This window comes from Heloderma suspectum, chromosome 2 (assembly GCF_057233095.1).
Source record: "Heloderma suspectum isolate Gila_16-S chromosome 2, 16-S_ref, whole genome shotgun sequence".
NCBI lineage: Eukaryota > Metazoa > Chordata > Lepidosauria > Squamata > Helodermatidae > Heloderma > Heloderma suspectum.
In genome coordinates, this window is record NC_139459.1 from 38,806,709 (window position 1) to 38,875,045 (window position 68,337).

The 68,337-nt window shown below is 46.1% G+C and overlaps 1 protein-coding gene across 1 annotated transcript; it reads right to left on the bottom strand.

The window, feature by feature from the left end:
• Positions 1–36,840: 36,840 nt before the first annotated feature.
• On the bottom strand, positions 36,841–48,003 carry PLK2 (polo like kinase 2). The gene is made up of 14 exons (XM_084833284.1): positions 47,638–48,003; positions 46,307–46,414; positions 46,020–46,136; positions 45,680–45,809; positions 45,294–45,381; positions 44,530–44,625; positions 43,372–43,570; positions 43,121–43,268; positions 42,551–42,648; positions 40,935–41,055; positions 39,714–39,954; positions 39,464–39,593; positions 39,256–39,366; positions 36,841–37,626 (listed from the first exon to the last, which is right to left on the bottom strand). The coding sequence occupies exons 1-14, from the start codon at positions 47,911–47,913 to the stop codon at positions 37,435–37,437; spliced, it is 2,055 nt and encodes a 684-aa protein (XP_084689410.1). The 5' UTR covers positions 47,914–48,003; the 3' UTR covers positions 36,841–37,434.
• Between the last annotated feature and the right edge of the window lie 20,334 nt (positions 48,004–68,337).

Consider the following 68,337-nt stretch of genomic DNA (forward strand, 5'->3'; position numbering starts at 1 on the left):
GATTCTAGCTGTATGGGGCATATGATTTTACCTATAATTATGAACACCCCCTTCCCCAAGTCTATTGCATAACTAATATGTAGTAAAACTTACCCAGCTCCTATCAAGTAGGATAAGGCCTATGATGACTGCTCACAATGCCCTTGCTATTCAGGCCATTGAACAAGCCATCTCTGGAAGCTTTTCTATGGCTCAGGGAGTATCACCCCCCCCCCATTGTGGCCTATTGTTGTTAATAGTTTGTCTGATTAGAGCTGGGTTGTGGTGTGCATGGTGAATCCTCATCTAGCATCCCCCAGAAATCAGGTTCAGGATCTTCTGCAGGCTTGAGTTTTGAACAAAATGCTCTCATGTGAAAACTATCAACTGCCAATGTCCAACTTCCAAAAGGATGCCAAGAGTAACTTTTAATGGGACTTCACTTAGGTACATTTCAGTTTTAACAGGCACTTAAATTCTTGACCATCTTCCTTTGCAGTTACTCAGCATACAAAGAACATGTTTTGAAAATCAATGTATGTTTTCCACCCAGCAGCATTTATGCCGGATCTCATGGACTCTTTTCTTCCTTCCACAAAACATGAAATATTAAACAGTCACTCTCTGTGTGACATATATTGTCCACGTTCTCTATGGTCCACTATTATAGCACAACACAGGAGGGTAGCAACAATGATATATGGGTCAGGAGAGGTAGGAACAAGAATGTTCATTGCAATTGAGAGAATTACCTCAGTGAGATCCACTACATTATTCATGCTGTCATTAGTCTGACACAGTGGGACTGTCAAAGGTGTTATCTGTTCAAAAAACCTGTGGTATAACATGAGGCTGTTTGCATCACCTTCATGTTCTTTCACTAAACACACACACACGCACACACACACACGTTATTAGCTGTGTGATATGCTAATATGCTAAATCAGTGGTGGCAGATTGCTCCAGTTCCGGAGGGGTGGAGATCCTGTTCAGGGTTTTAGTTACCACTAGCCAAAACTCTAAAGGTGCTATTCAAGGTGCTGAACCCATCTTGAGATAAGGTTCAACACCTTGGATGGCACCGTTAGAGTTTTGGCTGGTGGTAACTAAAACCCAGAATGGAATATTACCCCTCCAGAACTGGAGTCACCAGCCACCACTGTGCTTAATTGCTACCTTTTTCGCCACGTGTGTATGAAAGTTGCAGGAACAATTCCATACCTAATGTCATTTTCTGAGCCCCAGGAATGAATGTCTGTCCAACAGAGGTGCAGACCATTGTTTGCCCCAACCTTTGTTCAATATTGTCAGTTGCTTGTTTCAGAACAAACTTGCAGAACAAAACTTGCCCGTCTATGACCATAATAAAATTGATTGATTGACTGACTGAATTACAGAACAAAGACGATTTTACTCATGGGTTCATATGTATTTTCCTTCAAAGGGCAGAAGGAAAGAGCTGAGGGATCTATAGTCTTTAAATTATCTTTGGCCATGCATATCACTGTAGGTCACACTGCATCATAGTTTTTATAGTCTCTAACCTGACTTTGCTGCTTTCATATCATGGGAAGGCCGTAGCGCAGTGGTAAATGTTGAAGTGCTGGCGCTCATCATGCCAGTCCCCGTGACAGTCTCCTGTAGCCACGCCCCCAAAGAGAGTCCAAAAGTTCAGGCCGCTGTGTTGATCCATATTAACAAACCAGTTCTAGCAGTTTTATCTCCACGAGGAGCAGGTCTTTGGTATAGCTAATGGCTCTTAATGGCCCATTCTAGACCAAGCCAAAGGAAAACACTTTGCTTTACAGCAGGGAACAATATATTGTGGTTGGTATTCATTTACACACAACTACTGTGAGAATTGCAGCTAAGCTCGGAGGGAACAAGGAAGTCTGAAGGGGGTGGCAGATGCAGCAATGTCCCTGCTAATAAAAGAGTGCTGGTGCTGCGTCCTGGTGCTGGAACCCTGGCTCCACTGCACCACTGTGGCAAAGGGAAGAACAGCCCAGCTCCATCTCTCAGCTAGGGATATACGAAAGGTACTTACCTTTCGGGGATTATGCTGATGGTTGGGGGGGAGGCGTTCCGTCCTTCCCCCCGGAATCCTCGCCGGGGGGAGGTGCTCTGTTCCTCCCCCCCCGGAATCCTGGCCGGCCAGCTGTGCTCTGCAGCGATTCTGCAGAGCCGCCAGCCGGCTCCGCCAGCAGCCGGACATCCGGCCGCTGGCTAGCAGGGACGCAAATGGCGGCAGCCGTAGCCATCACCGTTTGCATCCCTGCAGTCAGCCATGATAGGCTACGTAAATGTTTACGTAGCCTATCACGGCTGATTAAAAAAACAAAAAACAAATGTGCGTACGCAAATGGCAGCGCCCATGGGTGCCACCATTTGCGTTCCTTATTCTGGCACGTCTTAGTCTACGTAAACATTTACGTAGACTAAGACGGCGAAAATAAGGGGAACGCAAATAGCGTAGCGTCTACGCTATTTGCGTTCCCCTTATTTTCGCCGTCTTAGTCTATGTAAATGTTTACATAGACTAAGACATGCCAAAATAAGGAGCGCAAATGGCGGCGCCCATGGGCGCCGCCATTTGCATACGTGTGTTTGTTTTTTGTTTTTTTTAATCAGCCGTGATAGGCTACGTAAACATTTACGTAGCCTATCATGGTGTTTTTTTAAAATCTAGCCTTGATAGGCTACGTAAATCTTTATGTAGCCTATCACGTTTTTTTTTGTTTCTTTGTTTTTAACTGGAAATGGCGGCGGTGGCGGCCAGTCAGAGGACCGGCCGCCGCCACTGCTGCCGCTGCCGAACCGCCACCGAACTGCCGCCGGAGCCGCCGCCGGAGCCGCCGCCGCCAGGAAGATCCGCCCCAGGTAAGTCTGATCCGGGGGGGGCGGGGGGCAGACCATTCTGCCACCGATTTCGGGTGGCCGAATGCGCTGGCATTCGGTGTCCCCGAGATCCGTGGCGGAATTCTTTGACATCCCTACTCTCAGCCAGAGAAGGAGCAGCCATCCCAACGGCCAGTCTCTCTGGGACTGGAGAGCAGAAAGGAAGCATGCTCTTGCCTCTGCCACATCCTTGCTGTGATGGAAGAGCATCACAGCAAGGGAAAGACCACCCCATGCTCCATCCACTGGGGATACTTCTCACTTCCATACCAGAAAGAAAACTCAGCTCCTGACTTCAACTCCTACCTGCCCTGGGACTGTAGAACTGAAGGAAAGCAAGCTGTATGGCAGCCTTCCCCAAACTGCTGCCTTCCAGATGTTTTGGGCTACAGCTCCCAACATTCCTGACCATTGGCCATGCTGGCTGGGGCTAATGGGAGTTGAAGTGCAAAACATCTGGAATACATCAGGTAGGGCTGTATGGATTTTGTTAAATCCATTCCATCTGTTTTTCGAGGTTTGTCAGGCGTCTCTCATTCCATTGTCCGCTCATTGGCATAATCGGATTTTTTTAGGGGTGTCCAAGAATTTTGTTCCACTTGCACTAGTACACATTAGCACAAGTGTGCATTAGTGCTAATGTGAATTATTGCAAGTGTGAATTTGTGCACCACCACCCCACCCATTTAAAAAATGTGCCACAAGTCCATGGAATCTGCACAACTCAGAAAAAGGTGGTCTACTGCAGAATCTGAAGGTCGGGTTCATAGAAATCCAAACTCATTTGAATCTGTTGCGGATTTTTCCAACTTCCCCAGCACCAAGTTGGGGAAGGCAACTCTATGGCTTCATCCATCAGTCAGAGAACAAAGGGCTGCTGGGGTTTTGTGGATGTATGTTCGAGTTTGGGAGTGGAGTTAGATTAAAAATAACCTGTTGCTTGTAGGCTGCCTTGAGAATCACTGGACTGAGACGTGAGATATACATTTTCAGCATAAATACATGAAGAAATAAATGTATACTTTGCTCTAGGCCACCCCTGATATTTCAGAATTTGGTAAAATTCCAGGAGATGGTCTTTTAAATATTACACAAGAATGCAACTTGTTGGGCAAATGTGTTAACCTATCATAGGCAAGCAGATATTATGAAAATAATGTAAACAATGTAAATCATTCATGTAAGTGTGACAAACAACTGAAGTCTCCTGGTCTAGAGTCTTTGTGTGGTGGATTTGTTAAAGCAAAGTTGTGAGTTTCAGGATGACCGCTAGAATTTTTGAAGCAGGCTTGCAAGGGCTGGAACTGCAATAGGAACCTAAGAAGCTCTGATTCGGATTCCTGTGTCGAGCAGGGGGTAGGACTCGATGGTCTTATAGACCCCTTCCAACCCTACTGTTCTATGATTCTAAGATGACTTATAGCAGGTCAGACAAGCTGTAAATCTAACCTAATCTAGATGTACATCCAGCCTAGCCCAGTCTAGTCTGATTGGCAGTGACCCTCCAAGGTCTCATGTGGAGGTCTTTCACATCACCTGCTACCTGAGCCTTTTAACAGGAGATGCCAGGGATTGAACCCGGTACCTTCTGCGTGTAAAGTAGGTTCCTCCCCCTTGCAATGCTCAAGCCAAATTCTCTCTTTGTTTCTTTTTTTTCCTGAAATGTTAGTGGCAAACCTAATTAATTAATCATTTTATATATGAATATGCCGTTGTAAGCCCTTGGCAGTTCCCTTTGCGTTCACTTGGTTGGAGTCTGGCTGGCAAAGCCCATTAGTGCAGCCTAATCTGAGCAGTGTCACGATTATATGCATTGATAGGGGAACACGTTGGGACGAGACCTGGGTCTGCTCAGGCTATGTTGCAGAGGTGTTATGCAAAACCCAGTGGAGGCTGGTGGCTCTGATGTCAGTGGGCTGGTGAATCCGCTCTGGGTTTCAGACAGAACCAATCTGTACCCCAAAGGAGCTTTCCAAGGTTCTGAACTCATTTTGGGGATAGGGTTCAGCACCTTGGATAGCTCCTTTAGAGTTCTGCCTGGTTTTAACTGAAACCCAGAGTGGATTAACTGCCCCACTGATATAGGAACAACCAGCCTCCACTGGCAAAACTACCACAAATGGAGTCCCTGACATTTATTTGTGTCTGTTTTGTTTATATATTTAAAGCATTTTACCCTAGTCTTTAGGGTTCCCAGAGTAGCATATAAACTTATGTATCTGTAGTAAGATAGTCCCTGCCCTTGAGCTTACCATCTAGAAGACATGATACCAAAGAAAAGTGGATAGGGAGGGAGGAGGAAAAAAGCAAACTCGGGCACCAGTTCTTGAAGTTAGATTTCTTTTCACAACCCCCTGGAATGGAAACAAAGGCAACTGGCCTCTCAGCAGAGGTGACAGAATAGGCCTGCTTCTCTTCTCTCCCTCTGCTCTGCAATCAGATGTAATGGCTGCCAGGTAGGTGACAGCTGGAACATCTTATTTATCACTTTTCTAGATAAAGCCAAGAGGGTGTCAGAGGCAGCCTGGGGTTGTGGGAAGCCAAATTTGAATCCTGGCCTAAAAGGCTGACTCTGCAGCACAAGGCCCCCATGGCTACTCTGTTAACTTGGCCAACATAGAAGGTCAGGTGCCTAGTATTTATACCAGGCCTGGCCAATTGCAGAAGAGGATGTTGAACACCTCAATAATTCCTTCTGCACTTCAAGAGAGTGTTGAGGCCTAAGAACAGAGTCCATACTAGTTCACTAGGTTAGGTGCCCAAGGTTCCGGATAGGGTAGCCACTTATTTATTTATTTATTGCATTTATACCCCGCCTTTCTCCCTCTCGCAAGGAACTCAAGGCGGCTTACATTATCCTCCTCCTCACCGTTGTATCCTCACAACAACAACCCTGTGAGGTAGGTTGGGCTGAGAGTCTGTGACTGGCCCAAAGTCACCCAGTGAGCTTCCATGGCCAAGGGGGGACTAGAACCCGGATCTCCCGGCTCCCAGTCCGTCACTCTCACCACTACACTACACTGGCTCTCACTACACTTACACATCACCCCAAAAGTAGGGATGTCAGAGAATTCTGCCATGGACTCCAGTGAGGCTGGATTCTTTAGAATCCGGCCCCCCGGAATCTGTGGCGGAATGGCCTCCCCCCCCCGCCAGGAAACCCCCTGGGACGGAGCTTACCTGGCAGTAGATGCGGCTCTGGCAGCGGCGGAGGCAGCGGCGGAGGCAGCGGCAGATGTAGAGGCAGTGGCAGCTCCTCCGGCTGGTCTCCCAGCCGCTGCCAGGCTGCTGTGGCCACAAATGGCAGATGTCATAGCAGCCGCCATTTGCGTGGCTGCTTTAGCATGACAGGCTATGTAAATACTTATGTAGCCTATCACAGCAAAGAGCAGGGGAGGAAATGGCAGCTGCTATGCCATTTGCGCCCCTGCTCTTTTCCGTGATAGGCTACGTAAGTATTTATATAGCCTATCACGAAAAAGGCAGCCACACAAATGGCATAGCGGCCACCATTTGCGTGGCTGCCTTTTTCATGATAGGCTACATAATTACTTACGTAGCCTATCACGGCTGGCAGCCATGCAAATGGCGGCTGGCGTAGCGGCCGCCATTTGCGGCCGCAGTAGCCCAGCAGCAGCCAGAATTCCGGCTGCGGCCGGCCCCAGCTGGCAGTCCACGGAGTCGCCGCAGAGCAGAGCCAGCGGGGGAGGATTCTGGGGGGGGGGGCGGAGCGCCTCCCCCCCCGACGGATGGCCCCAGCGGAACCAGGTAAGTGTTTTGCACACCCCTACCAAAAAGAGGAAATGCATCACCAACAAATAGGAATGTCAGAGGATATCTGGTTGGGGCTCGAGCTCGGTGATTTTTCACCTGCTCAGCCCCCCCTGGACTTTCCCAACTCGTTGCGTGCCAAGACAGGCAAGCATAGGGATCCCCGGTTACCCACAAGCACCATTTTGCTTAGAAATTGTGGGTTTGCTACTTACGGAAATCACAGTTTCCACAAAATGGTGGCTGGCAGGATCACGATTTATGTAAGTAGTTTACCTGTGATTTTTACACAAAATGGCAGCTGGCAGGAACAAGAGCAGCCATTCTCCAGTGCCCACAGACTGCCCAGTGGCTCACCCAGCATGCTGAATAGGGTTGGATAAGCAGTGGGGGTCCAATGAGTGGTGTGTGGGGTGGGCGCAGGGGGGGTTCACGCATCCCTACCAACAAAGGACAAAAGATGACACAAATTTCCATAATATTTGCAGATGCAAATGTATATGTATAGGTGCAAATTAGAAAACGTAACTATAATTTAAATAAAAATATAATGCATCTCACCACAGTGGAGAAGACTGATTAGGTGACTTGTGTGCCTTCCTCAGTCAGTGTGCTGTTCAGGTGCTAACTGTGGATGGGCAACTTCAAGGCCCTTGCTGCTCTCCCTCCATATTGTTCTCTGACTTTAAACCAGGTTTGGACTCAAGATCTCTTTAAACAGAGGATACCTTTAAATAGAGGACTGTCCTCTGTCAGCTCCCCAAAATAGAGGACTGTCCTCTGTAAAGTAGGACAGCTGGTCAGCCTAGTTTCCGCATTCAGCCCCAGAGACACTGACAGAGGGAAGAGATAGGATGAACATTTGAGGTTTGATGGTGTGGTGGGAAAGCAGCTGTAATTCTGATCCACGACATAGCGTGGGAACATATTGGAAAGACAATTTATATTTCACCTTTCTGAGGTTCCATGAATTCATTCCCAGCAATTGTTCATGATGTACAAAGATGCAATAATGAAGAGCAAGTAACACACAAAGAGGATCTCTACACCAGCCTAAAATCCCACATTTAAAATGGGGCTTTCTGCTTCCATTTTCAATACAGGATCAGGATGGACTCCCTTTACATGCACTTCCTTCCCCGCTCCTTTCCCCCCTCTCCCCCCACATCTGAGTCTTCCATATGTTTCATTCCACAGCCACTAGATGGCGCTGTGGTCTAGCTCCTTTTCTTCTGGGTTGTCGTCTTTTCATGAGGGAACTCAAGCGGAACTCAAGCCCTGTAATTTGATAGCTCATTATCTCCTATCTTTTAAAAAATGGAATAAAGGTCATTAGTGTGGGAGATGCCCTGGAGGTTGATGACATCACCTAAAGGACCCACAACTTCCAGGAGTAACGAATCTTGATAGCGGCATAAAAGCTCCATGTGAAGAAGCCCCAAAAGACTTTACCTGTGTGTACACTGTAATCAGGAACATATATACTAGCTTTAAAAAAGTCATAGCAAGGTCCCAAAAAAGGAAACAGATCAGGAAGATTCATCATTGCTGAATATATTTTTAGTGTTTTGTTTCTGTCACTGCCAGATTATAATTATTATCTCCTTCCTGGGTACCCCTCCCCCCCACCTCTGCCATTATAATGTGTGTTTATGAGCATTCTTGAAACTATGAGCTTTGCAAGATTTAGCTGCTTGGAGGATTATTTTACATCTGTTCACTGGTAGCTACTAGTGGATAGACTGACCTTTTCTCCTTCTCTATTTGGTTTATCCATACAGCTGAGTGGCTTAGGAACTCCCTCCCCCCATGATATCGGGGGGGGGGGACAACAATGCTACCAGAAAAAGCAAAGGTAGCCATGTTTACCATAAGTAAAATTCCAAAATCCATATTAGTGTAATACCTATATTAGGCCAATCAAAAGATGACAAAAAATGTGTAAGCTTTTGAGATTTCCAGGTCTCTTCATCAAGCAAGTTGTTATAAAAAGAAGATAAGGGCAGGGGTGAACAGAGGAGAGAGAGAGAAAATGGACTTGATGTGAAGTCACGTTGTCTGACCCCCGTTCTTCAGAGACCCAAGATGGAGCTGGGAGGAGGGGTCTGCAGACATTCAAATTGGGCTTTGCAGGTCATGTAATGATTAGTGCTGCCGGGATGAAGGTGTAATTTGTACTAAGTCATGTCAAATTATATGAGACCAATCCATAAGTAAACTTTATTACTACTAATTTTTAAAATGTATTTGCAATACTAAAATATATGTAAACTTTTTAATGGCTTCACTAGGATGGCCACTTCCGAATCGCCAAAAAAAGAGGAGGAAATGCATCACCAAAAAAGAGGACAAAAGAAGAGAGTGATTAGCTCAAAGTGGGCCAGATGAAACAACGATCCGGTGGATCCACAGTTGGCTACAGAATCGGACTCAAAGAGTGCTTATCAATGGGACCTTCTCAAACTGGGGAGAAGTAACGAGTGGGGTACCGCAGGGCTCAGTCCTGGGCCCAGTGTTCTTCAACATTGATATTAATGACTTGGAGGAGGAGGTGCAGGGAATGCTGATCAAATTTGCAGATGACACAAAATTGGGTGGGATAGCTAATACTTTGGAAGACGGAAACAAAATTCAAAGTGATCTTGATAGACTGGGGCGCTGGGCAGAAAACAAGAGAATGAAATTTAATAGGGATAAATGCCAAGTTCTGGCACCTAGCAAAAAGAAACCAAATGCACAGTTACAAGATGGGGGATACGTGGCTCAACAACACTACAAGCGAGAAGGATCTTGGAATTGTTGTCGATCACAAGCTGAATATCAGCCAACAATGTGATGTGGCTGCAAAAAAGGCAAATGCTATTTTGGGCTGCATTGATAGAAGCATCGCTTCCAAATCCTGGGAAGTACTAGTTCCCCTCTATTCAGCACTGGTTAGGCCTCATCTGGAGTACTGTGTCCAGTTCTGGGCACCACACTTTTAGAAGGATGCAGACAAACTGGAAAGGGTTCAGAGGAGGGCAGCAAAGATGATCAGGGGACTGGAAACAAAGCCCTATGAGGAGAGACTGAAAGAAGTGGGCATGTTCAGCCTTGAGAAGAGAAGACTGAGGGGAGATATGATAGCACTCTTCAAGTACTTGAAAGGTTGTCACAGAGAAGAAGGCCAGGATCTCTTCTTGATCATCCCAGAGTGCAGGACATGGAATTATGGGCTCAAGTGACAGGAAGCCAGATTCCAGCTGAACATCAGGAAAAACGTCCTGACTGTTAGAGCAATATGACAATGGAACCAATTACCTAGGGAGGTGGTGGGCTCTCCCACACTGGAGGCCATCAAAATGAGGCTGGACAGCCACCTGTCAGGGATGCTCTGACTTGGATTCCTGCATTGAGCAGGGGGTTGGACTTGATGGCCTTGTAGGCCCCTTCCAACCCTACTATTCTATGATTCTATGCATAACATTGGCATGTGCTCATATATATCTGTAGATGCTAACTTAGAAATAATTACTGTATCTTAAATGGAAATGCAGTTCATCTCACTATTGTGGGGAAGACTGTGACCTGTGTACCTGCCTTTTCAGTGTGGTGCCCAGGTGCTCACTGGGGATGGGCAACAGTTCTTACGGTGCTTTATCTGTAAACTGAAACTGAACAGGATAGCCCTTCAAAGAGAGGGTGGTCTGTTGGCAGCGCTTCAAATAGAGGACTTCCCTCTGTAAAAGATGCCACTGGGCCCCCCTTGGGCTTCACTGTCCAGCCCATTTCCATGTTTTCCATTATATAGCAAGGATGCTGGCCTGTCATCCAGTCTGTCAGTCAGAGTCTGTCTCTGTCTCTGTCTCTGTCTCTGTCTCTCTGTCTCTGTCTCTGTCTCTCTGTCTCTGTCTCATTCTCCTTCTTTGAAACCTTGTTTATATAGGGTAGAACCATCACTGTATCTTTCCCACAGGTATTTGTACCTTGCTTCCTAGTGCAGGTCCTTGACCAGCTGACCTGCTGTCTCTTCACATCTGGGTCTGTTTCTTCTTGTTTCTCCTCAGTCATCTTTCCTCAGCCTTCCCTCCTCAGCTCGTTAACTTTCTTTTCCCAACTCTATTTGTTCAAAATTGAAGATGTTCTGTGTACCCTGCGCTGGGTCTCCCATCAGTCCAGGCAAAGACTGGGATAAACGCAGTGTGTGGGCCCTCACAGGAGGCTTCCCCATCATTTTGCAGAGGAGCACCAGGTAAAGATGTCTATTTATTTGTCAAACACAGGCATGCCCAGTCATGTGGAGATTCTCAGCAAGCATATATCTGAGGGCCACTCGACACACTACAGAAAATAGCTAAGCTGAACATTCGCTAATATACTTATTGAGCTGGGGCGAAGAGAGGTAAAGGTTTCACAAAAGCCACTCCTAGATTTTTTCACTGCCTTTTGCTTCCTGTTTATGATCCTGGAAGCAGCAGCAGCAATTGCACTCCTCACAGCAGTTTGACACCATCTCTCTCTCTCTCTCTCTCTCTCTCTCTCTCTCTGACTTGGGGGCAATCTTGTCTTGGGGGTCAATCATTTGGGGGCCACATGCTAGAAGTAGGTGGGACCAAAGTCAGTTGTGTGTGGAGCCAGAGCGAAAAGTGAATGTGGCCACCCCTTTCCATCTCTCTTTCTGCCATCCCATCTTTCTCTCTCTCTCTCTTTCTGGCACCCCATTCTCTCTTTCTTTCTGACACCCTATTCTCTCTCTCTCTCTCTCTCTCTCTCTCTTTCTCATTTTTCAAAACCCACAATGCCAGAGTAAGGGCAGAAAGCAGTACCATCACTCTTACTTGGCTTCATGACAATGCAACTTAGCCAATGAGAGTTGGCTATATGATGACAGTTGAGCCTAAATCAGACTGGGAGAAATGCTTCCTGCCCTCACCCTGGCATTGTGAGTAAAACCATAGGAAAAAAGGGTGACCAACACAGGAGGGTACAGTTGTCAGCACAGTCAGTAGAGCAAACAAATTGCCCCTGTTTATGCCCTGAAAGGGTGGCTGTTCATAGCATGCAAAAATGGTGCCAAAGCTGGCATTTTGCATTTTGGCTTAGCCTTAGTACAGTTGTCCTACACAGAAAACAAGAGCTAATGTGAAATCCACACATAGAGAGCCATGTGTAATTATTCTACATATTGCTTTGCTCACCACACTTCTCTGAGCAGCAAAAAGTTACAAGAGTGCAGTGCTTTCCCAGGTTTGGCTTCCTTTGGAAGGAGGTCACAGGAAGTTTATGGTATATTTTGCAACCTTCAAGCTTATTTACAAATATACAGGTTGAGCATAGGTGAAAGTGCAGCGTAACACTGTTGGGCAGCCAAAGTGCTCTGCTCCCACATCAGATCTCTAAGGAGAGGCACCTCTAAAGAGCCATTAGCTTGCAGCAGGGTGTTGAACCTCTTTCAGCTGGGGGGCCAAATTCCATTTTGGAGAAACTCTCTGGGGCTGCACTGCAGTGATAGGTGTGGCCGAAGGCAAAATTGGGCAAGGCCAAGATTGCCAGCATATTTTAGCTCAAAGCTCTTCCTTCCCATAGCTAAGCCTTAGGAGAGGCATTTCAATCTTTTAGAATGTGGAAAAAACTGCACAACAACTGGGAAACCACCAAACGACTGGTGGTTGGGGAAAGGGGGCGTGGCCATCAGGGGAATGCTGGAAGCACCAGATTTGGTCTCCAGGCCTGAGGTTCTCCAACCCTTGCTTACAGAGACCAAACTCAGCTTCCTGTGTTTCTTCCTCCATGTTCTACTTGAAAACTGCAGTCTTCTGTTTCTCACAGACACCTAGATTATATCAACTTTACCTAGGAGTTGAGGGAGAAAGGCATGGCCCCTTTCAGGTATTTCCTAGCCAGCCATTTAGAGTGCAATCCTATGGGGATGGCCATAAGCTTCCAAACACTGAGCCTTACGGCCATCACATGCAGAGCACAAGGGGTGACAGAGGTGATCGCCTCTGCACTCCTCCTGTTCTGCACTTCAGCTAGAGAGGCTTTTTCACTAGGGATGGTACAGGCACCTGATTCTGTCCTGGAATCTGGTGGAACCGCCCCCTGCCTGCACCCCCAAGCCCCTCTCACCAAGCCCCTGCCCCCATTCGCCCCCTGCCCACACTCAACAAGCAGCCCTCACTCACCCCAGTGGCCTTGTCAAGCTCCGCAGTCAACATTTTTTGAAAAACAGAATGGCAATCGCAAAAATGCTCGTATTTGCATATGCATTAAAATGCGCATTGTGCGAATGCGCATATTTGTGTATGCACAGAAATGCACATTTTTGCAAATGCGCATATATGTGCATGCACAAAATTTCACATTTTTGCGCATGCGCAAATATATGCATTTTTGTTGTCACCATTTTATTTTTCAAAAATGGTGACCGTGGAGCTTGACGAGGCTGCTGCAGTGAGTACGGGCTGCTCACTGAGTAGGGATGTACGAAAGTCACTTACCTTTCCATGGATTCTGTTCATGGGGGGGGAGGCGTTCTGTCCCTCCCCCCGGAATCTCGAAGGGGGGGGAGGCGATCCGGTCCTCCCCCCCGGAATCCTCGACGGCCGGCTGTGCTCCGTGGTGGCTCCACGGAGCAGCTAGCCAGGCCCAGGCCAGGGCCGTCCGCAGCCGGATTTCCGGCCGTGGAGGGCTCTGGGTAAAAAAACAAACAAAAAAATGCGTATGCAAATGGTGGCGGCTACGGCCGCCGCCATTTGCGTTCCTTATTTTTCTTCGTCTTAGTCTACGTCAATATTTACGTAGACTAAGACGAAGAAAAATAAGGAACGCAAATGGTGGCAGCCGTAGCCGCCGCCATTTGTGTATGCGTTGTTATTTTTTACCCAGACATGATAGGCTACGTAAGTCTTTACATAGCCTATCACATCTATGGGTGGGGGAGACAGACTGCAAATGGCGGTGGCAGCAGCAGCCAGTCGGAAGACCAGCCGCCGCCGCTGCCGCCGAAGCTGCCGCCGCCATCCGGAACATCCACCCCAGGTAAGTCTCGTCCCGGGGTGGATCCGCGGGCGACGGGGGGGGGGTGGCAGGCCATGCCGCGATGGATTTCTGGGGGGCAAATGCACTGGCATTCGGCCTCACCGAGATCCGTTGCAGAATTCTCTGACATCCCTATTGAGAGCAGGAGGCGCTCGAGCACTGTCTGGGGACTGGTGAGCGGGGCCAGGGGCTGGGCGAGGCAAGAGAACCCAGAAGGGGAGTGGGTTCGCATATCCATATTTTTCGCCCACCTAGCTGAGGCATCAGGGCAGGGGGAGGAAAGGAGGCTGGGGAGGCCAGAGGGTTCCTCTAAGCTAGCCTCCCCAGTCCCCTGCTCTCACTGCCCATGGGAAAGCCGCCTTTCCCTCTTCTCCAAAGTTGCCTTTGAGACCTCAGAGAGGCAGCTAGCATGGTTTTCTCTGCCCTGGCTATGAGGGGAAAGGGAGCTTGGACTCCTGAGTCCAAGGTCAGAGCACTGACGCTGACCCAGATCCAGGAATCCGAACTATCCTATGGCCGCCCAGATGCTGTCTAGGGGCGATAGGATTGCTCTCTTAGCCAATAGTCTCCAGCAGCTCTTCTGGCTCTATTAACCTCCTTCCAAACTCTCAATATCATAACAGTGTTTGGAAATTGCTGTGTATATAAAAGAAAAAGAAGCTGTGATTGCCAATAGCTTCCCAGCACATGCAATACCCTGTACAGGGCAATTTATGCACATGTGAAATCCAATGGCATAGCAAGGTCACGGAGAGAAGGAGGATCAGGAACATTAATAATCACTGAATATATTTAGTGTATATATGTATACAGTATAAAAATATATTTATAGTATATTTGTACCTGTTCACCACTGGATTATAGCTGTGCCTTTTGTACAGAAATGTCCTAATGTGCCAAGCTCATGCGCAGGCAGACATATAAATCCTTACTTCTTACAACTGACTTCTTCTAAGATGTCTTTTGCCAACAAAAATCGGAAGTCTCCCTAATGTCCAGTTTACCCATTACAAACTATTTCCTTGTGTGGTGATAATCTGTAGCTGAAGGAACACATGTTTCTTTACCTAGAATTACCTTCAGTGTGTGAAGAGCAGCACCATTATTATTTTCCACGCTACAGGTTTGCCGGCCTGGTAGCTGACACATGCAAGCACATGGGTGTTCATGTCTTGGACAATGCTCCCTTTCCTTACAGTCTCCAAGCATCCTTCCTGATAGTAGGTGTGATAAATAAGAAAACACCATTTTCAGATTCCTATATGCTTAAAAAATAAATTACAGAAGCCTGAACACCAATAAAATGCTTGAAGGTGAGATGAAGAAGTCTTGCGTATAACTTGTTGTCAGTTGATTCATTCACATGACAGGTCTCCCGCACGTGACTCTGTTGCAAAGATATTACATTATGCAAAGTCATCACATGAATTATGTCACATGTTGCTACTCTAGCTGAAAAAAGGAAGCACAAAGAAAATACATAAATCCACAAAAATGCATCCTTGACCTTTTGCAGTCTTTGAGTTTAGAGAATGCCATTAGTGAATTATTTTGTTGGCCAGATTTTGAAGGAACAAGAGAGCTTGGTGCAAATGGAATGAGATTTACTAAAATGAAAAGAATATAATGTTCTAATTGGCTTAGCAGTCATTGATTTTCTCCCTGCATTGTTAAGTGATTACATTACGACTGTGTGTATAGTAATGGGACCAAGAATAACATTACAAAGAGTGCTGCTGAGGTTGAAGGAACCAGAAAGCTATTTTGTCGAACAGCAGGTATACGGCAGGGGTGGCCAGCTTGTGGCCCTCCAAATGTTTTGGCCTACACCTCCTCGCTATTGCTATGCTGGCTAGGGCTGGTTGGAGTTATAGGACAAAACACCTGGAGGATCATCGGTTGCTCCCCGCCCCACAATTGTAAGGCGACCATCTTCTCTACCCAACAATCCTAACAAACAATCCCATATAATAAAATGAAACAGCCAGATTATATTATTATTATTAGCATGTATATACCACCTTGTTTGCTGAAAAGCCATCAAGGCAGTATACAGCAATTTAAAGCTGTAAAACTGTAAAACAATAAAAACAAGAACATTAAAAATGGTAATGCATGAAGTGTGCAATCCTATGCATATTGAGACAGAAAAAAAGGCCTACAATTCCCAGCATGCCCTAGCCAGCATGGCTGGCTGGAACGATGGTGGGAATTGTAGGACTTTTTTCTCTCTCAACATGCATAGGATTCCACCCTAAACACTTAACTACATATTTTTAAAGGCTAAATTGAAAAGATGCATCTTTACAGCCCTTCTAAAGGCCAAGAGAGTGGGGGCCAATCATAGTTCTTGAGGGAACACATTTCATCATTTGGGGGCAACACAGCAGAAAGCAGTTTCGTTCACACGTGCCCAACAAACAGGCCTCTGCGAGTAACGGTGCCCTCAAAAGGGCCTCTCCTGCAGATCTTAATACCAGGCAGTTTCACAGTGAGACAGGCGGTCCCTTAGATAGCCAGGTTCTAAGCCATTTAGGGCTTCAGAGGTTAAAATGAACACCTTGAATTGCACCTGGAAACCAAGTGGCCAGACCAGTGCAGGTCTTCCAGGCCTGGTGTAATATGATCCCAATGCTGTACACCAGTTAGCAGGCTAGCTACCGCATTCTGCAGCACCTGAAGCTTTGCATCACTCTTCAGGGGTAGTGTGACATTGCTGCTCCAGGGTTATACCTTTTCCAGTTTCCACCTGTTGAAACTGAAAACCCCCTCAGGATGTCTGTCTTCCACTTTGGTCAGTTGCCCTCACTAACACACAAAGATCCAGTCCTTTTACTCTGGGTCAAGGAGACACCCAATATAATTTATTGGTTTCTTCGACCCAATACAGGAGAAGTAACAAGGAAATTGGGTTTAAAAAAAAAAAAATCTGGTACAGTAATAAAACAAACCAATGCGTGGGATATTGTATTTATAATAAAACAAATAAAAGTTAGTAAACACAAAAAGAGTTATATATACTACTATTAATAAATCTATACATGGTTCAAACCTACCTACCTGCTCTACCCCTTCTAAATCCTATTCCCAAGCCCCACTCACTGAACATACACTCCTTCTATCCCTAATCCTTGTCTGACCCTTTGACTGTCTTTAAACCTCAGAATACTTTTGTTCACAAACTCCTCCCACTTTTCACTCACTCTCTAACATTTGTTTAACCCTAACTTACCTGGATCACATTTTACAAATTCCAACACATCCATTTATATTAACAAGCATCTGTTACAGGTAGCCCCATGTAGAGCATGATAGTCTAAACGTGATATGAGCCAGGCCTGGATACACAGAATCATAGCATCATAGAATAGTAGGGTTGGAAGGGGCCTACAAGGCCATCGAGTCCAACCCCCTGCTCAATGCAGGAATCCAAGTCAGAGCATCCCTGACAAATGGCTGTCCAGCCTCATCTTGAAGGCCTCCAGTGTGGGAGAGCCCACCACCTCCCCAGGTAATTGGTTCCATTGTCTCATTGCTCTTACAGTCAGGGCATTTTTCCTGATGTTCAGCCGGAATCTGGCTTCCTGTAACTTGAGCCCATTATTCTGTGTCCTGCACTCTGGGATGATCAAGATACCTGTTCCTAAGTCAGACCGATTCAGGAAAGGTCGCAGATGGCGCACCAAGCGTGATCATGTAAACACATTGCTGGCCACTGTGGCCTCCTGAAGATCCAGGAACAGCATAGGACCAAGGAGCACTCCCAAGAGACACACCTGATCCTTCACGGGGAGTGCAACCCTTGAAGAACAGGTTGATTCCCAGTCCCCAAGTCAGGCTTTCCATTGCCCCTCTTGTCTTTAGGTGCTTTTGGTAGGGAGCATGAAGCACTAAGGGCAAAAGAACAACTGACTGCGGTAGACTTGTGAATTCTTTTTTAAAAAATATTTTTTTTGTAATACATAAAACAGTATATAACATATCATGATACAACACTATCAATACACACAATATACATATTCAATTGCATTAGTTACTCAACAAAAACACCCAGCATAACACCACATATAGGGCTTCATCACACCGAGTTTTTATCCTGAGATTGGGGTTGCTCCTTCACTAGGGATGGCGGAGAATTCCACCACGGATTTCAGTGAGGCCGAATGCACTGGCATTTGGCCCCCCAAAATCCATGGCGGAACGGCCTCTTTACATGACGCCGTGACCCTGCCATGACCCTCCTGCACTAAATGCCCTTTGTTTTGTTTTTAAATAGATCACAGATAATGAGTTATCAGATTACCCTGTTGTGTTCTGGTTCCGTTTCCTCTGTGAAAAGACTTAAAGAAGAGGAGCGAGACCAATGAAAGACAATGGAAGACTCAGATATGAGGAGAAGGGTGGGTGGAAGCACAGGCGTCAGTGGTGATCCTACATTTAAAATGGAAGCAGAAAGCCTCGTTTTAAATGCAGGATTTTAGGCTGGTGTAGAAATGGTCATAGACATCTAAGAATGATTTGAGTAAATAGCTCATAGCACCACGTAGAAATGCCTAAGAATGAATTAAATATCAAATACATTAATAGATGAAATAATACACAAGATCAAGTTTTACATATCTTCCAATGGCAATGATTTTAAAAGTAGCAAAACAAGAATATATATTAGTTTCTATGCCATAATTATTTTTCCAAAATTCAATTTTGGAAAATTGAAAATTACGGAGGATTTGAAAAATTATGGAGGTTTCCATTCCTCTGTAAATTTGGGAGTCTTTTCTCTAACATCTCTCAGTGTAACTGTCTCGCTGATTTTCAATAATTGTGTAATTTGCCAAACTTTAATAAGCCTTTTTTCTTTACATGTGACTGGGTTTTGTATTTTTCCAGTTATTGGCAAGAGTCATTTTTGCTGCTGTTAACAAAATAGATATCATTGGCTCATCAATTTTTGGGACTTCAAATTGAAAAAGCTCTAATAACATTGTTTTAGGGTGGAGGGATAGGTTATATCCTGTTATCCTATTAACTTCCCTCTTAACTTGTTTCTAAGGATGCAATCCTATGCATGTTTAGACAGAGAAAGGCCTACAATTCCCAGCATTCCCCAGCCAGCTAAAACATGCATAGGACTGCACCCTAGAAATCTTGAATTTTTGGTCACACCCACCACATATGCATATAATCAGCTGAATGCATCCTGCATTTCCACCATACACAGTTATTCTTTCTATATATTTTATTTTATCTATGAAGTGTTCAGTACAAGCAATAAATCAATTTATAATAATTTTATTTTAAATTGAGTTGGTTATTCCTCTTGTGAAAACTAGACTTGTGAATTCAAATTGCATCTAAGTCAGGGTGGGGGTGCAATCAAAAACAGCCTTCCCCAACCTGGTGCCCCCCAGGTGTGTTGGATTACAATTCCCAGAATCTTGGAATTGTAATCCAACACACCTGGGGGCACCAGGTTGAGGATGGCAGGTACAAAGCACTCAAGAGGCAGACAGGTGAGCCCTGAGCCGTGGCCTCAACTACTTGCACCCCTGCTATCTGCCCTCTGAAGTTCTCTCCAACCCCCACCTCATTTCTGATGCTGGAAGTGTGGCCAGCTGGGAGAAAAAAGCACTTGCTGGGAGGGGCTACTGAGGGCAGAGCTAAGATGCAGCCTGCCCCATGGGCATGCTTCTTTCATACTTCAAATCCCACCTGACCCACAGCTTTAAGCATGAGGAGACATGCAAGGGATTGGCATGTGGGGTTGCAATTTCAAAGTGCTGTTGAGTTCTTCACTCCTGCTTATTTCTGAGTAGACATATGGAGGCTAGTCCTGCTTTCTCCAGATGTTTTTGCACTACAGCTTCCAGGCTTCCTGCCCATTGGCCATGCTGACTGTGGCTAATGGGAGCTGAAGTCCCAAATGTCTGGAGGGCATCAGGTTGAGGAAGGCTGGTCTAGAAGGAGAGCACAGGAAGGCCATGTGTAACACAACTAGGCTATGTTTCCTGGGAACCTGGAAGCAACAGCATGAACTGCCTGCTCAAGACCAACTGGCATTATTCCCAGCACAGGAAGGGTGGGGACACCACCCTCAGGTCTTAATACCATCTGTCATGTCTGCTGAACCTTAACTATTGAATTCAGGCTCCACAAAGCAGGGGTTGGCAAATTCACTGACTTATTTACAAGGTTATATACAACTTTCGGGCAGGGCTCCTGGCACAGGCCTACAACAGGGTTCATCCGTGGCACCAGAGGAGGTGAGCAATGGTGTCAAGAGCTTCTCGGACAAGTAGCTTGCCTCCTCTTCCTTGACTCCTGTGTTTACTTGCAAGAAAGGCACTTTTCACATACTCCAAGCACTCTTTCTTTATTATCATTAATCAATAGTTCCTCACTATTGAGGAATATAACAATCCTCAGTAGTTCAATAACCCAGTTCCTCACAGAGTCCTGACTTTCTGCTGTTGACCAAACCAGTGGGGAAGGGAGCTATATAAGTTCATTAAAATCAATAGGACTTACTTCAGAAAAGATGTTTAGAATGGAAGCATTAATGTGAAATATACCATTTTTTTTTCAGAAATCTAACATCTGGAACAACGCTTCCCCTCTTCCCTAATCCACTTTGCCCCTTCTCAGTATTTTTTCATCTTCTGGTGCTGCCATTGCCAGGGTTTCTCCCAGTCTTGGGGGGGTCAGAAGGAGGGGAGAGACTGGGCTGGTCTTAAAGGGACAGTGCACACCATATTGGAATATTCTGCGCTTGAGTTTCTCTTAAAGGGATCGTGTCCAGGCAGCTAATCAAGCACTGCACCTTCTGTCCAGCTTTCCCCTACCTAATGCCCTCTAGACGTTTTGGACTTCAACTCCCATCAGCCCTAGCCAGGATGGCCAATGGTCAGGAATGCTGGGAGTTGTAGTCCAAAACATCTGGAGGATGCCAGATTGGAGAAAGCTGATCTAAGGGCCAAACTAGTTGTTGTTTATTCAGTCAGTCACTTCCGACTCTTCGTGACTTCATGGACCAGCCCATGCCAGAGCTTCCTGTCAGCCGTCGCCACCCCCAGCTCCCCCAAGGTCGAGTCCATCGGCCAAACTAGACATGGTGTTAAATAAGTGTCTTTGCATTTAATGTGTGTGTGGGGGGTTAAAAAATGCCACAGGTGGCAGCAATGGTGGATTTCCTCCCACAGCTGGTCCAAGACATTTTGCCACCTGAAGAAAAGAACAAGATTATGCCCCTCCCCCTGCTCATTCTATGTAGATTGGCAGTTGAGGCAAACTAGACTGCTGTTGGGGCAGTTCTTCCACTGCACCTAAGGGCAGCGGGCTAGTTTAGGGGGCATAGGACAGGTCTTGCGGTACACAGAGCACTGTCCTTCAAACGAGGAGAATGGATGGGGGGCTCAGTAGGTATGGCGGGGCAGCTGCCCCTGCTGCCCCAAAGCATCAGCCGTGGGAGGCAGTTGGCTCACTCTGCCTAATGTGAGGGCCGGCCTTACATGGATAGGATTGTGCATTAAGCTGTGGGAGCAGGAATGATCTCTGATAACGTCTAGGAAGCCTGCTCATTTATACGGACACTTTGCAGTTTTCAAATGCGCTGGTTATTACTCACCAAAAAAGCATGACCCAATTTTATGTCATCCACCAAAATGAGAACAAAAATGGGCTACTTCTCATGGCAAAAATATTTCTGATGTTTTCAGGTTCTTTCCAATAAATTACATTACACTCCAATTCCACATTAAGGTGTCTGACATCCTGCAGAAATCCTTTTGAAGTAATACGAGGCCTACCTCCTGCCAAAGATTGGCTGTTCAAATCACTATGAAAAATTCATGGAGCTGTTTCTTAGCACCCTACATATGTCCCCTTTCCTTCAGCCACTCTGACTCTGGGTTTTCTTCTCACTCAGCATTCTGACTTTCCGACTCTCCCTTCTACCACATCAACAGCAGATACCTGTCTCTAGGCTCAGTGTTAGGTTTTGCCACAACACCTCTTTCTTCCATATCTTTGGTCTCTCCTTCTCTACCCAGGACCTCCAAGGGTTTGAGTGGTGGTGGTGGGGGGTGTATTTGCATAATGGCACAACAGTCCACAGGGGAGGGGGGAAGAGATCAAAGTGCCAGTCACATGACATAGTCCTATCTTCAGTGCCAGCTCAAGGTTCTTGAAGGCCCTTGGGTAAGACATCTTCAATGGGCCCCCTCCCTCAGTGAGTCTCCCTTCTCACCACCATTGTCACCAGCTGCTATTGCTCCTCACCCTCTTTCTCATCATTGCTACCACTTGCTTGCTTGACAGGCAGAGAACCAGGGAGCAAGTAGGCTGTCTCATCTACTGCTCCTCCTTCTCACCATCACCACTGTTGTCTGGACCAGAGTGAGAGGCACGTGAACAGTGGTGAAGAGGAAGAGCAAGTTCAGAGGCTCTTGTCAGTGGTCCCCTGCTGGGGTGTGGGCCCCCAGCAAGGCCCTGACCATGCCTACCCTTGACACTGGCCCTGCCTATCTTGGTCCACCTGCCATATCCTGAGGATAGGATCATGCTAGTTATATACACTCTAAAGAGTGTTTAAACAGAGCTTAAATGCTGCTACACACTCTTCGGTGTGTAAAACACATTATTTCAACACTCTTTGGCCACTGTGATTTGTGAACTAGAAGGTTATTAAAGGTGATACATAATCCAACACTGAATTGACCTGCAAGTTCCTCTTTGCATTATAAATAGTGCTATTAAAATATAAACAACCAACAGGGTGGGTGGGAGCCCCAACATTTTTATATCTCCTTTTGTTTCCCTCTTGTCTGTTTGTGTTACCATCAACAGTGCTTTATGAGTGTTCAGTGTAATTTTTTTAAAACATACATTTAAGCTTTAACATAATGATCAGAAGTCGTTATTTTTTGCATTTCATTTCCCTCTGACCTCATTGCTTACATTTTCTCTCTCCCTCTAAACCCATGTGTATATATATACCTGCCAAGCTAGGATAACACTTTTTGCATTTGATGAAGTGGATCGGATTCCACTAGACAAAAGCTTATGCCATCATAATTTTGTGAGTCTTTAAGGTGCCACAATACTCCTTGCTGTTCTTGTATCATGGTAACCCTAGCCCAGATGGGGAGCTAAGACTTTTAAAACTTTATTTTCACAGCTGCTATTAAGCACCTGAAATTCCTCACTGTTTTCAGGGGGATTTGAGAGGCATGTGATGCTTCTAAAACCAAGGCAACAGATCTGCATTCTGAATATAAACTCAGAAGCAATGTGTTGGGAACATACGCTAATACATTAGTAGTGTTGGCCCGATCATTAGACAGAGTGAGAGTGCTGATTTAGGGTATCATGAAAGGGGAACAAATTGTTAATTTATGGTTATTATGTTTTTGCTCCTGGGGAGAGAAGCTTGTGGGATTTTTGGTCTCAGGAACCAAAATAATTTAGCCAGCCTCAGGTACTAAGCACTTTGAGCTGGGGAAATGGTCACACCCTCTTCACGCATTATGTAAAGGATTTCATAATCCTATAGTATAACTCAAAATGAAAGCAGCAGCAAGCAAGCCAGCAAACGGCTGACCTTGTCTGTCACAAAGCAGGCAGTCTGTTTGCTTACAGCTTTATTCTTTACCCTCTTCCAGTCACATTCCTCCCCACAACATGCACACAGTGTCAAACACCAGGGTCACCCTCCTTCACATAGCAGAAAACTAATTTCCATCAATCAAATGCCAGAAAGCTCACATCTATGTCTATCACAATCTCCATTTAAAAGTGACAGGCTGACAGCAAATGTTGTCTGAGCATCTATTAAAGTTGACGTAGCTGGGGGCAGGGGGAAATGGGCTCCTCATGGAGAGGAAATAATATTGGACAAAATTCCAAGGAAGGAAGCTTGGATAATGTAGGTGAGGAAGTGCTTGTGTATACTATGGATTTTCGGGGTTGGGGTTATATAGGAATAATTTGAAAGATCCTTAGATCTTTGCCCAATAGATGCTGTTCTTTAATTTGAAAGGATTATAGACCGATCCCTTGCCCAAATTGTACTGGAACATTAACTTGAAAGGACTTTCTAAAAGTCTCTTGCCTAATATGTCACTCAACAATTTGAAAGGTATTCTAAAAATCCTTGCCCAGTTAAGGGCACAATCTTATGCATGTTTAGACACTAGACAGAAATAAGTCCTACAATTCCCAGCATGCCCCAACCAGCCAGGCTGACTGGGGCATGCTGGGAGATGTAGGACTTGTTTCTGTCTAAATATGCATAGGTTTTTGCCCTAAGAAGCTTTCTTACAGTTTTTGCAGTTTCCTATGCCCTGCTTGTTATACCTGGCTTAAAGTTCTAGGATGTGACTTGCCTGTGGGATTGGAAAGTACCAAACCACAAGTAACGACTGGACAAAAGGAGCTGACATTGCTTTTTATTAATAACAATGATGATATCACTCTTACACACACACTGCGTACCCTATAGAAAAACAGGAAAGGAGATCAAGACAAAGTATAGAAGATACATTAGCAACACAACTTTCTGCCAGCAGAGGTTACCTCATGCCAGGAGCAACTTCACCCAGTATCTTCCATTTACTATTGTAGTTTTACCATTGAACATGATAGGTGATGTGATTGCCTACTGTACTCTGATTGGCTACTGTACTCTTTTAATCCTGCCTCTTCATATTCATTCACATTTGCTAACATCTCTACAGTTCTATAGCAATTTCCCAACTTGTTATCTCCAGTTTTGAGCTGTCTGGGGCAAGAAACTTATTAAGCAAGAAATTTTCTTGTAATGTTTCTCCCAGGTCAAACTGCCTGCCAGTAATGGTCAAAAGCAAACATTAGTTTAGTCACTCTTTTAAGCTAGGCCTCTTTGTTATGTCTGATATGGCCATTGCCCTACACTCACCTGTTTTGCTTCTTGATGATGCTTGAAATCCTAATGTGGGAAGAAGGGGGGAATTGCACTGGAGAATCAATGGGCAGAACCATTCCCTTGCAGACGTTAACTGGGTCTGTATCTCCCTTGCATATACCTCCCTTCACCCACCAGTTTTAACCTGTTTTCCCCCAACCTGGGCTCTGAGAGTAGAAATGTAGGTTAAGGCTATCAGTAGCTACTTGTCCTGATGGTTCTATTACCACCAGTAGTAGAGGCAGTATGCCTCTGTATACCAGCAGAAGAGGCTACTGTACTCACATCCTGCTTGTGGGCTTCCCATAGGTCACTGTGGGAACCAAATGCTGGACTAGGTAGGCCTTTGGTCTGATCCTTCAGGTCTCTTCTTGTGGTCTTTACATAACTCTGGCTCAGCAGGAACAGCTGGGGGTGCATATATAGGGGTGAATTGGTGGACAGGGGAAGGGTGAAGCACCTCTGTCTCACCAACTAGTTCTCCCCTGCAAATATATTAGTGGACAGGGGAAGGGTGAAGCACGCCTATCTCACCAGCCAATTCTCCCCTGCAAGTATATTGGTGGACAGGGAAGGGTGAAGCATAGCTACTCACCAACTAGTTCTCCCCTGCAAGTATATTGGAGGACAGGGGAAGGGTGAAGCATAGCTACTCACCAACTAGTTCTCCTCTGCAAGTATATTGGTGGACAGGGAAGAGTGAAGCATAGCTACTCACCAACTAGTTCTCCCCTGCAAGTATATTGGTGGACAGGGAAGGGTGAAGCATAGCTACTCACCAACTAGTTCTCCCCTGCAAGTATATTGGAGGACAGGGGAAGGGTGAAGCACACCTATCTCACCAATCAATTCTCCCCTGCAAATATATCCCATCTTGGCATTCATGTTATCGCAGGGAATGAAGGATTGGAAGCACACACGCTCTGGGGTATCATGTAGCTCCATCCTTAGAACTAAGGAGCAGGTTATCGGAAACCTTGTACAGTAAGTAGCCAACTGGAGTTAGTTATTTTATTTATTATCATTGCATTTTTGCTGCCAAGGAAGGAGAGAGGTGCTTGTGGAATTTCCTGCCTCAGATCCCAAAATAGCCTGACTGGCCTTTGGGTACTATGCTCCTTGACTTGCCTGGGGCAGGCATTCATTGTTCCACCTGAAGCAGCAAAACATCTCTGGTTGGCCGGGGTCATGCCCATTCATTTGCAATATCCATTATCCAAGCAGAGAGCAGCCACGGCCCTTGTTGTAATCCCTGAGGACAGGTATTTTCATCTGCTGCTTCAGTTTAATGCTTTGTTGACAAGAGTTTTATGTTCTTAACATTGCATGCACACTGATATAGGTTTACAGGCACTTGGGCAATGCAGATAATCATTCCAGAGATGTGAACCCGTAGAGTGGAGAGTTCTTGAGCCTTCAGACCAACCAAAGGAATAACAGTCAAACTCCCTATGCATAACAATGCATTCTCCCCCATGACACAGAAAGATCACTGGTGCTATTTATTTTTAAATGGGTCAGGTAAACAGTTTCAAAGGGGATGATACGATCAGAGTAACATGCTGAAGTCATTAACACCAATAATACTGGTCATGTTGAAGATGTTTGTAACCATCCAGGCATGGCCATTTATAAGCAGTAAGTAATATTCAGAGAGATTGTGTTTATTTTCTGGTTGCGCACGACAGAAAATGGCTAACAAAGGAACAGCATGGGATGGTTTTAAAGGTGGATACATGGAAGAAATGCCTACCAATAGCTTCTGGTTCTGCTGGCTCTATGCACCCTTCAGAATCAGATGCTGTATGCCTCTGAATTCCAGTTTCTTGGGGGGAGACATGGGAGGGTGCTGTTTCCCCCATGTCCTGCCTGTGGGGTTCCCAGGATCATCTGGTTGGCTGCTGTGAGATCACAGTACTGGACTAGATCTATCTATCTATCTATCTATCTATCTATCTATCTATCTATCTATCTATCTATCTATCAATCTATTTCATTTATAACCTGCCTGTTTTCCTCCAAGGACCTGAAGGGGGCATACATGATCCTCTTCTTCTCCATTTTATCCTTACAACAACCTTGTGAGGTTAGTTAAGCTGAGAGTCAATGACTGGCCCAAAGGTCACCCAGTGAGCTTCATGGCCGAGTGAGGACTAGAACGTGGATTTCCCCAGTCTCAGTCCAGCACTCTAACCACTACATCAGACTGGCTCTCCTTTGGTCTGATCTAGCACAGCTCTTCTTATGTCCTTATGAATACAGGGCAACCACTAGCATTTGATCATGAAAACATTATAGAGATGAAAAAGTACTTCCACCAATATGGTTCCTATGACCACTAAGGCTCTAAACTAAGCATTACTTGCAAATGCAGGTCATAAAAACCTTACAGCCTTTTTCTTCACTGCCTCGTGGCATTGGGTGAGGGCGATTTGAATTGAGAAACATTGTGCTTAACCCTTCCCCACCCACTGTTTTTCCCAACTATGGGATTCCAGATGCATATTTACCTCTGAACCATATGTCTGGAACCCCATGGAGGATGCAGTTAATGTGTAGTTAGACCAGAGGTCTCCAACATTTTTGGACTGGTGGACACATTTGGAATTTTGAAAGAGTGTTGTGGATATTCACACAAAATGGCTGCCAGGGAAAGGGCTTGCCCATTCACAACATGGCTGCCATGGTGGGCATGGCTAGTCCCAGAGCACTCATTTGCCAGAAGGCAAATTGGTTAAAAGAAAAGTAACTTGCTCAAGAACCTAAGTCCAAGGCAGAGGTGGGCTCTAAGCTCCAAAGCACAAAACCACTCTTTTGAACTCAAATAAAGATGATGCTGGAGGGCAGAACTTCACTTTGCAGCAAGCTAGCTTCCCAGTTAATTTTTTAAAATTAAAAAAAATGCCTTAAGCAATACAGTAAAAATCAGGAGGCAGAGAGAGTCTGGGGGGCTCCAAGAGATATGTGTGTAGGTGCCCATGGGCACCATGTTGAATACCCCAGAGTTAGACCCTCAAGGAGACTTGAAAAGCAACTCCACTGATTTAAGTGTGATGCAAATAATTTGAACCTTGTAACTGTCATCCATACTGATAAGAGCAAAGCATTCATACCATAATATTCCAAGAGTAAATTAGCACAAAAGAGGAGATGGTTGACCACTAATTAGCCACTATCCCTGCTGTGTCTTATACAAATGCAGTCCCATTGAAAGTATGTGTGAATATGACAAGTGGTCTTATCTAAATAATATAAAAATATATCCTTTATTGTGACATTTTATTGTTTTATTTTGGTTCATCTTTCTTTCTTTCTTTCTTTCTTTCTTTCTTTCTTTCTTTCTTTCTTTCTTGTCAAGCTAAAGGACACCCTCCTCTGCAGGCTTCCTAGTGGGGATTATCTGAACTCTGCTTCTCTGTGAATCAGGACAATTTCTTAACTCAGTCATGTGCTAGCAAACATCTTTGCCTCAATTCACCACAAGTGCTCCAATAAAACAAAGCTTGACTTGGTATTTTCTAGTGCTACACTTTCCCTCACTCTCAGTTCCCCTGGGAAAACTCAACTAGAATGACTGATAGCTAGTGAAGAAGAGGTAGACTTGAGTATGCCCCTGGCAGGTGTTGAGCAATCACCCCAAAATATCCTGGCAGGTTTCAAGGTGTGATTCTGGTCTTTTCAAGGGTAGGTCCATGAGGTTTTGGGAACACAGTTGCAAGGACTTTTTGTCACCAGAATGGAGCGTTAACAGGACTGGTAAAGTGTGTGCCTAAATGTTTTTAGGGATGTATGAAACCCTTACCTGGCTCCGTTCTGGGGCATCTGCGGCGGGGGGGAGGTGCTCCGTCCCTTCCCCCAGGAATCCTCCCTGGCCAGCTTCGCTCCGCTGCAACTTCACAGAGCCGCCGGCCAGGGCTGGCCGCAACCAGAATTCTGGCCGCTGCCAGGCTGCTGTGGCTGCAAATGGCGGCCGCTACACCGGCCACCATTTGTGTCCCTGCCAAGCTGTGATAGGCTACGTAAGTATTTAAGTAGCCTATCATGGCAAAAGGCATGCATGCAAATGGCAGCCGCTACAACAGCCGCCATTTGCAACTGCAGCAGCCCGGCAGCAGCCGGAAGATGAGCCGGAGCTGCTGCTGCCACCGCATCCGCCACTGCCACGGCATCCGCCGCCAGGTAGGCTCTGTCCCAGGGGGATTCCACGGGGTGGCGGAGGCTGTTCTGCCACGGACTCCAGGGGGCCAGATTCTAAAGAATCTGGCCTCACTGGAGTCTGTGGCGGAATTCTCTGACATCCCTAAATGTTTTACAGGTAGGGACATACGAGAAACTAATTTCAGTTCGCACCTTCTGGACCAAACACAGATTCAGATGCAATCTGCACCCAACGTCCATACATTTCCAAGCTTTGAACCAAAAAAATGTGTTTGACAGTATGCATACATTTGAAAAATGCTCACAAATACGCTTTAATCAATGGGAGAGGGACTCATACATTTCAAAGATGCTTACAATGGATGCATAGATTTGGGAAAATACACATGAACATACGCACAGAATTTCATGCAAAAAGAAAAAAATATCTCACAATCTGATACAGACTCGAGCCAGCAGAACAAACTTCAAGATGGCATTCGGAGAACTTCGGTGAGGTTGCATTTTGCTGATTTGCACATCGTAAGAACATAAGAAGAGCCCTGCTGGATCAGACCAAGTGTCCATCTAGTCCAGCATACTATTCACACCGTGGCCAACTAGCTGCACATGGGAAACCCACAAGCAGGATATGAGTGCAACAGCACCCTTCTGCTCATGTTCCCCAGCAACTGTACATAGGCTTACTGCCTCTGCTAACTGGAGGCATCAGGACTAGTAGCCACTGATAGCCTTCTCCTCCAGGAATTTGTCTAACCCCCTTTTAAAGCCATCCAAATTGGTGGCTATCACTATGTCTTGTGGTAGTGAATTCCATAGTTTGACTACATACTTACATTTAATTTAGTGTAACACTGATTGGCTGCATCCTGTTTACACAATTGAACCAGCATGGTTGAGAAAACTGAAGGCATTTTCATGCACCACAAAAATTAACCCACGTTTTCCATATTCTCTATCCCTCTAAAATGCCCAGAGCATTATCTTCTTGTTAAGCACAAAGTGGCTATCTGACTTGGACTTTGGCATTTGATTCATGTTTCTCTAAACAGTCTGCCAAAGCCTGATGAAATACTCCTTTCTATCTTTATCAAGGATCAAGTGCTTTCAGAAATCATCAGAGCTGGTTCGTGCTGAGCAAAATAGGGAGTTAGGGTTGAATCCCAATTTAAGCTATGCTGCGCTATTTCCACCAAACTTCGCTGGTGGAAATAGACTCCCCCACACACACTCCACTCCTTCCCATAGCAGCCCCCTGAAAATACTGTAGACAGTCAGGAGACCCAGCTGAATAGGGGTGGCGGATCCCCCAAAATGTGGTACAGCAAACTTCTACAATTGGAATCTTTCCTCTCGTGGAAGGCAGATCCCAGATCCAACCCCTAATCTGAGTGCTCTTGTGATGTGTCAAAAGTATATAAAAGTGGCCAGGCATAGTGCTGCCAACATCAGATCCATGTCTATACTATGAAGGACTGAACTGGATTGCAGGATCTGTGCAGTGTGCACTGTCATGAGCCAAGAGGTGGCTGTTGTGTGAATGGGCCACTAGACTGTCCACTTAATATTATACCAAATTCTCCACCTTATTTCCCCAGGCAAATGAACAATCAGCAAAGGGGAACAACCCTCAGTAATTACTGACCTGAGCCAGGTTTGAACCAGTGACCCAGAACTCAAGAACTATTAACCACATATCTATGGCCATGACTCATTCTCTGTCCTCAAACCGCTTACTCAAAATTCCTCCATGAGCTACAGACATAGCCATTACATTCTTCTTTTTCAGCATTAATAACACACTGCAGTAGGTGGCTGTAGAAAGCAATTCTATTCTACAGAAGCCCCCTTTCCCCCTCATGACGCTACATACTTGTTGGGCTGAACGTAGCCTCATCTAAGCACTCATGTTTGAGATGCCTGAATTCATTAAAGCCGTGTGTGTGTGTGTGTGTGGGGGGTTCACACTGAAAACAAAATTGAAAAGAATAAATCCCAGAGGCCAAATCCTTACATTCTATTAAAGAAAATTCCAAACATTGATGAACCATGATATTAGATTTCAACACCATATATTTAAATGGCATTTAACATCTTAATTTGAATCTATCGGTCTAATTAAGCAGGAGCAATTCAATCAGAGGGATGTTTGCCACCACAGAAGTTAATAAGGCATAAAAAGCATGAAAGCAGACAGGAAGCTACAGATTACGAGCACAAGATTACATCCGTAGCAAGCTGGAGAAGTTAGAATTGGATTTTATAAGAAGTCATTTAGCTCAAAGATCCCTGTGGGCTGCAGGCATTTACTGTACATTTGTAGATGTTGCTATATCCTGTCTGGCTAAGACTCTCTCTCCTAATAAAGGTTGTTTGTCATTTACCAGGTTTCTTTTTTAAACTAAGTAATTGATTAATGAACCAATTAAAATAAGTATTGCACCGTCTCACTAGTAGAGAGGATATTTAGTGAAGATAATGGAGTTTCCCATTTCAAATGACAGACAAATCTTTTTAAAGCACCTTTGCGTTTCTAACCATGTGATCCACAGATTGCAGAGAGTTAGATTTACCATATACGTTAAAAGTTGTAAATTGCAGTGCTGCTGGTACGGATCACCTTTTCCTAAGAGACTCTTCAAATAATTCCAGTTCAATAAATACACACAGTTTTTGAACTGAACTGGATGAAGAGCGACCGCATCTAATAATACGTTCATTTCCACTGAGTGCACCAGCAAGCGGTTGTTACCAAGGGCAAAGTCCAAGAATAACTCTACCATCCTATACTTTATTTCTATTGTATGCCATTGTACATACAATAGAAATAATTGATTTTGAGTACCCCGGGGAGTACTCAAATGACTATTAAACCAAACTGAGGCTGCAAGCCATTTCCATGGGAGTAAGCCCCATTGAACACATGGGACCTACACCTGAATAGACAATATAGGATCACGCTGCAATCCTATGTATACTTTCCTGGGAATAAGTTCCATTGAGCATGGTGGGATTTACATCTGAGTAAATGTGAACAGAATTAGTCTGCAGTGGAGGCTGGTGGCTCTGATGTCAGTGGGTTGGTAAATCTGCTCCAGGTTTCAGTCAGAACCAATCAGAACTCTAAAGGAGCTATCCTAGAGCTCTGACTGGTTCTGACTGAAATCTGGAGCAGATTCATCGCCCCATTGACATCGGAGCCACCAGCCTCCGCTGCTAATCTGTCCATAGGTATGTCCCTTGAATGCCTCCGCTGCTAATCTGTCCATAGGTATGTCCCTTGAATGTTGCTCTAACTTTCAACCATCACCTGTGGATACATAATAATGGATCATTTGCAAGCACCACTAGATGCAGCCTTTCCCAACCTGCTCTCCTCCAGCTGTGTTGGGCAGCTACAACTCTCATCAGCCCCACCTAGCATGGCCAGTGGGAGTTGTAGTCCAAAACATCTGGAGGGCACAGGTTGGGGAAGGCTGAGCTAGAAGATGGCATGGGCAGAACCCTATTCATGGAAAAGAAAATGTACATTTTGGATGACCAAATCCTTTCCTTGAATCTTACAATGGTTCTTGATAACTGTAGCCAATCATTCTATAGACAAAGCAAACAGCCACCCCCCTTTTAAAGATTTTAAACTAGAGATTCCACACTGGTGGTTTTCAAAATTTCATGGCACTTCACCAGCCCAGTGAAGTTGCAACAATAGATGAATTTGTTTCAAAATCCTTATTTCAGCAGGGCTTTTCTTGCCAGCCTAAAGAGGTATAAATGCCCACAAATTATAATTAATGCCATTTTTGCTTGTTTGCAATTGCGGATGTCTTTTTCAGTTAGGCAGTGGTGGGCAGATGGTACTTCTGGATAACAAGAAACTACAGTCTTGTTATCCAGAAGTACAGTCCCTATAGGGTTTTCTCCTGCAGCAGCAGCAAACCCGGCTGAAAGCGTGCAGAGAGGCAAAGAATGCCAATCAGCAGATCTTGTCAGTACAGAGGACCTCTATGCCAGCATTGCAGTGATAGGATGAGGGAGGGAACGTCCATCCCTAGATCCTAAGGGTCTTGAGCAGCAGCAAATCCCAGCCTTCTTCCTATAGTCTGTCATGTAGAGAATAAAGTCTCTTAGGGTGCAATCCCATGCATGTTTAGACAGAGAAAAGACCAACTCCCAGCATTCCCCAGCCAGCATGCAACCTTTAAGGCTGCAATCTTATACACACTTACATGGGAATAAGACCCCATTGAACTCAATGGAACATACTTCTGAGCAGACATGCACAGAATTGCACTGTTAGAGACAAGAATAAGCCATCGTGTTCTTCCTGACTTGAATCCAGTGGCATTCACATATTGGCACCACCTCTTATTGCCTCCTGTCCTTTGCTGGCAGTGACACAACAGGCAAATCCTGATGGCTCAAGTGAAGCACTGTTGTAATGGCCACCACAACTTTCCTATTGTAAGGAATTCCTAGCAGCAGAAAGCTGGAGAATGTGGCCCACATTGAAGGCATGTACTTGACCACTGGGTGTACATTGATGATGCAAAGAAAGGGATGGTGGTTGGTCTTCAAGCTCTGTTTTTAAACCTTGTATGTTGCCTTTGGTGCATCTGGCCAGAGTACATGATTTATACATTCATAAAACATCAACAGGCTGTGGTAGGTTTCCATCAGCATCTACAGGGCAGGAAGGTAGATACTCGTACTATTCCAAGGCCCTTGATTTCACACAATCGGAACAGGATTGTCTTAGGAACATAAGACACTGTCTTATACTGAGCCAGGCCGTTAGTCCATCTAGCCCAGTATTGTCAGTGTGAAGGGATGGGCCAAGGGATTCTGCCAGGGATTCAGGCAGATGTTTTTCAGCCCTGTCTGGGACCTTCTGCATGCCAAGCATGTGCTCTACCACTGAACTACACCCCTTCTTGGCAGCACCTACCACTGCTGAGAGCACACTTCAATGTGAAAGAACTAGGTTTTTAAAACGACAGCATCAGATGCAGTTAGTAAGCCCCTGAATTGAGAAAAGCAACAGACCACCTAATTCAAGTGAAACAAAAGGAGCCTTTTCCAATCTTAACCAGCTGGAACATCAGGAGGACTCAAATCATTTCTATTTATGTTGCTTTCTGCGAACAACCAAATGGCTTCTAGTGGCAAGGTTTTCAGTTTGCCAGATGTAAAAGGCAAGCCAGAGAACTGATAGAGATCAAGGTTGGGGAACGAGTAGACCTCCAGCTATTGTGAACTGGATTCCAACGTCAGCCCCAACCAGCCTGGCCAATAGCGACGTATGATGGGAGTTGTCATTCAACATCTGGATGGTCACAAGTTCCCTACCAATTATATACATTGTACTATGCATTAGTCCTTGGCTATCATATATCCAGAGGTTCAATGCAGTGTCACATGGAGAAAGACGAGCACCCATCCAGCCATATATGCAGTAGGCCAGCAGTCATCTTTCTCCATAAAAGCATGGCCCATCCCATCATTGCCCGAGTGCACATCATATACGCTATAGTTCATAACTTGCTCCAGGGAGATTATGCTTAAGTTGCCAGTGAGCAACTTAACTGTTGTTGCAGTGCAGAGAGTTGTGTGCACTTCCAACGTCCCTTCCAATTCTTATTCTAGGTACATAAGTATTTTTGAGAAATATAATTGCGTGAACTATCCCTCAGACCAGCCTTCCCAAACCTGATGCTCTTCAGGTGTTCTGGACTTCAACTCCCATCAGCCCCAGCCAGCATATCCAATGGTCAGGAGGGCTGGGAGTTGCCATCTGAAACATCTGGAGACTACCAGCTTGGGGAAGCCTGTCTTAGAACAGTTGATGGCAAAAGAAGGTCTATAACTTGGGTTAACTTTATTGACTCAATTTATCTGGATCCAATTTAAGAAGTAGGAAGGCACTAAGATTGCTTTCCTCTCCTTTGAGAAACTAACATGCTAGACTCCTTATGTTCTTACATTTCACTACAGGATCAGGGGAACACATCAGTGAAAAACCTGGGCAGGTAATGAAAGGTGAGAGATTCAGGACAGAGAAAACAAAGTACTCACAGAGAGGAAGGCCAGGATCTCTTCTCGTTCTCAATCATCCCAGAGTGCGGGACACAGAATCATGGGCTCAAGTTACAGGAAGCCAGATTCTGGCTGAACATCAGGAAAAACTTCCTGACTGTTAGAGCAATACAACAATGGAACCAACTCCCTAGGGAGATGGTGGGCTCTCCCACACTGGAGGCATTCAAGACGAGGCTGGACAGCCATCTGTCAGGGATGCTCTGACTTGGATTCCTGCATTGAGCTCGATGGCCTTGTAGGCCCCTTCCAACTCTATTCTATGATTCTACTTCTTCACACAGCACAGTATTAAAGTCTGGAATTCACTACCAGAAGATGTAGTGATGGCCACCAATTTGGATGACTTTAAAAGATTAGACAAATTCATGGAACACAGAGCTACCAGTGACTAGTAGGCTGTATATTACCTCCAGTATCAGAGGCAGTATGCCTTTGTATACCAGTCACCAGGGAACAACTGTGGGAGGGTGCTATTGCACTCATGTCCTTCTTGTGGGCTTTACACAGGCAGCTGGTTGGCCACAGTATGAATGGAATGCTGGACCCCTTGGTCTGATCCAGCATGGCTTCTCTTAGGTTCTTGAAATTGTGCCTTTTGCACACTTCACACCATAGCTTTCAATGGAGAAGTCGAGCATTGCCTTTCTATTAGCATCCCCTCAATACAGGTTGCATCAGTTTACTCCTCAGTACAGATACAGATTCATAGCTAGGAAAGCTATACAAGAGAATGGTTTGGAATATTCCACAGTTATAGCATTGTGGATTGTGTACATGCCCGGAGTGCCAACATACCTACTTCCTCTCTGAACTGCTTCACCTGTTTAACAGCTTAGAATTTCTTTGTGGTGAAGCAATACTCTGAGAAGTTTTCCAGCATAAGTCTCCCCTTTTCACATTTTCATATAGCATCTTATATTCATGAAAATGAGACATGTGCCCAAACCTTGCTGACTAGGTTTCACGTATGAGGTCAACACACCAATCTCTTTCAACAACAAAAAGCTGAGCAGAACCATTAGAAATCACTCCAAAAATAAAGGGTGGTTTATCGATTAACAAACAAACATCAATGGAAGAAAAGCTATGCCTAAACAAGTGTGATGTTCATGGAGTTTCAGAAGGCTCAGCTATTTATCCCCAGTGCATGAGTCAGCAACCTAAAGGTTCTCCTTCACTCAGAAACTAGGATGGAAAGTTATGCATGCTCTAGAGCAGGTTCCCCAACCTGGTGCCTGCCAGATGCCTGGGGCTACAACTGCCAGCATCCCTGACCATTGGCCATGCTAGCTGGAGCTAATGGGTGTTGTATTCTAGAACACCTGGAAGGCAGAGAGACTAATGCATGCTTTGAAGTCACAAGAAACCAATCCAGAGTTCCTCTACCATTCATGTTAAACAAATGTAGTTTGCATCTCAGAAAGCAACACTGAGACAGACAGTAAAAGAACTTCCATTCATTCTTGTGTATACTCAGAAGTAAGCCTTATTTTCAATGGGACTTACTCCCAGGTAAACATGTATAGGATTGCAGCCTTAGTGACCCACAAGGGCTTCTGGTGAACAGTCTTATTGCTTTAAAATAAATGCCAAGCTAACTTACGAACCATATCCACTATGATGTATGAATCAGCCTTCTCCAATCTGGTAACCTCCACATGTTTTGGACTACAGTTCCCAGCATTCCTGTCCACTAGCTGGGGCTGATGGGAGTTGGTCCTCAAAAATCTAGCGGTCGCCAGGTTGGGGAAAGCTAGAACAAACTACAAAGTTGGACTCTTGGGTAGAAAATCCTACTTGGCTAAAGACTACAATCTTTTCACAAATGCTGTAAAAGACTGTGTACATTCATGGCCGTCCACCCCATCTCAGAATTAAGGATCCACCATTTTCCTCTGGAACCAAAAACTGTCCTTGCACCTCTTTTTTGCACTCTGGATGTAATTCTAACACCAGTAATAATTCACGCAAGAGAAAATGCATATTGAAACCAGTGTTTCAGGTTTTCCCCACGCTTTATTGCCAACAAATGTATATTTAAAAATCACAGTTACAAAAAATGCATGTAATAAATACTTCACTTTGGGCTGTAATAAATAAAAAAAATTATTAACAAGGAATGCACTTTGCCAGCCACAAGTGTGATCAGTTCTTGGAAGAAATTAAGAAAAAAAGATATGGCCATAGTTCACAGTTAAGCAGCCACAGACGGCTGCTTACAGTTAATCCACAACAACACCTCCCTCCCTCCCCCCTCAAGTGTTATTCACAGTTTCAGTCTTCCATCAGAACTGTTTGCTGCAGAGCTTCAAGTCCAACTTATCTCTTTCCAAAGGGAGTGAACCAAGGAAAGCTACATTCCAAAGAATTCCTCGTCACACCATTAATCCAACAAAGACGACCACAGGCTTCATGTCTGGTCCCAGCCCAGCACACAAGATGAGATATTTGTTCGTACCAGTCCCTACTCCTCACTCATCCATCAACATACTCTGGTTTTCTCCCCCAACTGCCTCCGCTGTAGACTTCAGTGAGAGAAGTCCTTTTGGTTTTTAAGAAGGGTTCTTTTTAATTTAATTACATCTTTGCAACAGCATATTCAATGCATATTCCATTCGATGCTTTAGCTCCAGCGAACACCCAGACATCAGAAGTGTGGTCAAGCGGAACGTTGTAGATAACCTATCTTCATTGATGTATGTAAGCAGATACTCCTCATTTTGGTTGCAGATGATGATTTTCGTGTGATCATGGTAGAAATTCACCTGCCAAGGAATTAAGAATTGCAGCGTAACGCACTCATTTTGGCCTCTTGAAACACAAGCATGGTTTGAAAACATTCTCTTCAGCATTTGGCCATGCTTGGCAGCTTGACAGCTAAAAATCTTATGGTGCTAGGTCCAACTCACCATAGATTTAAATGGGAAATAGGAATTAACACTCGCCCATTTTACACACATATATTTCCTAACAAGCATGTATATCAACTAGTTGCTCTAAGCCCTCAACTCACATTGGTTTGCAGCTAATAAGAGTATTTTCCAGCCCAGGCACATAATCAAAAATCTTTAGTCATACACTGCAGAATTATATCTGTTTAAGCCATGAAATCTCTTTGGCTCTGTCCTCTGCAACTTACTTGGAAGCAAGGTCCACTGTACAATAAATGGGATTTACTTCTACATAGGCATGTACAGCAGCTTTCTCTAGCCTTATGTGCCCTCCGTATGTGTTTGACTGCAATACCCATGATTTCCAACCAGCATGGCCATAAACCATGCTAGCTGGGAATTATGGGAATTGCAGTCCAACACATCTGGAGGCCAACAGGTTGGGGAAAGCTGACTATAGATCAGGCTATAAGCAAGTAAAATGTGGGGGATGGTTTTATCCATGGTTGGCATACACGTCCATTTGAGTACTGAAAACACTGCAGAGCTCAGGTAGTTTGAAGACCTGGGAGTACAGGACCAACCAGAGGGGCTCCATGGATATGCAGGACAGCATCTACTGGATCGTAATACCTGTCATGATTTGCTACTCCACATCCAATAAGAAGCCCACAATGATACATGACACTGTCATTTCTAATGCTTAACCTTAGAATATTGAGATTTTCCCAACAGTTCTTTTATATTTTTGCATTTAATTCTGTTTGACAGGTGGTCAATGTTTCAGTTATAAGAGATTATGAGTGTGAGCTTTAACAAGTTTGCATGTATTGAATTCAGATTTCCTTTTTAAGCCAGGTTGTTTAAACACCACCAATTTTTTCAAAGTATTTTAATCTTTATACGCTCTGGTCCATTTTTAGACAGACCACCAAATAGCCCATCTAGATCATTAACACCAATCTACTAGTAGTAGAAAGACAGATGCCTCAGGGAGAGGCCACAAGCAGGGAAGGTAAGGAGGATGGATTTTCCTAAGCCTTCAGCATTTCAAAATGGAAGCTGTACTTTTGGAAAGACCAAATGAAAAAAAGAGAGCCGTATAAATAGATGGTTCACAAAGCATTTAGAGAGAGTAATTTTGTGGGGGTTTTACAGATATTTCACTTGATAAGGAGTTGCTTTATAACACACTGGGAACCATATCCATTTGTAGAACTCCCCCATCACCACCCCAACAGTTGTAACTGATTGCCTCCCTTGGTGGAAGCTGCACTTTTGGCCATCAAGACCAGCAATGCATCAGCTCCTCACCTTTCATGTAGTCATCTAATCATTTTTGGAAGCTAGCTACACTAGTTGCTAAAGCATCCTGTTGCAATGAATTCCTTACATTCTCCATGCACAGCGTGAAACAGAACTCTAAAATCTACTGCCCAATGGTTCTAAACAAGCCCTAGAGAGTTCTGAGCAAGTGAAGGTGAGGAAGGTAACCTTGCCTACCTGAAAGGTGCCATCGTTGAAGAGCATCATTAATGCCTTATCAGATTTTAACCACTGCAGGAGGTAAAGCCTGGGTCTACGGACATCCGTTACACTGGGGAGATCCCCTCCCTGAAAAAGGACAGCGCATGCCTTCATTAGAACAGAGGTCACCACATAAAACCATAGATAAAAAATGGTTTCCAAGCCCTTCATCCACACAACTTACATCCATGAGGTTCTCCTCCATATAGTGAGAAAAGTACTTCAGAACTGTCACTTGACTGATGAATTGTTCCGGGGCTTCAGTAGCAGAGAAAACCGAGCACTGACCAAGCTCTGCATAGTAATGGACTGTTCTGGGGAACAAAAGCAAAAAAGCAAAATTAAAATAAACACACACACAGAGGTTAGGCTTATGTAGATGGGGGTGGGGGGTGTCCAGTGCCCACTTGGTTCAACATCAGCCAGCCACTTACTTTTTGTCTGGAAGGAGGCTCATGTGTGCACCATTGTTGAAGAGAACACCCACAGTGTGGTCTGACAGCTGATAGCCAAAGCCGTATTTATTAGAGTAGTCCACCCATTTCGTGACCCACTGGAAAGAGGCAGTCAGCTGTTCTTTGGGAATATGGTCAGATTCCGGCATGTTCTCTAAGCAGCCACGCAGCACCCTTGCAACAGTGTCAGCTACACTTCCCATGGTGCTATCTTCAAGGCCTGAGAGGGAGAGAAAAAGAGGGCATGTCAATGATCTATATAACAAACACACCATCTTTGCATAGTTCCCTTTGGCCTATCCTCCCGGACTATGCCCCTAAGAATGGCATGAAAATATTTGCTACAGAGTTAGTACTGCAATGCCCCGGGGTTGCCTTGGAGAGGATGGAGGAACTGCAAGAGCAGTGCCTGCTCCACGTTTCTAACGGTCCTTGGACAAGACACTCACAACTGAGCCCCCTCAGTGAGTCTATCTTCTCACCACCCTTGTCACCAGCTGCCATCCTCCTCCTCACTGCCACTCACTTGCCTGACAGGCAGAGAGCCAGCGTGCAAGTAGGCCGTGGCATCTGCTGCTCCTCCTTCTCACCACCACCATTGTCTGGGCCAGAGCGAGAAGCAGGTGAACAAACAGGCTGCAATGGCGAAGGGGAGGAGCAAGTCCAGGGGGCCCTTGTCAGTGGGCCCCTGCTGGAGCGTGGGCCCTCGGCAACTGCCTGTCCATGCCTACCCTTGATGCCCGCCTTGAGCTAGGAGAGTTCTCAGCACCCTCATCAATTTTCAGAGTTCTTTGGGGGAAAGCTTAAATCCACCATACACTTTGTCAGTCTGAAATGGTGGCGGAAGGGAAACCACAAGAACTGCCCAGGGGTTTATCACACACTCTTATTAGGAGCAGGACTAAAACGCACACGCACCTGTTCAACACAATTTGGACAGTAGAGACCATATTTATTTATTACATTTATATGCCGCCTTTTTTCCTCCTTGAGGAACCCAAGGCAGCGTACATGCTCCTCCTCCTCTCCATTTTATCCTCACAACAACCCTGTAAGGTAGGTTGGGCTGAGAGTCTGTGACTGGCCCAAAGTCACCCAGTGAGCTTCAGTGGCTGAGTGGGGACTAGAACCTGGATCTCCTGACTTCCAGTCTGACACTCTAGCCACTACACCACACTGTCTCCCATATGTCATACTTACATTCGCTGCTGCTACTGCAGCTTCCCAGTGTCCCCCGAACTATCATTCTTATAGCATCTATTTGCTTAGTCTCTGTCAGCATGCCAGGTTTGGCTACAGCGGTGCTGGGAGGCTGGATCTCCTGAAAGAAAGAGAACACCATGTAGTTGCCAGAGCATGACCAAAAGCTATTTACACAACCCAGAAGAACGAGACTGCTTTACTTTTGAAGGTGTCCTCGCTAGCAAAAGTGTGCCATGATGGGCAGGACATGTGCAAAGGGAATCACAGAATAGTAGGGTAGGAAGGGGCCTACAAGACCATCGAGTCCAACCCCCTGCTCATTGCAGGAATCCAAGTCAGAGCATCCCTGACAGAGGGCTGTCCAGCCTCAAGGCTTTCACCATTGCCAAGCGATTCCTATGGAAACATGTGCACTCCATACACACTCTCTGCAAGAGCACCACCAGTGAAGGCGAAGCTGCTTCACAGCAGAGGTGGAGGGCAGATTTTTGCCTTCAATTAGAGAGGGGGGAGATTTTTGTTTGGTCCCAATTCTTAAATGAATCAACTTAACTTGAACGTCCCAGACTAATATGTGGATTGGAACGGTTATCCTTCCGACAGCACACTTCCCTGAATTGCATGATGTAGTTCTCAGCTCAAAAATTGTTTACACAGAAGCACATGCATTAGGGAAAAATAAATGCATGTTTTTGTGCAACTTAAAAAAAAGTCGCACTGATGGGGAATGAGACGGGACTGACTTATAATCGATTACATGCGAAACAGACATACCGGAAATACCAATTAGCTCATCCCTACCTTCAACTCAGCCGTATCTACTAGTACCACAATTCATTTTTCTCCTATGGTAGCAGACTGTGGTTTTCATTCATTCAAATATGAAAATGTTGAGGGACATCACTGGGGGTAAAAAGCTAAACCTGCTCTCTTCAGTGACCAAACTCTCCAGCAACAAAATGGCTCCTACCTGCTTGGCCCGAACCTCGCTCCTGGCTCTGTCACTCTTAACACAGGGGTGGGCAACTTGTGGCCCTCCAGATGTTTTGGCCTACAAGTGGCCCACTCCTGTTCTATCATGACTAAAAATGTTGGAAACTGGCTAAGAGGAAGAATTATTCACAAGCATCTTTCCTTGGGCATTTAGGCTTGGAGAGTTTTATGCCATTTTTTATGTTTAGCCAATTTCAACGCTATGCCTGTCTCTCTGTACACTGCCACCAGCACCCTGTATCCAGTTCCTTACACATTTTGCTGCAATTGGAGGGTGTGTGTGTGTGCAAATACAGCTTGCATACACTGGGGTTTCCAATTGCAAGTTTATCCTGAACTAAAGCCCTTCCGAGAAGGAGGAGTGCCCTGCAGCATTCTCAAAGGATTCTGCGGTGTGGCGCACAGAGACACAGATGCCCCCTGATTTGCACCAATAAGTTCTGGAGTTCACAGAAGCACAGAGATGCCATGCACAGATGTCAAAGGCTATGCCGCCCATATCGCAAGATGATGCCTAAGCTCTCTGCATTTGCTAACCGCTAATGTTGAGTTCTGTTTGGAAACACAAGCAAGCCCACTCCAAAAGCAGCCTAATTACTCTACAATCATCATGCACATACCTCCTCTGGTCTATGTTTCAGCGGCTGCTGGGTGATCGAGGCCTTTTTCAAGTCATGTCGAAGCTTATAGATTTCTTCATCTTCTTTAGCAAGTCGATCTGGAAAATCAAAAGTCAACAAAAATTGAGATTCTCTACATCAAAAAGCACACTACTACATGTCTGGAACTCCAGACTTCGTGTGGCGCCCCTTGACAGGACATGCAGTCTCTTTTCCTGCAGTGCAGTCACTACCCAGTTCCCTTTGCATGCGTCCGATCTCACAGAGCTGAACATGCGATTCTACCAAAACCGCACTAATAAAGAGTTGGCAAGACAGGAACTGCAGCTTGCAGCCAATCAGCAGGCATACAAGACAGACAGCGTTGATTTATAGCGGCTCCGCATTAAAGCGTAGCTGTTTCTGCAGCATGCCAAGCCTTTAGAAGTAGCAGCAGTGTAGTATTAAGTGCTTGCTACTGGCATATGCAGCTAGGATGGGGAAAGCCAAGTGTGCGTCTTAAGATCTCGCTATAGACAGTGAGATGAAAGCAAGTATGAGGCAAGCAGGACCCAAGAGAAAGATGCATACTGTGTGCGTCGAAATATCTCGCTTTTTCCTTCTTGCCCCCAAAGAGAGCTGCAGCTGCCTTCTTGAAGAAATTCTTAGCTGGGCTTGACAAGTTGAAGTCAGGAACTGTATGACAGCAACTAGCTGGAAGCCTCTCCGGAGTGAAGCCCTGAGGAAACAAGGTGTACAAAACCAGCTGTCAGCAACCTGGCGGCTGTACTCAGAACAAAGCAACCCAGCCAGCCCCAAAGCAACAACAGAATGCTACAAACCAGCAAGAAGAAGTCATGCCGAACAATGTCGTCTAAGCTGGGGCGATCTTCGGGCGTTTTTGACAACATGCTGGCAATCAAGTGCTTTGCAGGAGGCAACAGGGACGATGGTAAGGAATATTTTGCTTCCCTTATACACCGGTAGGTTTCCTTTAGATTAGTTGTTTCAAATGGAGGCCTTCCCAATAGCATTGTATACCTGTTGGAGGAGGGGGGGAGAGTTCTCTCATTTTGTCCCCCAAAAATCCCCTTTCAAAACAAACAGAAGATCTTTTTAAGCACTCTCTGGCCAACAATATTCCACCCCACGCCCCCCCCCCCCACGCAGTTCTTACTTCTGGAAAAAGTTAATTGGATTTTAGAGGTTTCAGTGGAAGGCTGAAACAGGATTGAGTACATGCTACAGTTCTGTGCATTCAGTATCCAGGTGTCAGCAGACGTTTAGCCCATATGGCTGCAGAAAGTGGGAAGTACATCAGAGAAGGCCTATAGCTCATCACTGGAATATTAGACCAGGGTGGGCAACTTGTGGCCCTCCAAGATGTTTTGGCCTACAACTCCCATAATCCCTCATCATTGGCTATGCTGGCTAGGGCTGATGGAAAATGTAGGCCAAAACGTCTTGAGAGCCACAAGTTGTCCACTCCTGGTTTAGGCTGCATGCAGAAGGTTCTAGGTTCAATCCCAGACATCCAGGTAAAAGATGAGAACTCAGGTTATCAGGGCTGGGGAAAAGACCCCCCCCCAAGATTTTGGGAGAACCAATAGCCAGCTGGGCATGACAACAGCAGGCTGAATAGACCAGTGATTTGACTCTATTTAAAGTAGCTCTTTATGTTCATGTGTGTGTCTCCCGTTGAGATTTCTGAAAAGGGAACTCAATCCGATTTCCAGTTTTCAGAAGACAGATTCAATGACCTGCACCTGTTCTTGACCTGCACCTGTTCTTGCCCTCATCTATAAGCAGCACAAGCAAAGCTAATTATGCAAAATAAGCAACCCTACTTAGCTTGTGTAATTATACAGGTCACAAGGTTCAACTTGGTGCACAGTTAGCGAATGTGTGTATGGTTTACACACACATAGTCTCATGGAGAACATAATCTTCCTTTCATGCCCTGGCTTGGAAGCCCAGCTAAATAGTCTTGAGATACTCACATGACACAGCCCAAGGCCCAGATGTCCGATTCACAGCCATGGCCTTGTTTGTTAAGGACTTCCGGGGAAAGGTAATTTGGTGTGCCACAGATAGTTCTGAAAAACAATCCAATGAGGTATTCAAGGATATCAGTTCAACTGTTATGGATCAGCTTTCCCAGTTTAGGCCTACTCCCCTCGCCCCCATTTTCAACATGTTTATCATATGCGTTAGTGAAACCAAATGTACTCTCGTCACACATTGGTGTGTTTTGACTAAAGCATTCATTAGGCCAAGAGGCAGTAACTTTTAGTTAGGAATACCGGGCATGTTTCACGTTAACCCTTTACTGCTCCTCTATGCAAGCTGCCCTGTGCCATCCTTGGCCACAACACTGCAGAGAAATGCCAGTTACACGGAGCAGGTTATGCACAGATTCAGCGGGCTGTAGTTCTGCTATTCCTACAGGAGCCTCAAGGAGCTGCCACAGTTACGGCAACTCGACCACTGCCTGTGTTAACTCCGCACTGCCTTTCTCCAAATGTGGAGGTGCCTGGAAACTGCTGGAATTGTTCATGGACAGACAATAGTCAGAATGAACTGAGCCACTATACAAGAGGCCATGATAGAGGACACTGCTCAATCAGGTGTCACAGGCCAACCATTGCACTGCAATAGATAGCTATGAGTTAAAATCCTGGACGCCATTCTACTGTGGCCATGAGCCAGATGATGAAAGATGAAGAAATAGTATTCAGGTGATTGTCCTCTCTCAGTTCCTTACCTTCTCCTGTGTTCCAGAGGTTCTAGCCTTGCTGCCAACCCGAAGTCACCCACTTTCAATTCCATAGACTCGTTAATGAAGAAATTACCTGCAGACACAAGAAAGGGGGGAAGCCAGCTGAGTCCCAATCAGTGTAATGATGCACTAGACAAGTGCTGACTCGTGTCTAAAGGAGGCCAGCATATAGCTAGCCTTTAAAAAAAAAATATATGAATGCATACTTAATGCTATTACTCAAGCATTCCAAGACTCCACTGCATGAGAAGCTGATCCTATCCCTTAATCCCCGTGAGTGCAGCTTATAACAGCAGCAAGCTCTATGAGAAGAGAACTGCACCTTCAATACCCAACACAAGCAGAGTTCTTGGGGAAGGGTGCCAACTTACCTAGCTTTAGATCTCGGTGCAAGATCTCTTGCTCATGAAGATATTTTAGTCCCGACACAATCTGCCTGAGGTAGTATCGCACTTCTGGTGCCGTCAATACTTTCCTTGCTTTCAAAATGTGAGCCATAGACTGATGGGAGAAGGGGGGGGGGGAACCCCAGACAAGGTTAGTCAGCTGAATACACACAGAAGACCCAGCACATATGAAAAATGAGGGTGTATTCAAGAAGTAAGGACTGCCTAGAGAAGCTATGGAAGATACCTTTTACATATTAAACATTTTACATTAGCTGCCGATTCAGCGCAAGGGAATACCGGATCGCTCCCGGGGGATGCTCACCCTTCGGCTGCAGTACTCGAGGAGAATATAAATGTTCTCTTTGTCCTCAAAGTAGTGGTAGAACTGCACGATGTGCCTGTGACTGAGCATCCTGTGCAACTCGATCTCTTTATCAATCTGGGGGGGGGGGACACAAAAGCATTATTGGCATCTGTGCCTTGCATGCCATGGGAAGCCAGGGCTTACACATGAGCAAGCCACAGGAGGAGGAAGCAGGAAGGGCCACCCAAGCACATAAAAGATTCCTGAAAGGAGCGTCACCAGAGCCATCGCACGCACACACACACCTTTTCCCTTTGATGAGGTTTGGCTACTCGGCTGTGAGGAATGATCTTTGCAGCATAGACTTTGTTCGTGGTCAGATCAGTCATCTCGTAACACTTTGCAAAGCCACCCTGAAGAGACAAGGCAGAGAAGAAAGCATATTAGATGTGAAAGCTGCGAGATCCACATACACAGAGAGAGACACCCAATACCCCTTTATGGAGCCCAGGCCCGCAAGGAAATCGCCACCGGCAAAGGATGTAATTGTAAACACTACAAATGAGTCCAAGTCACTTGGTGAGGATCTGGGATATTTTTGACCAGCGGCTAAAGGATACACAGTGTATTTCTCAATTCTGACCTCCTCCACGCCATTGCTACTGGCAAGCAGAAGCTTGGATGCTAAGGAAAATCACTCAGCCCTCCACTCCAGTGGTTAAAAATAAATCAATCCACACAGCCCCTGGCACATGCCCGTAAAGATGTTAGAGGACTGGCAGCAATCAGCCTTCAGCAGGGCAGCAAATCGCTCCCCCCAACCCTGCCCACCTCATGTACGAAACAGGCTAGTCTCCTACACAGATCCTACTTCTTTTGTGACAAACCCATATATCTACTTCACCACACACAGAGAATGCAAGGCACAGCAAGTGACAGCTCCTGCTGCTGTACAAGCGGGGTGGGGGACCCCACAGCAAACAGGCATGCACGTTCACCATCCGTGACGGCAGACCTGCCTCCCCCTCGCCCTACACGGCAGCGGTTCTCCGCGCCGGAGCCCTCCTCGCGTCGTACACGCAGCAGCCCTTTCAGACAGGCTGAACGCAGAAAGAGCCTTCGCAGGCAACAGCCTACTCCGACAAGCGCCTCGAGCGACCCGCAGAGGCAACGAACGTGATCGGCGAGCGTGTGCGTGTGCGAACTCCAAATCAAGTTAACAGGACATGAGAACTAGCGCGGGCAGAGCCTGATGGCTGGAGCACCGGCCATGAACATCCTCCTAACGCGAGGCGGGGGGGGGGGGTAGGCAAGGAAGAGCGGGGAAATAAACGCCGGGGGAGGGAAAGAGAATGGGCTTTCCGTGGGAATAAGGCTCTGGGAGGGAGCAGGAGAGCGATTAGCGCGAAAGGCGTGGGGCGAGGGGGCGGGCAGAGGAGAGCAAGTGCGCAAGGAATGCCAGAACGGAGGACCGAGCCGCGAGGAGAGGCAGGGACACAGATCGGGGCCGGCGGATATCGGGGTAAAGAGAGAGAGAGAGAAGCGGGGCTCGCCGCTTGGCCGGCTTGCAACCAGGCCAGCTCCGTGTTTTGGCGACGAGATCCGCGGTGCTGCCGGAGTCCGCCGGGCGCTTTACCTTTCCCAGCACTTTGCCGCGGCAGTATCGCCGCCCCGTGGTGGGGTCGGTAATAATCCGAGAGATCTCGCTGGCCGAGTGCGGATAGTGGTGGTGGTGCTGCTGCTGCTCGGACGCCGACGGCTCCGCCGCCTTCTTGCGCCGAGACTCCCCGTGGCAGGCTTTGCCCAGCGCCTGCTCGCCCATCTTGCTGCCGCTGCTGCCGCTGCCGCCCCCGCTGCTGCTGCCGGCTCCGGTACCGCCCGGCTGGTAAGCGATAGTCCGCAATAAATCCATAGCCTCGTCGGCCGGCTCGCCCCAGCGCCCAAAGCCCGCCCCAGCGCCCTTCCCGTCCCCCGGCGCCGCCGTTGCGCTCGCTCGCTGTGCGAGGCCGCCGCCGGCTCGGCGTCCTTTTATACGGCGAGCGGGGCCCCGCCCCCGGGCCTCGACGTCACAATGCATGCCCCGCCTGCCAGCGCCGCCTCTTCGAGGGGGAGTTCGACCCCCCGCCCCCGGCGCAATCGGGAGCTGCGCGCGTTGTGCCGCGCTTGCCGAGCGCACGGGGCGCCGGGCTCGCGTGTAGTCCGCGGACGGCCCTTGCAGCCCCGGTCCTTTTCAACGCCCGCTTACTGGGGATCGAGCCGCCTTGAAGCCCGCGGGACTGGCTCCCGGTAAACGCTCGGCGTGCTTTTCGACTCGCAGCGGGCGCTGTGCCTTTCACGGCCCGGCCGCGCCATCCAGGTTGGCGACCTGGCGGGTATCGCTGTATAATGGGGTTTTAATTGAAGCGGAGTAAAGGGGGACGCGGAGCCGCGTCTCTTCCACCTCAACTGCCAAGGCCACGTTGCTCATCTCCCCGCGCCTGCGGGGCCCATAAAAGCGTCTTAACGTCCCGGAGAAGGATTCATTTTGTTCCAACTATGGGGCAGCCCCCCAACCGGCGTATGGCCTGCTCACAGTGGGGGAATGAGGCCCAGTGCCTCCTGAGTTCAAGTGACGTTTCAATAGGGGGGCGGGGGGCGGTTAGCCTGCCTGCCTGAGGCCCACCCGCCTCCCCTCAGCTCTGCAAAAAGCAAGAGGCGCCCAAAGAATCCCTCCCTCCTGCCCCTTCCTATAAAAGTCAAACCTCTTGCCACATCCCGTGGCCGTCGAACAGCCTTTCCCAACCTGGTGCCTTCCAGAAGGGATGGACTACAACTCTCAGCATCCCCGGTTGGATGCTGGAGGGCACCAGGTTTGGGGAGGTCGAATTAGAAGCTCAAGTTAGAAGCTGCACATTAAATCTTTTCCTAGCAAAGCGTAGACTCGATGGAGGCTGTGGCTCCGATTTCAGCGAGGCGGTGAGCCCATTCTGGGTTTCAGTCAGAAGAACTCTAAAGGAGCTAGCCAAGGTGCTGAGCCTGTTTGGGGGTGGGGTTCAGCACCTGGGAGAGCTCCGTTACAGTCCTGGCTGAAACCCAGAATGGATGCACAGCCCCACCAAAACTGGAGCCACCAGCCCCCGCTGCATGGACTACTTCTCCAGACAGAGCTGGCATACACGCATGGCGCCTCTGGGCAACTGCCAGGGCCCACTGCTGATGCCTCCCCTAGTCCCAGATTTTTTTTTTTTGATCTGACCCCTTGAGCAGGGCCAGGCATCTCGATTTAGAAATTTCTCACCATGCCCTTGATTGAACCTCGCTCTATGGAATTGTGGGAAATTTAAAGGGTGACTAGACCCAAGCACCCAGTGCCTGGATACTGGATAAAGTGTCCAGAGGACACTTTACTCAGCCCCCGCCCCCCAACCTGGAGCCGGCCCTGTCCCCAGTTATGCCCCTTGTAGGCTTTTCAGCCAGGCAGACCAAGTCTGAAATGCATATGAACATGGTTACAATGTGGTACATGTGTGCTTTGTGGCAATGTGTGTGCCAGGGGTTATAGCTTTCTAGCACACAGACACTGGGGGACTGAACTCGGCCAAAACACACACAATTGTGCAATCGCCACGTGTGACAATTTACCCAGGTTGCTTTCTATGCGGAAATGTTTTCTATGGGAGGGTTGGTTGGTTTGTTTTTGGTAATGCTTGCAACACTCCTAAGGCCTTCTAAGGTGCACAAACAGTACAACTGTTGCCGTGTGTGATCTAAGATCTCGGGGTGTCCGTCCCTGAATGTATGAACGTGGAAGGTGAACACTGAAGAATGGAATTATCCAGGTAAGGATGTCTATAGAACTGATGCCATTTACTAGAATCTATTCTACAGGGAGGGGAAATTAGCATTAATTCTTCCTGCTACATGGTGATACTTTGTTACGGACCATGGCCAAGAGAAATAAATTTAATTATTTCTAAGTGGTGGACAGGGATCATTTGTAGTGGCCACATTGCAGCATAATGTGTTGTAACTTGTATCCAGCGGTGTCCTTTCCGCTGGCAGAAAGCTATTCAGATGGAGGACTCTGCAATCTGAAAGGGGGGAAGGCAGCTTTGGCTGATAGTTCCTTCCAGTTCCTTCCGTCTGCAGCCCCGTATTCCCCCCAAATCTGTTCCGGGGGGAGGGGCCTTTGGAACAGCATGAGAGGTGGCTGCAGAAGAAAGGGGGAATTTGCAAATAGCACCTCTCCCCCTTCTTTCTGCTCATGGAAGCTTCTGCTGGATCAAAGAACCATCCATCAACGGAGGGACATGATGGGGTACCAGCCACTGTGTTTAGAATGATGGTGTCAACTGTTATGAAAAAATGGAATTGCAGAAACTGAATTGGTGACAAGCAGCCCCATTCTCAGATACTGAAACAGTGGTTTTCGGATTAAAAGAGGAAAGGAAGCACTTCTTCACACAGCATATAGTTAAACTATGGCACTCACTACAGGGTGTAGCGACAGCCACCAACTTGGACAGCTTTAAAAGGGGAGTAGACAAATTCATGGAGGATGTCAATGGCTATTCATCAGGATGGCTGCATATTATCTCCAGTACCCAAGACAGCATGCGTCTAAAGACCAGTTCCTGGGAAGCACAAGTGGCAGGGCGCCATTGCACTCATGTACTGCTTGGAGGCTTCCTGTAGTCCTCTGGTTGTGGGGAATGAATGCTGGACTACATAGGCCTTTGGTCTGATCCAGCCACGACTCTTCTTATGCCCTCAGATGTGATGCAAAGAAGGGGGCCATCAGTGTATGCCATTCCTCCTCTCCAAAGAGATCTGCTCCAGAGATACCTGTCCTTCCTACCAGTGAGGCAGTGAATACAATTCTGTGCATTTCTAATGGGAGGGATGTCAAATCCTAAAGCTGAAATGGAAAGCGTAGACATTGAGCCAGGCCTGGCCAGGAAGTCTGACTAGTGCTTTGCTAGTATAAGCCAGATTCCTCCAGAATGATCCTCTTTGTATACAGAAGGCGACATTGGTTATTGGGAGGATTAGAAATGTAACAAGGAAATAAATAAATAAATAAATAAATAAGGTGTCCTTCACAACCCCAAGGAAGATCAACAGCTGCAGCACCAAAGGATAAATCTCTGGGATTAATGTCCCAGGTGCAGGGCGGGAGGCTGTCCTTGTTCTGTTCCCTAATTTTTCTCTCCATATGGCTGTCTAACGAACAGTCCATGTGGCAAACACATGCGAGGCTTAAGAGACCCAAATTAACCAGGCTGAGCAACACTGAGGAGCAGAAGAGGATCATGGGCCAAAGTCATTCAAGGACAAATCCAACCTGGCCACTCTCAGACTAGCCATCACCTCTATTATTATGAGTGGGAAGGACTGTGATGACAACAAGACATTGCACTCAAAGCTTGACTGCACGAAAAAGGCAGTTTAAAACAAAACGCTGATGATTGGTGAAAATGTCACATGCTAAGAGAGCTGCAGTTCCAACCCCCGCACTCCCCAAATCAATTGCAATGCTTTCTTTAGGAGTGGGCAGTCCTTTCCCCTTAAAAGCAAAGAGCAGGTAGCGTGCCTTCTCGTAAAGCCTGCTGCGCAAAAATCAGCTGTCTCAATGGAGCCTTGGAGAATAAAACTGGACGGCGAGGATTAGGTCCCCCCAAACTGCCAAGGTGAAATGGTGCGGGGGGGGGGGGAGCATGGCAAAACAATAGCAAATTGTCATAGCCCAGAGATCAGAGCTGTCGGAATTCTTGTGTGCTGCCTCGCTGTAGTGTTTCCCTGCCAGATCTTCTGGATTCAGTCCCTTCGCTGCACAAGCTCTGCCGATCAGGAGGCCCTGAGTATAAAGATCTTAGCTGTTGCTAAGTGGGCTGCTGCCTTACCTGCCGTAGATCAGGGATGAAGCCAGTCGTCATGAGTCTCTCTCTCTCCTGTTATAAAAGAAACCAAGAGTGCCCTCTAGCGGCATATGCCATGAGTACACGTGTTAGTCAGGGAAGCAGCTTCCTGGGAAACTAAATGATATGATCTAATGGACTGGCAAAGCCAACAGGCCAAATTACCAACAGCGGTATGATAATTGCTACTCTTTGCTCTCAATCTTGTTAGGTGCTTCATGTAAAGAGAAAACCAAGCCCTTGCCCTTGTTTCCCAGCCCTGAGACCTGAACTGGATGACTTAAGAAATTTAAGAAGTTTCTCCTTCTTAATCCTTTGTCCAATCAGCGGGAAAATGCAACTTGTGCATGTGAATTAGGTAAAGCAGCATTGCTCAGTTAACAAATTACTCAGACTTGGCAACCCCAGTTGCTCCCAGCGTCCCAGGCCCGGCTGCACTGTTTCCTGATGCTGCTGCACCAGGGTACCTGTTTTGTGCCAGACATGTACACTGGCTTAAGGGACTACGCCAGCCAGAACTTGGGAACAAAAACAGCAATGACAAAAGGTGCAGGGACAATAGTTATGGGAGGAGGAAGGAGAAGGCAGAAGCTTGGAGAACAAATGGGGTGTGTTGGACTAGGCCTACCTTACAGGATTGTTGTGAGGCTAAATTGGCGAGAGAAAATGCATACCTCCTTGAGGTCTTTACACGAAAGCAGGGATATAAATGTAGTAATAATTAAAAAAAAAAAACCCATAGTGGTGCACAGGGATGTCAGAGAAATCTGCAACAGAATCAAATGAGTTCAGATTTTTATGAATCCAAGCTGCAGATTCTCCAGCTGACCAGCTTTCCCCCAGTCAGGCATATTTCATGAACTTGTGGGCCAATTTTTCTAACTTTCCAGAATTTTGCGGAAATTTAGGAATAGAAAAATACAGTTTTTTTGTTTTTTTAAAAAGTTGGCTGAAAATGCACATTCCCCTTCCCTCATAGGCTAAAATGTAAAAATGTACATTGGGGGCGGGGATTTGCGCATTGAGGGGGTTGCACATTTTTGCAAGTGCAAATTCATGCAAGTACGAATTTGTGCAAATTTGCAAACTAAAAAAACATTGATTTCACTGATGAGTGGATGACAGAACGACAGGTGCCTGACAATCTGCAAAATGCAGATGGAATGGGTTTACCACAGTCTGTACATCCCTAGTGGTGCATCTAGATAATTTTAGACCCTGGCCTTGATGAGGCCCGCTTTAGACAGCCATGTGTATTACTCCAGTTGTGAAGAACACAGCCAACGTTTCTATTCTCTGCCCACAACCGCCATTTCATGCTTTACAACTAATATTCCTGATATGTTAGAACAACACTGCCCTGATGAAAAGAGAAATACTCTGAGCATGTGCAAATTTGCATTTTAAACTCGCTTAAGCCATTTTATTTTTATTTATTTATTTATTACATTTATTAATCGCCCATCTGGCTGGTCACCCAGCCACTCTGGGCGCTGTACAACACACCATAAAACAATTTAAAACAAATTCTACCATAATTTTTTTTTTAAATACCCTAACCCACCCCAAATGCCTGCCTGAACAACCACGTTTTTAATGCACGATGGAAGCTCATTAAAGAGGGGGCCATAGTGCCATTGTGACTGCAGGAAGACAGTGGAGTTTGCTTCTGCTGCCCTCATCACCTGCTGCTCTCTGGGTGGTCATTTGGGGGGGGCTGGACTCCGGGCCCTCGGTCCAGCCTAGCTGCATCACTCTCAGAGAGGCTTGGCAGACCTAATGTGCCCTGTCAGATGCCAACTGAGTAGTAGACAGTGGAAGCTGGTGGTTCCAATTTCGGTGGGACTGTGAATCCACTCCAGGTTTTAATCAGAACCAGCCAGCACTCTAAAGGAGGTTTCCAAGGTGCTGAATCTATTTTGGGGATAGGGATCAGCACCTTAGACAGCTCCTTTAGAGTTCTGGCTGGTTCTGACTGAAACCCAGAGTGGAATGATAGCCCCCCAACCTCAGAGCCACTAGCCCCCACTAGTAGTAGGAGTAAACTACATTCATAATCCCAGCATTGGATCATTGTCTCAGGCCATTTATGACCACATTACTAATGCAATGTCTCTGTGATGTCAAAAGAGATGTTTCTGGCCATGTCTCCCAAATATATTGTTTTCCCAGTAAGCCCAGAGCTAGGGATATACAGATTTTGTTAAATCTGTTCTGTCTGTGTTTCGTGGATTGTCAGGCATCGTTCATTCTTTTCTCTGTTCGTTGACATAATTTTATTTTTTTTTAGTGATATACGAAGATTTCATTTGACTTGTACATGCATACATTAGCGCAAGTGCACATTAGCAGTAATTAGGGATGTACTGATTGTGTAAAATCCACTCCATCAGGAACAGGAATGCTTCCTGGAACAGAACTGTTTTCAGGAGGCATTGGAAGCAACACAGTATTGGTCAAACATTGCATAATATCTCCAATGATCATCACTCTTTCTAATAATGAACACAGATGGTGAGTGCCAATGATTATGTAGCCAACACTGCCACTGAGAAACAAAAGTGAGCTATCAGCAGGTCTGTGGAAACCCCAAGGTACAAACACTCTTTAAAAAACATAAAACCAAAGGGGGCCAAAAATATATATTTTTTAAAAAAATCACATAACAAAAAAGCCAATGACATTTGAGCATATTCAGTAGCCATAGAATGCTAAGTGTCAGGTGGGGGCAGGGGAGGAAGAAAGGGGAGATGAAATGGAATATTGTGGATGAGGCCACAGCTGGCTGGAACCTTGAACTGGAGCACTCCTGCTAGGAGGAGAGAATGTACTGCAACATTTTGTTGAAGCCCCGAAGTCACCCGTGGAATTGGAAACAGGGTTTAAATGATGAGTTTTACCATTTTTCTTTCTCTGCCCAAGTTAATCAGAACATCTCTCTCCCCAACCCTGCTGTTCTAGATCAGCCTTCCCCAACCTGGTGCCCTCCGGATGTGTTAGAATGCCATTTCATTGGCCATGCTGGCTGGGAATTATGGGAGATGCAGTCCAAGACATCCGGCAGGCACTAGGCTGGAGAAGGCTGTCTGAAATCAAGGAGTTTTAATTACATTGGAGGGCATTTTTACCTTTGTCCTTGTCAGGGCTCAGTGTAGTGGACCATATTAGACAGGTGGATGAGTTTCTAGAACATACAGTAATGTACAGAGGTTGCATGTCTATTGCCCATTCCTTCCAATGGCCCTGTTCACCCTTTGTAGCTGTTTACAAGAAGACCATGCATGTGTTTACTTCTGTGCCACCATGTGGAGAAATTTTAAAGTGCAACAAGAATGGGGAATGCTGAATTCCTGTCTATCAAGTATTTTAATGCCGCCAATCCCAAATAAAGCAGTAAAAAAAAGGGAGGGGGGAAGAAATCTCAAAGTATTCTGATGAAAGAAAGAAAGAAAGAAAGAGAAAAAGAAAGAAAGAGAAAGATCTAAGACTGGAGCTTAAAACCATGGGAAAAGCTGCTATTGCATGCTTGCATTGCATTTCTCATGGCCGTCTCTCAGTTTCACCGTATAACAGACTGTTTATAAGAATGAATAACAGGGAAGTGACAGCTAGTTAACAATTGGGTGTTTAAACTCACCATAATTCTCCACAAAGGATAAGAAAAGATCAGGTGTCCTCAGATACTGGAACACTTTGTTCTCCAGGTTAATGATCACCTGGAATAACTATCCCCCCTGATTCCATACTTGTCTGGTTTATATGTTGTTATATATCATACGTTGTATATGTTTTCATATATCAAGGGCTGCTAGGCTTGATGGTTATGTGCTACCTCCAGTACCAGAGGCAGTGAGCCTATGCACACCAGTTGCTGGGGAACATGGGTGGGAGGCTGCTGTTGCACTCATGCCCTGCTTGTGGGTTTCCCATTGGCAGCTGGTTGGCCAGTGTGTGAGCAGAATGCTGGACTAGATGGACCCTTGGTCTGATCCAGCAGGGCTCTTCCTATGTTCTTATATTCTTATGTGTTACTATACCTGTGGCCCTGTGGCCCCACCCCACAATGCTCCAGTGCTATCTATTTGGAGGTGGGGGTGAGTGATATTGTTCCTCCCCACACCACTGTTACCCTCCCTGGAGTGCAGGGGATGTCCATGTAGGAAAGAACCACATCATTAAACACACACACAGTTCCTCCATTCAGATGTCAGAATGACAAGAGGACTGGACGGTGAGAAAGGAGGTTTTCACGCTGCCATGGTGACATTAATGGGCCCTCATAGTCACCGATGCACATTAGCCTCCCTGCTTCAGCCACGAGCATGCATGCTCCATGGCTATAGATGCAACAAGGCGGCTAAAGCGTATTAAGGATGATGAGTACATGCCCCAATGTTCCGTGATACATGCGCACCCCCACTTCCAAGCATCGAGAAGTTTCAGGGGCTCCAGCACTTAACCCAGGATTCAGTTTCCTTAGAAGGAGGTCGCTGGAGACTTACGGTGTTTACGTGATATAAAGTTTATTTACACATACATACAAGCTGAGCATAAGGTGAGAGTTCACAGCATCAGCACTCCAACAAATTCCGACTACCCATCAGATCTCTAAGGGAGCCTCCTTTTTCAGACAGAGTTCCAGCACAGACTTTATGCTTCTCACTCAGACCTCACTCACCCCCTCCCCTTGCCTGGTGGGGGAGAAGAAAGAAAAGTCATCGTCACCCATCACCTATGCTTTCTTGGCCATCCTACCTCCCACTGAGGCCATTTCTACATGGGGCATTTATTGTGCGCTCGTGATTAGCCACTCATGGAAGTTTGCGGGTCCTTTACATGATGTCATCAACCTCCAGGGCATCTCTCATGGTTTTTCCCGCCTTAAAAAAGATTGGAGATAAACTGGATTTTTTTAAAAAAAACCTGCCATGTCCACAGTGTGTAGTGCTGGCATATGGCAATAATTCCTCCACTTGATGGCGCTGTTTCATTGAAAGGTATAGAAAGTCCCGGTAAGGCTGCTGAGAAAGGCGTTTTCAATTCCACATCATGTTCATCGTCTAAAGGAGCCGATCCTAATCGCATCACAGAATTGGAAGCAAAATGCTTTGGTAGGACTGCAGGATTTCAGTTAATGTAGAAACATACTGAAACACACCACAAGAATTCTGTTACTGGCTATCAACTGTCCTTTAAGAGGACAGGTACCCACACTGATAGCTATACTTACAGAAATCTTAGAGTCAAGGATTGCATAGTTCAGAAGCAAGCAAGCTGGTGCCTTCCGGAAGCTTTGGACTGCAATTCCCATAAGCCCCAACCAGCATGGTGAATGGTCAGGGTTTATGGGAGTTGTAGTCCAAGACATCTGGTAGGCACCAAGTTGCCTACACCATCATTGAAAAAGATCCTGAATATCTTTGTCGTCATAGGCACTGGGCTGTGAGGGACCCCCCTAAAAGGTCATTCAGACCAACACCACCCATAAGAATGTTGTTCCCCTTTCCTTTTGACTTTGGTATCGAGGCTTCTGTTTTTCTTTCATCTGAACCCATTTGCTCTGATCCTTTGTTTGTCGGCCTTCTGTCATCGGTTCACAGTACAAAGCTGTTGCGCAAGGTGGCACAACAGCAGCTGCCAGTTCTACCTCTGAGCACATCTTCCTGGAACTCTTCTACAGTGGAGCGGAAATGTTTCAAAACAGAATTTCCAGGTCCAAATTTCTGAAAAGTTTATTTTCAAGTTCCCCCTGAACGGTTGGAAAATTTTGGTTATCTCACCCCATCCCAGACTATATTTGGCAAAATAACCTCCCCAATTTTGCTGCCCATGAATAGGGTAGAGAATTTTGGGTGCAACTGTGGATCCAGTGTTGATATTTTTGAAACATACGTATTTGAATATCGTTAAAGGAGGCGACAATAGGCTTGGCCCCTGCTCCTTCCAGCCCTCTTCCCTTATCTCACGACACCCTTTTTTGCCAGTATGAAATAACATTATAGTTTTGTTCAGCATTAGCAAAGTCTAAATGTCTCAGAAGATCATTTTCTGGGGATCTTCTTTTTCACCCAAATTGTTGGAGAATTCTACCTCCCCATCCCAAGTAATATTCAACTAAATGCTCCCCCAACCCAATTTCACTACCCACAAATAGGACAGAGAATCGGGGAGGGGCATTTTTCAGTCCTGTTGCCACACATTTTTCACTCCTGTTGTTCCCCTCTACTCAGCACTGGTTAGGCCTCATCTGGAGTACTGTGTCCAGTTCTGGGTGCCACACTTTAAGGATGCAGACAAAGTGGATAGGGTTCAGAGGAGAGCAAGAAGATGATCAGGAGACAACAAAGCCCTATGAGCAGAGACTGAAAGAACTGGGCATGTTGAGCCTTGAGAAGAGAAGACTGGGGGGAGATATGATAGCGCTCTTCAAGTGCTTGAAAGGTTGTCACAGAGAGGAAGGCCAGGATCTCTTCTCAGTCACCCCAGAGTGCAGGACACGGAATAATGGGCTCAAGTGACAGGAAGCCAGATTCTGGCTGAACATCAGGAAAAACCTCCTGACTGTTAGAGCAATACGACAATGGAACCTAGGGAGGTGGTGGGCTCTCCCACACTGGAGGAATTCAAGACAAAGCTGGACAGCCATTTGTCAGGGATGCTCTGACTTGGATTCCTGCATTGAGCAGGGGGTTGGACTCGATGGCCCTGTAGGCCCCTTCCAACCCTACTATTCTATGATACACTGTGAGGGACCCCCTAAAAGGTCATTCAGACCAACAGCACCCTTAAGAATGTTGTTCCCCCTTCCTTTTGACTTTGGTACTGAGGCCTATCTTTCTTCCCCTTCATGGATCACTGCCTTGTTGTGGCGAAGGGGCTTGCGTAACTCAGTGAAGCCATAAGCTATGCCGTGCAGGGCCACCCAAGACAGACAGGTCATGGTGGAGAGTTCTGACAAAATGTGGTCCACCGGAGAAGGAAATGGCAACCCACTCCAGTATTCTTGCCAAGAAAACCCCATGGAACGTATCACAAAGCTAAAAGATATGACGCCGGAAGATGAGCCCCTCAGGTCGGAAGGTGTCCAATATATACTACTGGGGAAGAGCAGAGGGAATTTCCAAGTAGCGCCAGAAAGAGTGAAGCAGCTGGGCCAAAGCCAAAAGGATACTCAGCTGTGGATGTATCTGGTGGTGAAAAGAAAATCCAATGCTGTAAAGAACAATATTGTTTAGGAATCTGGAATGTAAGATCAATGAATCAAGGTAAGCTGGAGGTGGTCAAAGATGAGATGGCAAGATTGAACATCGACATCTTGGGAATCAGCGAACTAAAATGGACAAGCATGGGCGAATTTAATTCAGATGACCATCGTATCTACTACTGTGGTAGGGATGTACGAAAGTCACTTACCTTTTCGCAGGGGTGATTCGCGGTGGGGGGGAGGCACTTCGCTTCCCCCCTGAAGTTCAGGCGAGGGGGGGAGGCGCCCTGCCTCGCCCGGCTGAAATTCAGGCTGGGGAGAAGCGCCCCGTCTCCCCGGCCGCGAAAGAAAAAGTAAAACAAAAAACAAAAAAAAAGTGATAGGCTATGTAACGATTAACGTAGCCTATCACGGCTAGATTTCCAAAGTCAGCCGTGATAGGCTACATTAATCGTCATGTAGCCTATCACGGGTGACTTTGGAAAAAAAAAAAAAGCACATACGCAAATGGCGGCGGCCCATGGACGCCGCCATTTGCGTTCCTTATTTTGGCACGTCTAGTCTACGTAAAGATTTACGTAGACTACTGCGAAAATAAGGGAATGCTATTTGCATTGCCCTTATTTTCACCATAGTCTACATAAATCTTTACCTAGACTAGATGTGCCAAAATAAGGAACGCAAATGGCGACGCCCATGGGCCGCCGCCTTTTGCGTATGCGCTTCCCCCCCCCAAAGTCACCCGTGATAGGCTACGTGATGATTTACGTAGCCTATCACGGCTGACTTTGGAAATCTAGCCGTGATAGGCTACGTAAATCGTCACGTAGCCTATCACGGGTGTGTGTTTTTGTTGTTTTTTTACTTTTTATTTTGTAATGGCAGCGGCAGCCGGTCGGGAGACCAGCCGCCGACCCCACCCCCGATGAACCGCCGCCGAACTGCCGCCGGGACCCGCCGCCGAGAGGGACATTCGCTGAAGGTAAGTCCCATCCTGGGGGGGGGCGGAGAATTTCCCCAACACTTTCAGGGGGCCAAATGCCTTGGCGCTCAGCCTCCCTAAGATTCGTGGAGAAATTCTCCGCCATCCCTATTCTGTGGGCAAGAATCCTTTAGAAGAAATGGAATAGCACTCATAGTCAACAAAAGGATGGGAAAAGCAGTACTGGGGTACAATCTCAAAAACGATAGAATGATCTCAGTATGAATCCAAGGCAAACCATTCAACATCACAGTAATTCAAGTCTATGCCCCAACCACTGAGGCCAAAGAAGCTGAGGTTGATCGGTTCTATGAAGACCTACAACGCCTTCTAGAACTAACACCAAAAAAAGATGTCCTTTTCATCATAGGGGATTGGAATGCTAAAGTAGGAAGTCAAGAAATCACCAGGATAACAGGCAAGCATGGCCTTGGTGTACAAAATGAAGCAGGACAAAGGCTAATCGAGTTTTGCCAAGAGAACATGCTGATCATAGCAAACACTCTTTTCCAACAGCACAAGAGGCGACTCTACACATGGACATCACTAGATGGTCAATATTGAAATCAGATTGATTATGTCCTTTGCAGCCAAAGATGGAGAAGCTCTATACAGTCAGTAAAAACAAGACTTGGAGCTGACTGTGGCTCAGATCATGAGCTGCTTCTTGCAAAATTTCAGCTTAAATTGAAGAACGTAGGGAAAACCACTAAACCACTCAGGTATGACCTAAATCATATCCCTTATGAATATACAGTGGAGGTGAGGAATGGATTTAAGGGATTAGACCTGATAGACAGAGTGCCTGAAGAACTATGGATGGAGGTCCGTAACATTGTTCAGGAGGCAGCAACTCAATCCATCCCAAAGAAAAAGAAATGCAAGAAAGCAAAGTGGCTGTCTGATGAGGCTTTACAAGTAGCTGAGGAAAGAAGGGAAGTGAAAAGCAAGGGAGAAAGGGGAAGATATATCCAACTGAATGCAGAGTTCCAGAGAATAGCAAGGAGAGACAAGAAGGCCTTCTTAAATGAACAATGCAAAGAAATCGAGGAAAACAACAGAATGGGAAAGACTAGAAAATTTTCAAGATATTTTTCAAGAAAATCGGAGATCTCAAGTGAACATTTTGTGCAACGACAGGCATGATAAAGGACAAAGAAGGCAGGGGCCTAACAGAAGCAGATGAGATTAAGAAGAGGTGGAAATCCTAAAAGATGATGCTGTGAAATTTTAAAATTTCACATGCTTTTAAAATCCTAAAAGATGATGCTGTAAAATTGCTGCACTCAATATGCCAACAAATTTGGAACACTCAACAGTGGCCACAAGGCTGGAAAAGGTCAGTTTACATTCCAGTTGCAAAGAAGGGCAATGCCAAAGAGTGTTCAAACTACCGTACAATTGCGCTCATTTCACATGCCAGCAAGGTTATGCTCAAAATCCTACAAGCTAGGCTTCAGCAGTATGTGAACCAAGAACTACCAGAAGTACAAGCTGGATTTTGAAGAGGAAGAGGAACTAGAGATCAAATTGCCAACATTCGCTGCATCATGGAGAAAGCAAGAGAATTCCAGAAAAGCGTCTATTTCTGCTTCATTGACTACGCTAAAGCCTTTGATTGTGTGGATCACAACAAACTGTGGCAAATTCTTAAAGTGATGGGAGTACCAGACCACCTTACCTGTCTCCTGAGAAACCTGTACGAGGGTCAAGAAGCAACAGTAAGAACTGGACATGGAAAAACCGAGTGGTTCAAAATTGGGAAAGGAGTACGACAAGGCTGCATATTGTCGCCCTGCTTATTTAACTTATATGCAGAGTACATCATGAGAAACGCCGGGTTAGATGAATCACAGGTCAGAATTAGGATTGCTGGGAGAATTATCAACAACCTCAGATACAGAGACGATACCACCCTAATGGCAGAAAGCGAAGAGGATCTAAAGGGTGAAAGTGGAGAGTGCAAAAGCTGGTTTGAAACTCAACATTAAAAAAACGAAGATCATGGCATCTGGCCCCATCACTTCCTGGCATATGGAAGGGGAAGAAATGGAAGCAGTGACAGATTTTACTTTCTTGGGCTCCAAGATCACCGCAGACGGTGACTGTAGCCATGAAATTAAAAGACGCTTGCTCCTTGGGAGGAAAGCTATGGCAAACCTAGACACCATAGTAAGAAGAAGAGACATCACTTTGCTGACAAAGGTCCGAATAATCAAAGCTATGGTTTTCCCAGTAGTAACATATGGCTGTGAGAGCTGGACTATAAGGAAGGCTGAGCGCTGAAGAATTGATGCTTTCGAACTGTAGTGCTGGAGAAGACTCTTACGAGTCCCTTGGACTGCAAGGAGGTCAAATCAGTCCATCCTAAAGGAAATCAACCCTGAGTGCTCATTGGAAGGACAGATACTGAAGCTGAAGCTCAAATATTTTGGCCACCAAATGCAAAGAGAAAACTCTCTGGAAAAGGCCCTGATGTTGGGAAAGATTGAAGCAAAAGGAGAAGGGGACGGCTGAGGATGAGATGGCTAGATAGCATCACCGATGCAATGAATATGAACTTGAGCACACTCCGGGAGAGAGCGCAGGACAGGAAGGCCTGGCGTGCTATGGTCCATGGGGTCACGAAGAGTCGGACACGACTTAACGACTGAACAACAACAACAACCTATCTTCCTTGCTTGCCCTTTTCAGAACACAGCTTGTGTTCATTCGCATGCATCATTAACCTATCTTATGGCTCCCTCTGGTGGTAAATTGACATTATGCCATCTCTTTAGCCTGCAGGACTGTACCGAAATTAAACAATGACATCATGCTTTATATCCAATTAACGCAAAATTCCTAACCATTTAATGTTTAGAAACAACATATGCCTGCACTTTTGAAATTACTTGTTATTTTATGCACGTGCGCCCGCGCGCACACACACACACACACACACACACGGAGAGAGTGCGAGAGAGAGTTTTTAAACAACTTTTTCTGAAAAGAGGGCAGTGGAAGTTGTTTACCTTGCACTATTATATTGCATAAACACATTTTAAAACAGGGGTGGACAACTTTGGGGGATCCAGGGGCCACCTTTGCTCCCCCAAACCACAGTCCACAGGGTGCTGCCACCACTGTGCTGCTGCATTTGGCGGTGGCGTCGAAAATAAATCAGTGCCTTGCCACCAGATTTGGTGGCAAATTGCTACAGAGGGATAACAAGGACAAATTTAGCAGGGGCCACACTGGGAGCCAAAGGGGGCTGCATGTAGCTCACCCCTGTTTTACAGCACATTCCTATGCATGTCTACTCGGAAGTAGGTCTCACTGAGCTCAGTGGGATTTACTCTCAAGAATGTGTGTAGAGGATTGCAGCAGTAATCATTTGCTCACTACTCTTCATTGTGCAGTGCATTTTATAAACAACTTCTTCTTCTTCTTCTTCTTCTCCTCCTCCTCCTCCTCCTCCTCCTCCTCCTCTTCCACAACCCTGTAAAGCTGATTCTTGTTATTCCAGGCGGTCAGATAATGACTTCCCCAAGAGGGCTGCTTCACACATTGAAACATATGGGAAAACAAATGACTTCTATTCAATTACTGCTTTGGATGATCATGGGCTTCTTCACACACAGCTTTTATCCTGCTATTGAGATTGGTTACTCACCAAAGTCTGTGGGTCCTTTAGGTGACGTCGTGAACCTCCAGGGCATCTCCTGCACCAAATGACCTTTATTTCATTGTTTAAAAGATCAGCGATAATGAGCTATCAAATTACAGTGCTTCTGCTTCAGTTCCCTTGTGCAAAAGGAAAAGCCACAATAAGTGGCACTAGACAACAGTGCCATCTAGTGGCTGTATAAGGAAACATATGGAAGACTGAGATAAGGGGGAAAAGGAGGGGGGAAGGGAAGGAGCGGGGAAGCACATGTAAAGGATCATGATCCTGCATTTAAAATGGAAGCAGAAAGCCCCATTTTAAATGCGGGATTTTAGGCTGGTGTAGAGATGTTCCAGATCTCAGCTTAATAAGGCAAGATATAAACAAGCCTTGCGGCCCTAAAGAAAGTTGCTTTCTACCTCCTCCAATGTATGTGGATGAACAAGCCAGGAGGTCTTCAGTTAACTAAAGTTTCACATTATATCTGAACTGGGAAACTACGGTTTACAGCTTCCACATGGCCACTGGCTCTGCCCTACACACCTTCATACAGTGAGGGCCCTTGGGCAAGACACCCCCAATGGGCCCCCTCCCTTCTCACCATCATTGCCACCAGGTGCTATTTCTCTTCACCCTCTTTCTCATCCTTGCTGCCACTTCCTTGACAGGCAGAGAGCCAGTGAGCAAGGAGGCCGTGGCATCTGCTGCTTCTCCTTCTCACCACCACAGTTGTTTGGGCCAGAGCGAGGGGCAGGTGAACAAGCAGATTGCAGGGTGAAGAGGGGGACCAAGGCCAAGGCCTTCTTGTCAGTGGGCCCCTGCTGGGTGTGGGCCCTCAGCTGGTGCCTGCCCGCCCATGTCTACCTTTGATGCCTACCTCGATTGGATGGGTTTAGGATTGCGGTCCAATGCATCTTAAGGCAGTACAATATATTTTGACTTTCTAATGTGTGTGACCCAAACACTTCAACCTATATTTTCCTTATCTCTGTTTTACTCTTAATTTTTTTTTTTTAACGTCATTTGATTGATATTGTTCAAAAAAGTGCAATAATGATGTTGATGATGCTTTTTAAAAGCAGCATGCAGCCATGTTTCACTAAAGAAATGCATCTGGCAATACTGGATAACCTGCAAGATGTTCAGGGGCACAAGAGAGAGATTAATGAGCTCAGAGGAATAGAGGGACACCCGTCACAGCGTATAGAATCATAGAATAGTAGGGTTGGAAGGGGCCTACAAGGCCATCGAGTCCAACCCCCTGCTCAATGCAGGAATCCAAGTCAGAGCATCCCTGACAAATGGCTGTCCAGCCTCGTCTTGAAGGCCTCCAGTGTGGGAGAGCCCACCACCTCCCCAGGTAATTGGTTCCATTGTCGTATTGCTCTTACAGTCAGGAAGTTTTTCCTGATGTTCAGCCGGAAGCTGGCTTCCTGTAACTTGAGCCCATTATTCCGTGTCCTGCACTCTGGGATGATCAAGAAGAGATCCTGGCCTTCTTCTCTGTGACAACCTTTCAAGTACTTGAAGAGTGCTATCATATCTCCCCTCAGTCTTCTCTTCTCAAGGCTAAACATGCCCAGTTCTTTCAGTCTCTCTTCATAGGGCTTTGTTTCCAGTCCCCTGATCATCTTTGTTGCCCTCCTCTGAACCCTCTCCAGCTTGTCTGCATTCTTCTTAAAGTGTGGTGCCCAGAACTGGACACAGTACTCCAGATGAGGCCTAACCAGTGCTGAATAGAGGGGAACTAGTACTTCCCAGGATTTGGAAGCGATGCTTCTATGAATGCAGCCCAAAATAGCATTTGCCTTTTTTGCAGCCACATCACATTTTTGGCTCATATTCAGCTTGTGATCGACAACAATTCCAAGATCCTTCTCGCTTGTAGTGTTGTTGAGCCACGTATCCCCCATCTTGTAACTGTGCATTTGGTTTCTTTTTCCTAGGTGCAGAACTTGGCATTTGTCCCTCTTCAATGTCATTCTGTTGTTTTCTGCCCAGCGCTCCAGTCTATCCAGATCACTTTGAATTTTGTTTCTGTCTTCCAAAGTATTAGCTATCCCGCCCAATTTTGTGTCATCTGCAAATTTGATCAGCATTCCCTGCACCTCCTCCTCCAAGTCATTAATAAAAATGTTGAAGAGCACTGGGCCCAGGACTGAGCCCTGCGGTACCCCACTCATTACCTCTCCCCAGTTTGAGAAGGTCCCATTGATAAGCACTCTTTGAGTCCGATTCTGTAGCCAACTGTGGATCCACCGGATCGTTGTCTCATCTAGCCCACTTTGAGCTAGTTTGCTCATCAGGATATCATGGGGCACTTTGTCGAAAGCTTTGCTGAAGTCGAGGTATATGATGTCTGCAGCATTCCGACGGTCTACAAGGGAGGTGACTTGATCAAAAAATGAGATCAGATTTGTCTGGCAGGACTTGTTTTTGACAAATCCATGTTGGCTTCGAGTAATCACAGCATTGTTGTCAAGGTGCTTCCAGATGGATTTCTTTATGATCTGCTCCAGAATTTTCCCAGGGATTGATGTCAGACTGACTGGTCTGTAGTTCTCAGGTTCCTCCTTTTTACCCTTTTTGAAGATAGGGACAACGTTAGCCCTCCTCCAGTCATCTGGCACTTCACTCGTCCTCTATGATTTCTCAAAGAGAATAGACAGCGGTTCTGAGAGTTCTTCTGCCAGTTCCTTTATGACTCTAGGATGCAGTTCATCTGGCCCTGGAGATTTGAACTCATTCAAAGTAATGAGGTGTTCCTTGACCATATGCCTGTCGATCTCAAGCTGCAATCCTGCCCCTTCAGCCTGTACTTCGCCTTTGCCAGGGGGGTCATAGACCCTCTTTTGGCAGAAGACTGAGCCAAAGTAGGAATTGAGCACCTCTGCCTTTTCTTTGTCATCTGTTATTGTTTTGCCATCCTTATTTAATAGCTGAACAACCATTTCTTTCCTCTGCCTTTTACTATGCACGTAGCTGAAGAAAGCCTTTTTGTTGTTTTTAACATCCCTTGCTAACCTCAGCTCATTCTCATCTTTAGCCTTCCTGACGCCATCCCTGCAATTCTGTGCTATCTGCCTGTACTCTTCCTTTGTTACTTGGCCTTCTTTCCACTTCCTATATGTGTCCTTTTTTGTTTTCAGGTCATCCCTAAGCTTTTTGTGAAGCCACATTGGCTTCTTCTGTTGTCTTCCACCTTTTCTTCTTGTTGGAATTGCTTGTGATTGTGCCTTGAGAATTTCCTTTTTTAAAAGCTCCCACCCATCTTGGACTCCTTTTCTCGCTAGCATCGCTTGCCGTGGGACCTTACTGATCAATTGTTCTGAGTTTATGAAAATCAGCTTTCCTAAAATCCAGGGTACGCGTTTGACTACACTCGGCTTTTGCTTTCCTTAGAACCAAGAACTCAAGTACAACATGGTTGCTTTCCCCCAGAGTTCCTGTAACTGCTACTTTATCCACTAAGTCATCTCTGTTGGTTAGGATCAAGTCAAGGATAGCCGATCCTCTAGTTCCTTCCTCTACTTTCTGTAGGAGGAAGTTATCCGCCACACAAGTCAGGAATTTCCTCGAGGGGCCATGTTTTGCAGAATTTGTCTCCCAACAAATATCGGGGAAATTTGTCCCTCTTTCCATGGGAATGTAATAACCTGTAAACCTTCCCATTCATACACAAGCAGCCCATTCCTACACATGCTTACTTGGAAGCAAGTCACCATTGCATTAAGGAGGATATATTTTTACTCAGTGTGCTTAGAATTGTAGCCTAGGGGCGCAATCCTACGGGGATAGGCTGCCGCCTCCGAACTCAGAGGCGACTGCCTATCCAACATAGGGCAGGAGAAGCATGGAGGGGATCATCCCCTCCACATTTCAGCTGCCCTGCATTTGTGACTAGACAGCCAGTTTCGGCTGTCTAGCCACAGGAAGGCGGAGCAGGGGAGGCAGCTGCCAGATGACACATAGTACCAGCATTTCCACATTCCCCACCCCAGAATGCCCCCAGGAATGCCCTGTTTTTGCCGCTCTGTGCTCCTCTTCCAAGATCGAAGTGCAGGGCTGTCCTGAGCTGCCTGTGAGGTAGCGTGGAAGTGGGGGGGAGGTTGGTTCTCCAGGAACCAACCTCGGAGCATGGACTTCGGGGTCGGTTCCTGGGAAACCACATATCTTAGTGCCATCTAGCCGCTGACTAGTGGCAATAGGATTGCTCCCTAAGTAAAGTTATTAAGACCATCAGTGACAGCTACTATGTAGTCCAGGGATGTGGGGATAATGTGATGATTTTGGAGGCACAGAGAGAATCAGCATCTGAACTGATTTTTTGAAAGTCCAAGTAAACAATATCTACCAGATCACCCCTATCGAGATGTCAACACTCAAAAATGTTAGTAAGACAGGACTTACCTTTCTATAAGCCATGTTGATTCCCCTTCAGCAAGCCTTGTCCTTTTATAAGCTTGATAATTTGGGATAAAATCCATCATAAGCCTTATTTAGAGGAGACCCATTGAAATGAATGGCACTTAAGTTAGTCATGGCTCCTTGTAATTTCCTGATTGCCCCCTAGATCCCCTTAAAAAAAATGACTTACATTGGTC

What these genes read in the sequence shown, in the direction of transcription:
- PLK2 (XM_084833284.1), bottom strand. Translation starts at nt 47,913, where the DNA reads ATGGATTTATTGCGGACTATCGCTTACCAGCCGGGCGGTACCGGAGCC. An exon ending in GCGGCAAAGTGCTGGGAAAG is followed by an intron (nt 46,415 to 47,637) that starts GTAAAGCGCCCG and finishes TTGTCTCTTCAG; the next exon opens with GGTGGCTTTGCAAAGTGTTA. An exon ending in CTGCAGTAGCAGCAGCGAAT is followed by an intron (nt 39,955 to 40,934) that starts GTAAGTATGACA and finishes TCTCCCTCTCAG; the next exon opens with GCCTTGAAGATAGCACCATG.